The 56,153-nt window shown below is 41.0% G+C and overlaps 1 protein-coding gene across 1 annotated transcript; it reads left to right on the top strand.

Moving 5' to 3' along the window:
* Positions 1–7,650: 7,650 nt before the first annotated feature.
* On the top strand, positions 7,651–42,480 carry enpp6 (ectonucleotide pyrophosphatase/phosphodiesterase 6). Its single transcript, XM_026369432.1, has 8 exons — positions 7,651–7,916; positions 17,261–17,440; positions 21,195–21,306; positions 38,862–39,003; positions 39,103–39,282; positions 40,497–40,634; positions 41,159–41,282; positions 41,587–42,480. Exons 1-8 carry the CDS (start codon positions 7,661–7,663, stop codon positions 41,793–41,795), a joined length of 1,341 nt encoding a protein of 446 aa, XP_026225217.1. The 5' UTR covers positions 7,651–7,660; the 3' UTR covers positions 41,796–42,480.
* The last annotated feature ends 13,673 nt before the right edge of the window (positions 42,481–56,153 follow it).

Genomic DNA, 56,153 nt, shown 5'->3' with positions numbered 1-56,153 from the left:
TTATATAGCACTTTTCTACCTAGATGGTTCTCAAAGTGCTTTACACTGTGTCTCATTCACCCATTCACCCATTCACACACACACCAATGGCAGAGTCTGTCCTGACTCACCGGGGGCAACTTGGGGTTTAGTATCTTGCCCAAGGACACTTTGGCATGTGACATGGCAGCCAGAAATTGAACCACCGATCCTATGATTGGCAGACAACTGCTCTACCTATTGAGCCACAGCCACCTCATAACACAGTTTACTGTTTTATTTTTCATGTGCAAATAACAAATAACAACTTTAACCAAACACTCTCCCACAGAATGGTTAATGGTACATGGCACTAAGAAAATCTAAACTGGCATGAAATAATTAAAAATTTCTGCAGCCACTGATGCAATCACATGTCACTGTGCTCTACCCATTAAAATTCTCTCTGACATACTGCACAACTAGGGCAAAATGTTTTTTCAGACTCTGGGTGGGACCAACTTCTATAAGTGGGGGTGCGGGTGGCTTTGAAGAGAGGGCAGTCTTCTCTGAAACATGTCTTTACTGAAGCATTAGGAGATTGGTGATTTTAGATTTAAGATAAAATGCACAGAATTAAAGAAATTAAGGTTAATTGAAATAGATTTTAATTAAATAATGCCTGAGATGTGTTTAAAATTTAAGGTTGAGTGGTTAGTGGTGCATGGCGCATACAGTCTTCAAAAACTTCATTGTAAAATTCATTGTAGATTTTGTAGGTAGGTGAGAGTTTTGTAATTGGCATAGACTTTTAAACGCGTCTTTTAGGTTTTAGTTTGGACCATGAGTTTGCTGCTAAATGTTTCCCTTTTGAGGTGATAGACCACAGATTACCAAGTGTCGCCTGTGACAGTACAAACCCATCCCTTTCCAACACCTAGTTCTGATGGGTTGTCAAGAGGGGGCACCCTGACATTGTGACTGGACAGAATATGTCTGGTGTGAAATTATTAATGCCTTAATAATTAATTGGCCCCTCCCTGAAATGCCACCTTACTGTGGTGGAGGGGTTTGCGTGCCCGAATGACCCTAGGAGCTATGTTGCCGGGGGCTTAAGCCCCTGGTAGGGTCTCCCAAGGCAAACAGGTCCTAGGCGACGGGCCAGACTAAGAGCAGTTCATAAACCCCTTATGACGAGAAAAAAATCAAGGTCGGGTACGTCGCCCGGATTGGCGTCACCGGGGCCCCACCCTGGAGCCAGGCCTGGGGTTGGGGCACGTAGACGAGCGCCTGGTGGCTGGGATCTCTCCCATGGGACCCGGCCGGGCACAGCCCGAAGGAGCGACGTGGGACCGCCTTCCCGTAGGCCCACCACCCGCAGGAAGGCGCATAAGGGGTCGGTGCAGTGTGGATTGGGTGGCAGCCGTGTGGAGGTGCCTCGACAACCCAATCCCTGGACAAAGAATCTGGCAATTGGGACATGGAATTTCACCTCACTGGGTGGAAAGGAGCCTGAACTTGTGCTGGAGGTTGAGCGGTACCGGCTAGAGATAGTCGGGCTCACTTCCACACATAGTCTGGGCTCTGGAACACAACTCCTTGAGAGAGGTTGGACTCTCTTATAGTCTGGAGTTGCCCATGGTGAGAGGCGGCGGGCAGGGGTGGGCTTGCTTATAGCCCCCCAGCTCAGCTGCCATGTGTTGGAGTTTTCCCCGGTGGACGAGAGAGTTGTTTCCCTGCGCCTTCGGGTAGGGGAGAGGTCTCTCACCGTTGTTTGTGCCTACGGGCCAAATAGCGGTGTAGAGTACCCAGCTTTCATAGGGTCTCTGGAAGGGGTACTGGAAGGTGCTCCGACTGGGGACTCTGTCGTCCTACTGGGGGATTTCAACGCCCACGTGGACAATGACAGTGATACCTGGAGGGGCGTGATTGGGAGGAACGGCCTCCCTGATCTGAACCCGAGTGGTGTTTTGTTATTGGACTTCTGTGCTAGTCACAGTTTGTCCATAACGAACACCATGTTCAAGCATAAGGGTGTCCATCAGTGCACGTGGCACCAGGACACCCTAGGTCGGAGGTCTATGATCGACTTTGTGGTTGTGTCATCTGACCTCCGACCATATGTCTTGGACACTCGGGTGAAGAGAGGGGCTGAGCTGTCAACTGATCACCACCTGGTGGTAAGTTGGATCCGATGGCGGAGGAGGGAGCTGGATAGACCTGGCAGACCCAAACATATTGTGAGGGTCTGTTGGGAACGTCTGGTGGAACCCTCTGTCAGAGAGGTCTTCAACTCCCACCTCCGGGAGAGCTATAATCAGGTTCCGAGGGAGTCTGGAGACATTGAGTCCGAGTGGACTATGTTTTCCACCTCCATTGTCAATGCGGCTGTTCGGAGCTGTGGCCGTAGGGTCTCTGGTGCCTGTCGTGGCGGCAATCCCCGAACCGTATCAGGCCTGGTTGGCCTGTGGGACTCCTGATGCAGCTGATGGGTATCGGCAGGCCAAACGTGCCGCAGCCCGCGCGGTCGCAGAGGCAAAAACTCGGACCTGGGAAAAGTTCGGCGAGGCCATGGAGGAGGACTATCGGTCTGCCTCAAGGAAATTCTGGCAAACCGTCCGGCGCCTCAGAAGGGGAAAGCAGTTTCCTGCCAATACTGTTTACAGTGGAGGTGGGGAGTTGCTGACTTCGACTGGGGACGTTGTAGGACGGTGGAAGGAATACTTTGAGGATCTCCTCAACCCCGTCGTCACGCCTTCTGTTGAGGAAGCAGAGACTGGGGACTCGGAGGTTGATTCATCCATTTCCCTGGTCGAAGTCACCGAGGTAGTCAGTAAGCTCCTCGGTGGCAAGGCACCAGGGGTGGATGAAATTCGCCCCGAGTACCTTAAGTCTCTGGATGTTGTAGGGCTGTCTTGGTTGACACGCCTTTGCAGCATCGCGTGGAGATCGGGGACAGTACCTCTGGACTGGCAGACCGGGGTGGTGGTTCCTCTTTTTAAAAAGGGGGACCGGAAGGTGTGTTCCAACTATAGGGGGATCACACTCCTCAGCCTCCCTGGGAAAGTCTATTCCAGAGTGCTGGAGAGGAGAGTTAGGCCGCTAGTCGAACCTCGGATCCAGGAGGAACAATGCGGTTTTCGTCCTGGCCGTGGAACACTGGACCAGCTCCATACTCTCGCCAGGGTGCTCGAGGGTTCATGGGAGTTCGCCCATCCAGTCTACATGTGTTTTGTGGACTTGGAGAAGGCGTTCGACCGTGTCCCTCGTGGCATCCTGTGGGGGGTACTCCGGGAATACGGGATTCGGGACCCTTTGTTAAGGGCCATTCGGTCCTTGTATGACCGGAGTAGGAGCTTGGTTCGCATTGCCGGTAGTAAGTCAGACTTGTTCCCGGTGCATGTTGGACTCCGACAGGGCTGCCCTTTGTCACCGATCCTGTTCATTACCTTTATGGACAGGATTTCTAGGCGCAGCCAGGGGTCGGAGGGAATCCGGTTTGGGAATCACAGGATTTCATCTCTGCTTTTTGCAGATGATGTTGTCCTGTTGGCCTCATCAGACCGGGACCTCCAGCAGGCACTGGGGCGGTTTGCAGCCGAGTGTGAAGGGGCTGGGATGAGAATCAGCACCTCCAAGTCCGAGGCCATGGTTCTCAACCGGAAAAAGGTGGCTTGCACCCTCCAGGTTGGGGGGGAGATCCTCCCTCAAGTGGAGGAGTTTAAGTATCTTGGGGTCTTGTTCACCAGTGAGGGAAATAGGGAGCGTGAGATTGACAGACGGATTGGTGCATCGGCAGCAGTAATGCGGTCGGTGTACCGGTCCGTCGTGGTGAAAAAGGAGCTGAGCCGAAAGGCAAAGCTCTCGATTTACCGGTCAGTCTACGTTCCCACCCTCACCTATGGTCATGAGCTTTGGGTCATGACCGAAAGGACAAGGTCGCGGATACAAGCGGCCGAAATGAGTTTCCTCCGTAGAGTGGCTGGGCGCACCCTTAGTGACAGGGTGAGGAGCTCAGTCACCCGGGGGGAGCTCGGAGTAGAACCGCTGCTCCTCTGCATCGAGAGGGGCCAGTTGAGGTGGCTTGGGCATCTGTTTCGGATGCCCCCGGGACGCCTCGTAGGGGAGGTTTTCCGGTCCTGTCCCACCGGGAGGAGGCCCCGGGGAAGACCCAGGACACGTTGGAGGGACTATGTCTCTCGGCTGGCCTGGGAACGCCTCGGTGTCCCCCCGGAAGAGCTGGAGGAGGTGTCTAGGGAGAGGGAAGTCTGGGCATCTCTGCTTAAGCTGCTCCCCCCACGACCCGGCCCCGGATAAGCGGAAGAAAATGGATGGATGGATGGATAATTAATTGGACCGCCGCACCAGGGTTCTGGAATAGCGCCACTCTTCGCGCCCAATCTTTCACCCAGGGATTACCTACACCGGTCTGTCACCAAGCAGAGATTCTGATGGCTCATGCTCCACAAGGACTTTGTGATGTTCATTTCAGCCTGCTCGGTTTGCACCCAGGCCAAGCCCATGGTCACACATCTCTTTGTCATTGAAATTACACATTCTGGGCTGAAGACGGTGATCCTGACTGTTCTAGATCGTTTCTCCAAAATGTCTCACTTCATCCCGCTGCTTAATTTACCCTCAGCTAAGTTCACTGCTGAGGTCCTGTAACATCATTTTCTCTACCAAGGGACTATTCAGCCATACTGCTCTTATTTAGCCATAGTGCCCCTGTTGTCAACTTCAGGAGAGTACACACCGGCATGTTCCTCTCACCCTCAATGGTGCTGCTGTGGACAGGGTAACCTAATCACAATCCAGCCTTGAAGGTTTCACATAAACCTTAAAGACACCTCAACCAAAAAGTAAGGTGGGAAAATATATACCTATAGAAGAGACTACACTCCTATACTCAACAATTCAAATGTCCAACACAACTTTTGACTGCCTTTCTTTTTTTTGGTGTTGAGTCTATTTCCACCCTTCAAATCATATGCACACACAGGGGCAATAGGAAAAGGCCATTCCATCTGTCCATGGACCAGATCTCAAGGCCAAGAAAGAAGTTGTCTGTTGTCAACTTGAACAGCACTGAACTCACTCCCACAAAATTTCTTAAGTTAAGAAAAAATTATGCAGACTTGTAACTAAAATTTGAGAACTATTTTAAAAAGTATCTTTATATTTAGTATTTTATACGATACACCTTATCTTCAAGTATCTGGGACTGCTATAGGAATTTATATGGCACCCAGTTTTGCCAGCGTCTTTGTAGGTCAGAAGGACAGCACTTAAACGCACGGAGGAAATTCCAAGACAGACAGGCAGGTCCTTAACTCATCAGCAGGACTGGTATCTGCTTCTTTGTGCAAGGAGGAACAGGATGAGCACTGCCAGAGCCCTACAATATGACTTGTAGGAGGCCACTGGTGTCAATCTCTCTGACAAAACAATCAGAAACAGACTTCATGAGGGTGGCCTGAGGACACAATGTCATCTAGTGCGCCCTGTGCTCAGTGTCTGATACTGTCTGGAAGCTGAGTCATGGCAACTGGACTTCCGTCGTCTCATTAGGAGCATGTCCCGATGTTGTGGCCATGATGTGAGAGTCATACCAACTACTGAGTACCATTTTTAGTTGCCTCAGTTTAAGCAAAATTGACTAACCTTCTGCTTTTTATTTTACTTTGATTTTTGGGGTATCTTTTGAATCTTTGTATCTTTGAAAGCCCTCTGTAGGTTGATCATTTTTTCCATCGAACAATGTGCCATCCTTTCTTTTCTAAAACATTACCCAGTCTATATCAGTATATATATCCAGAGTTAGGACCAGAGTTAAAGTTAGGGTTGGAGAATGTGATTGATGTAAGGCCAATGAAAAAACCTGTATGAAAAAAATATACTGGGGAGACATTGCATTCCCCAGCAATTATGTCAATAACCCTGTTGCAAGACATTTTAGTTAGAGTTTAAACATCATATATCATCTTTATTTTTCTTAGGCATAGAAGTGATCAAACACAGATATAGCAAGAGGCAGTAATATTGTTTTTTTTTTCTTAAGAGGTAATCCCCTAAGGATGATAGGGTGGTAATGAATGAGGACTTCTCAATTATTGAGTATGTATAATGTATATTTTGTAATTTTTATTACATAATTGCATTTCTGGTTTCCATTATTTATTTACTGTTTAAAAGCTCTTTTTGTTTTGTTTTTGGTTTTTTGTCTTTGTATGTATGCTCTGTTTTTAGTATTTTGATAATATTTTGTTCCTCTACAGTGGTTTGTTATTTGCTTTTGAAGAAGCTGTATGGCATAGTGAATGACCATATATGGTGTGACTTATGTCTATATTATGACTTATTAGACACACTCCATGTTTCCTTGTCGACTTTAGACATCACTGATGATATTCCATGATGATACTCCAACCCCCCATGAAATTTGCTTATATTTATGCGGCTGTATATGAATGGTTGCATTGTACTTTTTTGTTTGATTGTTTGTTTAATATCCATTCTATTTGAATATACTTAATTTTGTACTTTTAACATATGTTAATTCTTGATAAAGGCCATTAGCTGAAACATGTCGGTCTTACAATAAATTTGTTCTACAATCTGCAACTGTTGCTACAGATTTGATCTTTTCAGTTAGCTTTTTGACCACTTTGGCAGTAGGTGAAGTTGTGCCAGACATTTCTGCTGTGTTCACGTTTAAACAAGGAAAGTTTATACATGTTATTTAACCTTAATTGATGCATTAAGTAGCTTCTTATTTCTTAAACAACCATGTAGAAAGATACATCCTGTGGTTGTGGAAAAGATGTTCATTTGTTTCAGAACGGTTAAATAAATGCATCAAGCAAAAAAAAAAAAAAAAAAAAAAAAAAAAATCTGAGGAGACTAGCAACATTATATACCTAAAGAATGAGGTCAGCTGACAGAATATTCTCAATGACAAGTTGATTTTATCAATGGATTTTTTTTTTCTCTGATGGAACGGCCATATTCCAAGATGATCATGCCAGGATTAACCGGACTCAAAATATGAAAGAGTTGTTCGGGGAGCATGACACATCCTTTCACCCTTTTTGTGTGCATATGTAATCACTTCTTGACAATGCAAAATTGCTCTAGTCCTAAAAAGGTATTTAAAGTTGTAAAATGGATTAGATGTTTGAAAATTATTTACATACAACTCTCTAGAGCAATAGCAATAACAAAGTAAATGCTGGGGGATGCACATCAGTGAAACTTTTAAAAGGGAGGTAAATTCATTAATTTTACAAATTAATGAATTTCTCATGTATGCTGTAAGCTGCAAACAAAATCTTAACAGTATGACAACGATAAGGTTCTAATAATATTTAAACCAAAGGTCTCTGTTAAAAAGGTCGGAGCTGATTTTAACCCTTTATAATGTACTGAAAAACAATCCATTCATATTAACAAATCAGCATTTATTAGTTGTTCATAGTTTTTAAAATTAATCCGAGTAGGTTAGTTTTCGAATTCAATATAGATACAGAGGAAACGCATCAGAAAACGTATCATCTATCAGTGAGCTCTCAGCGGTGTAATACTGCTGCCCTGTCTGAGCAGCATAGAGTTCGCTGATTAGTCATATGAAATGACGTAACTATTTCCAAGCCTTAGAAGCTTACACCAGGGCATTCATCAGCCAGCCGTTACTGCACAAGCCATGTCCCAAGGACACAGACTCGCGCGGTCCTTTCGTCTGTTTCTGCCGCTGCTTCTAATGTTCGGAGCTGGACAGCGGTGTCTTGCAGTCCGACCGTTGCTTGTCTTTCTCTTCGATGGGTTTCGCTATGATTACATGGATAACCTGCAGGAACTGCCGGGATTTCGAGAACTTGTGGGCAGTGGGGTGAAGGTGGACTACATGACCCCAGACTTTCCTAGTTTATCATACCCAAATTACTACACACTAATGACAGGTAATTAAAGCGTCTGTCTATCGTTCAACAACACAGTCGCTCCGGTGTTTTTAAAATACTTTATTATTTACTATTGACAATCACAATATGACCATGTACTGTTTCAGGGCAATATATGTAGAAATGCAAAAATGCAGGCAGTTTTCATTTTTATCAGTCTGTCACTGTCAATTCTGATTAAGCTCTTACTTATATAGATAACTAATGCGCATACCAGTGAAACATTATATAGATAAGTAATGCGTAATGCGTAACAAAATAATGTAACAAAATAAATCCTGAGTATAGACTCAGGAACCTCGAGGGATTCCGTACTAGAAACGGATGACTTGCAATTATTAACGGAAAAAACGATCTATTGCAAAGGTGTAAAGAGAACAAGTCTAGTACCTAGTCTAGCTCAGTGCCTGTTGCTCTCCGTGCAGATGATTTTATGGCCCTCAACTTTTTGCTAAGCTTTTACCATTCAAAGCAGTTGTTTCTTTGCTGTAGTCATGCACATCAAATCTGGAATACATTTACTAGGTAAGATGAAAACCCGTCTAGATGGTCCACCTTCCTTCCTACCCTTGTCAACTATTTATATGACTCTATGGTGCATGTAGACACACATCAGATATTTTAAAAGTGCACTCTGCACTTTTTTTTTTTATTCTGGTTTTGAAAAAATCAGTGGTCCCAAAAATCAGTGGTCCCAATCCCTGCTCAGGCTCCCTGCCAACAATGAACAATCGCAGTCTGGCTTTGGTGCTAAATTGTTTTGTCTTGTGTTTTAGCTGGAGCAGTTTCCACTTAATGGTTAAACCAGTACGTGTGGTACTTCACTTTGTTCACAAGCTGAGTCAGAAAAGGCTGGGTGATGTAGCAGGACAATGATCTTAGATGTTGTAAAATCCACTGTCTTCTCCACAGTCTTGAGCATGTTGAGCATGGCTGTTTTGACTGCAAATGGTTAACCTCCTGATGGTTTGCTGAAACGTTGCTGGCAATTATTAGTGTAAGGGGAGAAGAGATAGGGGAAAGACCCATCCCTGACGTGTACTAGTACTGTGCTGTACTATATGTTTTTACATATAGCAACTATAAAGATAATAGGAATGTGAAGTCATGTGTTGAAATATTCACATACCTTTTACATGTACATACATGTAGGAGAGAAATGAGAGGTATTGTAGAAGTCATGTAGTTCACACACAATTACCCTACTCACTACTCAGGTATGTATGTTGTGTCAGACACTTTAATTACAGTTTAAGCTATGATCTTTCAGCACTTCAGAATTTGTTTCTTATAAACCTTTAGTTTTACTAGGAAATTGCAAGAGTTGAGGCAGTGAAGGTATGCGAGAAATGGGTTTGTCCATTAAAAAACACATTTCCTCTAAACTGCAACATATCATGCACACAGTGTTTTGTGCTTTAGTTGAGGTCCAAAGTACTAACTAATTAGTAACTTTGATTATGTATTATGTGTTACTTTCGTAGGATTCAGCACCCTATGGCAATGAGTGCCAAAGTAGCCTGGAAGATCCTGTAATTAAGTAACTAAGCTGAAATTACAAAGTACACTAAGTATGTAATGGCAAGATAGCACAGAAAAATGACCATAACTACATAATAACTAAACAATTACTGTTATATATGACTGAGCAACTGCATATTGTTTTGATCAATCAAAAGCAAAACAGAAACATAAATGAACAAAAATACTGATCCTTTTTGGTTCAAACAATTTAACTTGACTATTGATGAGCGCATAAGAGAGAATATTGCCGTGTCTTGATTTGAACATACAGAAAGCATTTGCTTAATGCTTAACCTGTTATTTAAAAAGTTTCACTTACTTTATGTACCATAACTTTGTATTTAATGTATGAGTGTATTCAGTAAAGGCAAGAAAGACTTTTACTATATTTTGTCAAGTTAGAAATATTGTGGATGTTTATATTTGTATTTATATTTATGGACTTTGACTAAGCCTCCCTAAAAATGTGCTTTTACTTTCACAAAATGTACTTTTACTTTGTAGGTGGTTTCCTGTAGATGGAAACCTCTGAATGACTTAAAAGGAATAAAGACAAAGTTTTAAGGTTTTTACAAATTTATTATAAATTAAAAACTTAAACCTTCTATCTGCAAAAGTATTCACAACTGATTCAGTACTGTGTTACAGCACTTGAGGGAATTTCCCAAAAACTCATTATACCTTGATTTGGGCAGTTTATCCAATTGATTCTGACCCACTCAAGCTTTCACATTCAAAATTGCAATTTTAAAGTCTCATTACAGGTTGTATGAGGTTTAATTCTGTCCTTTGACTGGGCCTGTAGTACAGAAACTTGTATAGAGTTAGTGCAATAAGCATTCAAGAGGTAAGGTAAGAGATTACATAACACTTATAAACTCTGTAGGGGAAATTCACAACAGCAGAGGAAGACTGACAACAAAAAGGATTGAATAAATAAAGTACAAAATGTAGAATAGATTAATAATAAAAACAATATATAATTAGGGAGGCAAGATAAAGTAGATAACAAAGTTTGTGAGTCCCTGAAAAACAACAACAGCCCAGTATTCAATTATGCGTGAGAAATCAGGCATATCAGTCTGAGGTTATCCAGGTCACTCAAGTTTGCTGGAAGTGATGGAGACTGAGAAGTCCAATAACAACAGGGTCTTGTTTGCCTTTTCATCTTCACCATCTGAAAACCAGTTACACTGAATTAGAACTGACTGTCTTCAGCCATGGTGTTTTCTGGTTCTTGATTAATGCAGATGGTGTGAGGGTTTGTACCTGAACTCAGGCTCAATGAGGACACAATTAAACAACTGGTCAAACAAAGGTTTATTTTAAGGGTCTCAGGAGAGAGAGAGCAGTAATGAAGAAAGTAGGAAGTAGGTGGCTGATGGAAAGTGTAGTCTTGGAGGCAATCCAAGGAGTAACTGTTACAGGTCCTCCCTTCATCCCCATTCAGTTGGTTTTGTTTTTATTTTGTCACCTGGTCTCACCTCACTCCCCAGCCACTGTTTTCCCTTATTTGGACCTTTTCTCCATTCACTTTCTGGCTCCCTAATCAAGGATTTGATTCACCTGTTGGTTTACATTCCTTTATAAGCTTCCCTCAGTCCCTTGTTTGCTGCTGGTTTATTGTACTATACCTTCCACCACTCTAGTTTGTTTGTTCATTTGTCAAGGATTGTTTCATGGACTCCACACTGCAACTCTTCATTTGTTTGTTGAACTTGACACGTTAGTTCATTCTTTTTTTGGTCGGACTACTCCGGATTTCATACTACACTGGATTGCACTTCACGTTTGTTTGTTTGTCTGTTGGATTATGTTGGACTTCATTCATTGGACTTTGTTAGCCTCTCTTGTGGTGAGTTGGTTGCCTGTGTTTGCAGTGATATTTGTTTGCTACTTTCTGTTTAGTTTGTATTTGTGTCTGCTTAAATGCTTAGATTTTTGTTGCTACTTTGAATTGTTGATTTGTTAGTTTGTATTTTGTATGTATCAGAGCAGCTATTATTGTTGTTACTTTGTATGTTTCGTCAGTGAGTGTTTGTTTGAGTTATTTTGTCTACATTAGAGCTTGATTTCCGTTGATACTTAGTATACTTATTTTAGTTTGTATTTTGCCTGCAGCAGCGTTTTTAGTTGTTACTTTGTCTGATTAGTGTTTTTGTTTATATTGTACCTGGATTAGTGCAGTGTATTTTGTTTTGTCACGTTGTTCCTTCTTTGTTTGATACTTTGTTCACCACCATGTTTGAGGGCACTTTAAGTTGTCACTTTGTATTCACCACTAGTATATTTTGTTGTGTGTTTGTGTTTGTTTTCCCCTGTCTTGTTGTTTCCCAGAGTCCTCTGTCGGACTGGGTTGAAGTTAAATCCTTTTTGTTTGCCAACCTCTCGTATAGTTTGTTAGATTGTAACACTAACTGGCGACGTAGTGATACAGACCAGAGGTTTGGAAAGAGATGCTTTCAAGGGATTGGTCAGAGAGGAGACAGAAAAGAGGAGAGATGAATGCAGGCAGATGACAGAACAGGTGGACAAAACACAGAGAGAGAGAGATATCTACAGAGGCTGGAGGAAAGCAATCACAGGATATCCAGAAGCATATCATCAACAAAAGCAGGTCAGCTATATGCTGAGTAGCCTGGGGAGATGGAGGCGTACTGCCACAGGGTTGATGACCTTGGTAATAGGAAATGGACAGATGATCCGCGGAGAGAGTTTTTCGCATGCAACCTTGAGGGGAATGTCAGATGCTGAGAGTGACAGAACATGGCAGTAACAGAGGAATGATGCTTGTTGTACTGTCTGTTATACTGGAGGGTACAGATGGTATCTGAAATTAAGTTAACCCTTTGGGGCAGAGGAAGGCAGAGAGCTTTGTGCATATTCAACTGAGACCACATTCTGCACCTAGGATGTTGGTTCATGAGAGCACAGGAGTCAGAAGACATTCTCCAGCTCTTGATTCAGCCTCCCTGTCTGTCTGGGGGTGGACAGTTGGTCTGGGGGTGGACATCACAGGATATCCAGAAGTGTATCAACAACAAAGCAGGTTAAAATCCAGGAAGTCAGTCCGAGAGTTAGCAGACAATCCAAAATCCAGAATTCCATTTTCAAAGTGAAAGCAAACAAAAACAGGTCATAAACTGTTTTAAACAGATTTAAATCAGACACTGATGACAATCCAGAGGGCTTGGCGGGCATGCAGGTTGGAGAATCAGGACTGGTCAGTCACAGTAAGTCAGGTAGATAATCCAAGTGCTGGAAAGTGGCTTCATCAAAGACATGGCACAATCTGGCGGGGAATAAATGGCTGCAGACCGGCTTAAATATGGGAGAGTGAGCATAGGTGAAACTTCCTCCACTTGGAGGAAGAGTGGAGAGGTACAGACAGATAGCAACAAGAAAAAAAAAACATTTAAGGTGATGAATCTTCCATTTTATTAAAGTGACACAGTCTCAACAGGTTTTTTCAGAGGATGATCAGGCCTGTAATATAACAGTAATCATCACTCAATCACACTGAACACTCTGATTGAGTTCAAATCATGTCATAAATGCTGTTTCTCCTCTAGTCAAACAAGTGCAGTGGCTCATGTCACAATAAAACATCATCTAAATTTACGCCACCTTGGGGCTTTGGGGAACTCAACCTCGTCTCTGACAGTACCTCTCGAGGCTGCCTAAAGGAGCACAGACCCCTCACGCCACCTTGTGTCATGATTCCTGCTTGGTCCTGCCCCAGTTTGTTTTATCTCTCTCTCTTTCTGTTTCACCTGGTCAGACTACTGTGGCTCTGCTCCCCAGTCACTTCCTGTTTTGCCAATATATGGACTGACTCTCTTTCCACTCTCTGCTGCTTTGATTACCTGATCCACTCCACTTGTGTTTCACTCTTTTATTTCTTCTACCCTAATAAACTTCACCTGTATGCACCCTCTGCTTTATAAGCTCCTTTCAGCCCTCTGTTCCCTGCCAGATTGTGTCCTTTCAACCACCTTAGAACCTTAGAAACCACTCTCCAGTAATTGTTGCTGGCCTGCTATTTGACTCTGACTCTGGTTTTGGATTGTGGACTGTGGGTTTGGATCACTGTGTATCCTGGCCTTGCTGTTTCCCTGTGACCCTGATTTCTAATTTTGGACTCTATACTCTGGTTGCCTTCTTGGACTCTGGACTTTAGATATCAACCTGTTTTTGAACACCGCCTGTAATGGCTTTGTTCCCTGTTTGGTTTAGTGTATGTCTGCCCTGGACCTTTTATCCCCTGTCAACACTTTATTCATCCCCTGAGGGGGAAATTCAGATGTCACAGTAGCAGAGTAGAACTGGCAACTAATCTAAAATAAGTCAATAAATGTAGTATAAAAATACAAATAATAATATACAATTAGACAGGTGAGGACAGCAGATAGTTTGTTGGAAGAATCAACGGCCCTGAATTGAAGTGACCTTAATTTAAGAAATGAAATTAATGGGAGGTGGAAGGTATACAAAAGATGGTTTTAGAGAAATACTGTTACATGTTTCCGTCTCATGTTCATGTTCATGTTCATGTCAGAATATGTTTGAGGGTGTGACTAAAACAATGAGTGGGTTTTACCTACATTTTAAGTAAAAGTAGTTTAGAGTTTAATAATGAATTAATTGCAGTGTTGAGACAGTTATTATCAACATCTGAATGGATTTTAAAGTCATCCCCTATAGTTACTTTATCTGTGCTCTCTAGGAATAACTCACATAAAAAATTAAACTCTGGGTAAGGTATAGGAGAATGTTATGCAAAAACAAACAAAACTGGTTGTTGAGTTTTCCAGTTTGGATGTGAAAAGCTCAGAGTGGGACTCTCGGAAGAGTTTTAAATCTGACTCATTTAGATAGACATAAACAGCTACGTCCATAAAAAAATATAACTTTTGAATTTTTTAGCAATGAACACTACCACATTGAATTTGAAATGATGTGTTTGCATGCACCTGGAGTCTTCATGTTGGCTACTGTCACGTGACCAATTACCTGAGTTGCTTTCTCAGCAGTGTGTCTCAGAGTGGGAAAGAAATTTGTTAGAAACATTAACTGACTGGTGGTGAACCTTGGGTCTCTAGAGACTAGTGTTTAGAATTATCTTTCCTATGACCTGTCACCTTGCTTGCCTGGTTTCCCAGCTGCTCAGGACCAGTTGCAGGATAGCCAAAAGGGACTATGCTATGTTGCTCTGCACCATACACCATGCACATAATGTGTATTTAAAGGAGCACAGACCCCTCACGCCACCTTGTGTCATGATTCCTGCTTGGTCCTGCCCCAGTTTGTTTTGTCTCTCTCTCTTTCTGTTTCACCTGGTAATGCAAGTAGCTAAATGGTCTGTGCTTTTCTGTCTAACAAAGCGCTTTACATAGCATCTCATTCACCCATTCACACATACTTACATACTGATGGTATGCAGTCAGGTCTTGTAATTGCCAGTATGTGCTGCAGGTACCTCTTATGAAAGTGATTCTGGAGAACCAGAGAAAGCAGCTGTATGTGAACCAGGATTTACAGACTTTTTTATAGAGAAAAATAATCATAATGGCAACTCTAGTGAAGAAGTAGATGTGCATTTCTTTAGAAAAAAGCTGTCACCTGAGTCTGCAGAAGATTGCATAAGCTTGTTCTATCCAATTGTGGATTGTGCATGGGTGGCTAACCAGACCAACCCATTGAGAGCCTCAGTCCTGCTTAATGTCATCCTTGCACACACAATCAGCTTCTGATTGACTGAGCACACTTGACTCAGATAATCATCAGTGGGTAGGGCAGGGATAGAAAACAAGCAGAAGAGTGGCTCTTACGGACCAGGATTATGTTTTGAACACAAAAATTGCTCTGGGTATGGTAGCTTATGCAGAAGATTGAAGATGCATTATTTTCGCCACTTATTGTGGCCAGCACATTACTTTTATCTTGGAGTGTACTCCCATAGTCTTTGTCTCAATTAATTAACTATCAATAACCACTATCAATTGCTGGGGAGCCTAGAGTTGCAAAGCACCTGGTAGAGACCTGTAAGTACTCTCAATGAAGAAATGGAATGAATGGAATGGGATGATGTGAATCATCATGAACAAGCCAGCTGACTCACATCATGATGTTGGTGGATCAGCTGTCAGTTGGACTTTGTGGTCACTTTTGTTGGATTGGAGATTATATTTATGTCTTAATTATAATTTGGACAGCTACCCCTGTCTCCACAGCATGTTTTCTTTCTCATCTGCTCTTTTATTAAAACATACTTTTTTATTTTAACTGTCCTCTGTGTGTGATTCATTTAGACCTTAATACTCAGAAGTATTATCCAATTACGATTTTAATGATAAACACATTTACTTAATATTTGCATCATATATTGCGATATTTGCAAATATGATAAACATATTGTAGGATTTATTTATATGCATTTTCTCACTCTCCTGTGTCTATGACAATGTTATTCATACCAGTAAATTGTTAGAGAGAAACAGTTTGCTTCACAGAGAAATAAAGATCTTTGATCCAGATGATGGATCTGAAAACAAAATAAAAACTTGGATGTCTTACATTGGATCTGTTCTACAGTTATAACTGTACTTCAGTACATAACTGCACTGGTTTTGTGATGTGTTTTCAGGTAAGTGTGTTCATCTGCAGCCAATCACCAACAAGTTTCAATAAAGGGGTGTGATGGTCTGGTATAAGACTTCCATGAAGGATGGTCTTGTGTATTTCCTAAGCACCCAATATTTTTGAGTACTTTTAGAATTTCCAGTTTATTTGTTGTGATTTGTTTATCATCTGGTACAAAAAATGTAAGTAAAAAAATAGTGACACCATATCCACACACAGTAATAATCACAATTTACAGTAACAGAAATACTTTTTTTGTTTCTGTTCATGATACTCTAATTTTCTCTGGCAGAAACATCTGATTTATTACTGCCATATGGATGTACTATTATATATTAAATATTGTCAACTGGCCAGTCCTGACACTGGTTGCTTGTGTTGCACCATGTGTTTTTTCTGAAGGTTAACTTTATCAAACTATTTCCTACATGACTATACGCATTTCTGAAACTATTTCTTCCACAATGGAGCCAGCAGCAACATTACAGTATATGGATAATGGGTCATTGACAGATTCAGAAAACTGAATTATTGAATTATGCAAACCAATGCTCCTGGGATGTATTACCTATTAATTACAATAGGTTATTTGGCAACATTGAATTGGTTAAAAGAATATGTACCTTGCAATAAATAAGTATCATATTTGAGGTGTGTGTGTGTGTATGTTGCATGTCACACTGCACTTCCCTTACTAAGTCCCTGACTAAAAAAAAACAGCTCATCATAGCCAACTGGGTGTGAGCTTCGAAGCCTGCCTTTTGATGATGTGCTGACCCAAGTGTTTTCATGGAGCATACTCTCGCTTTGAAAGAATTACTGGCTACACACACACACTATTGCTCTTCTCTTTATAGAGTGACAGCATTCATTGACATTCAATCCATTCAAACAGCCCTTTGGAGGTTGAGGACAGGCTAAAATGTGGTTGTCAAAACTGCAAATAATTGTTTTGATCCCAAATTTGCCCACACAAGTATAACATCTTCCTCCTGAAAACATAACTCTTTAAAACACTTCACAAATAGAAATCACTTGTATTTAAAAAATAGGGGACATTTCCTAAAACTAAATGTGACAATGTGGTCAACTGATAACAACCTTCTAGTTGCTTTTTCTGTGGTGCAGAGAAATAGACTATGATTTGGATTGTTATTTGTGTTAAATTTTTTTGTCAGGTCGTCATTGTGATGTTCATCAGATGACTGGAAACTACATGTGGGATGCAGTGTCCAATAAGGAATTTCTGATTGGGACCAATCCTGACAGCCATTTGCCTCTTTGGTGGGATGGATCAGAACCATTATGGGTCACCTTGCAGAAACTGGGAAAAAATGTTTTCATGTACTTCTGGCCTGGTAAGCACATATACTGATAAATGATTGGGGTGGCATTTTGCAAACTTGAAAATCAACTTTTACATGCTCATAAACATCACCCATATTTTTACGCTTAAAGACTGGGTTGAGCATTGAGTCCTGAATGCTGCCAAAATGCGTGGGGTGATTTAATTATGATTTTTGTGATACTATATATATTTTTGACCACATCGACCCTTAAAGTTAGGAGAAATTTTAGAAGAGATGTAAGCAGAGAAAGACAGAGTAGTTAACCTGTAACCTTATCAAATTAACAAGGACTCAGCCCTGTGATAGACCAGCAGCTAGTCAGGGTTTACCCTGCCTTTTACCTATCTAAACCTGGGATTGGCCATGAACCCAACTGAGATCCATGTGACCCTTAGCAGGAAAAGCAGTTAAGGTGACGGATGACTTGCAACCTTCTTGCTGGCCAAACAAGAGAGGGACATTGAAATAAGCAGTAATGATTTAGATTTATCTTAATTATGATATAGTGGAGAAGTTCTTTCTGTCTTGAGACAGCAAAACATTTTTTTATAGTAGGTTCCTGATATAGACTATTGTAATTTCAACAGAATTTTGAGATTGATTTTTAATTTTGAGATTGATACAGAATTAACTGTAAGAATTAAGTAACTGGGTGTGTGCTACCAGCAGTGATGAAGTCAAATTACCAGTAGACTACTAGGTGTGAAAAGAGAAAAAAGGTATAACATGAATTCAACATACTAGACAACATACTAGTAGACAACATACTGTCATTTTGTTTGTCTTTCCTGAATCACCTCATCTCACACTTTATTTCTTTTGTTTAGGCCAGTGTTCTATTACTGGAAAAGTTTAGTAGGATGAGCATTACTATCTTCAGTTTCACTTACTTTTACTGGATGGTGTGGATGGTGAGTGGAAGGGGTGGCGCAGCACATGCTTTGGTGTGTCTGAGCATTTACCTTTTTTCAGTGTTCAACTGGCTGTAGCTTGTGGTGTAATTTAGTTAAGTGGCATGGCAACCAGCTCAGTTGGCCATTGTGCCCATCAAAAATGTTGGCTTCCATTTTCAGCCAAAAAGGATGCTACCACTTTTCAGATCTCTACACTGGCTTCCGTAGCTACCCGCATCAGGTTTAAAGCCCTGACCCTTGCCTACAAAGTGGTCAAGTCAACAGCACTGGCTTACCTGAATTCCCTTATTCTGGTCTACAATCCCTATCCCTCCCTGCAATTTGCAAGCAAACATGTTTCCCTCACCTCACCTCAAAAGATCCTAGACAAAACTTTTCACCTCTGTGGTTCCACAATGGTGGAACAACCTATCAACCTCTGCATGGTCAGCTGCCTCACTCTCATCTTTCAAAAACTTGAAAGATGAGAATCTTTCTCTGCACTTAAATATTTTTCTGCACTTAAAAAAATTGCTTATACAACGCCATACAACTGAAACCGCTCTTTCTAGAGCACTTTACTTTAAAGTTCGTCTTCTTGGGTTAGATATTCGTTGCTTTATAACTGACTTGTAAGTCGTTTTGGATAAAAACGTCTACCAAATAGCTAAATGTGAAAGTAAATGTGGCTGACACTGGCATGCAGTTAAGAATGTGCCGGCTGTCAGCAGCTTGGCAGAGGGGGCCAGTCTAGTTGTTTGAGAGGTGGTAGGTAATGGCAGTGTGAAGTATGCTTTCTGCATGAATACTTCCATTGTTAGCCTTCTGGAAAGCACAGCTAATGTCACTGATTTGTTTAGATTAAATTTGGTGTAATAAAGTCAAACCAGCTTTCCGACTAGTTAATCAATCTCAAACATCCTCTGATATTAGGAAATTCTGCCAGTTTATATAGAAAATCTCAACAAGAATAAATTTAATGACAATCCAGGTGTGTGAGAGTCTTTCTACACTGTTCTACCTCAAATCAGGGATGACTCTAATGTAAAACTAGTGGCTCAGTTGTTGCTTCCTGTACTGTACTCTGGACCTGTTGAAGTTTGTTTTTAGAACAAATTTTCAGACTGCTACACTCTCTCTCAATGAAAAACTATTATGGCCAGATACTAGATCCGTATAACTACAGCAGCTAAAGAAGATGTCATCTTGCTGACTTTAATCACATTCAAAATTGTATCAATGCCAGATAGAGCTAAAAACAAACATACAAAGGAAAAAAAATGGTTAAACAATAAGAGATGATTAAATACAGACAATCACCAATAAATGCATATAAAAGTTTGTCTTGCCCACCTGACATTATTAAGAACAGAAAACTATATTGTAGCGACCCAGAGGTAAAGCACATTGTTCTTTGGTGGTTGATGCTCCTGTTCCAGTTGCTGTTGTTATGTGCTGTGTGGTTCTCTTGGTTGGTTCTTTTATTGTGTAGTGTACATAGTTGAGTGACGTCAGGTGTACTTCCGGGGGGAGAGGGGACCCGGGAGAAATAGGCAGGAGATTCAGTGATTGTGTGACTGTAGACTGAACTGAGGCCTGCTGTCACTGTCTGATGTTAGAGAGAGAGAGAGAGATGCTTCTTGAAGTTTCTACTTTTAAAATAAAGTAAATAAGTGGCAGTACAATTGCCATTATCTTACTGTAAAATTAACTGTGCTTATTTCATAACTCTTACTCCTTACTATTAAACTACACTACACCTCAATTAATGAGAGAGTGCACTTGATGGACTGGAGCAGGAAAGCCTTTGATGTAGTGCTGATTGCTGGGGTGAGGGAAGGCAACACTTGCAGGTCCAAAGTGATGACTTCTGTCTCTGAAAACAGAAGCAAAAACAAAACGTGACACTGGTTTCTTTATAAGTCAAGTTTTGGTAGTTTTCTTTAGCAAGCAAGCTAATTTTAGCAAATAAGCTTAGCAAACCTACACAAACAGTTATGTTCATTCAAGTTAGGCAGTTAGAATAGGCAATGTCTGGAGATGTGCCCATTGCAAAGGTTTATCTAAGATAAAGTGAATTCAAGCTCACCCTACAATTTGCAGGATGACAATCAGATGTCCAGTGCCAGTCTGCAATGTCATAACTGCCACTAAAGAAAGAGAAAAGTTATTACCATTCCTCATTTGAAAAAGAATGAAATAAATTAAAGTGTTTTTGTCTTTATCGATTTGTTTTACCATTTAGCAATTTTAAAGAGCTTTACCTCTCATGGCACAATATAACTTGGAAAAGTTAGCTTGGAAATGTTGTGCACTTTGCTAATGGTAACAAGTTAAAACAAAAGCCACTTACCTATTAATCTGAAGGATGAAGATAGGTGAAAATTCAAACTGGATTGTTGACTCAAGCATGTGGGTTAAGTACAGTTGCTTATGTTCCCAAGATGCATTGCAAAAATATTGTAAAGTACTGTTTTCTCTCCTCAAAGTATAAATACTGTAAAATACTGTTATAAGGCATTTCACCAAAAAAATAAATAAATAAAAAAAATAACAGCAAAGTACTGCATTTGAGAATTACAGAAATATACTGTTGAAGTTTTTAAGTAGATTAACAGCAAAGCCTAAGATAATTATAATAATTAAAACTTGTTGTAAAGTTGGACCTATTACTCATTTCAACAGTAAGTATCAACAGTATTTATTCAGAACTATAGTTTTGATAAAGAACACAAACTTTAAAACAAATATAGGTAATTCTACTTTTCTTGCCACTTTACTTGAGTGATAATATGTTCAATACTTTACCATTCTGTGTCTGTAACTCTCTTTACACAATACACAAATTTTGTGTGTGTATTTGTGTTCAGGCTGTGAGGTGGAAATTCTGGGTGTCCATCCATCATTCTGTGAAGAATATGTCTACAATCCCTCAGAGAAAAACCTTACAGACTCGATAGGGAATGCTCTCAACGTCCTGAGGTAACAACACAAAGACATGCACCGTCATTTGATGCGATGCTAGTCTCCATTACATGGAGAAGACTTTTCATGTTGTGATTTGACTACCACTTTCAGCTCTCTTCTTGCACACTTAGTGGAACTGATGCGCAACACCCTAGTCTACACCCTTTTTATTAGCCAGTTTGCCAGCTTCAGCATTAGTAGCATCCACAAATAACTTGAAAGTAACCACGGAGAATTTTTTGCAAAGCCCCCCAATAGTAGTCCACCATTTCTAAAAAGTAGCTCAGCTCTTTTTTGGTGGTTGCTCTTTACAGGGCAAACCTGACCTTATCTAACTACTTTACAAAGGTAAATTTCTGTTGCCTCAGCAAACTTACACTTGGCAAGGCTAATTCTCAGATTAGCCCAAACCAAATGACCAAACAAACAGACACCATTTAATCCATCAAACGCCAGATGATGAGAGCATCATTATGTATGAGTAAATGTAAAAGCCCTGAAAAGGGAGGTATTGATGAGAGCAACACATGACAACTTCTCCTCAGCTCATGTGTGTATTGAGTGAAGGAGGAGAAGCGACGCGACCCGATGACCTCAGCCGCTCAATGCTCCCTCTGCTGGACTCTCTCTGTAACTACATTCTCCCTCAATCCAGTCTACTCCATTGTGCCACTGACACCAGCACAAGACACATCACAGTATACTGTGCTCTAGCTCTGACAACAACATTGTGAACACAAAACTACAAACAAAACCATGATCAAATATGCACCAGCTAAGAACCGGCACCGACTCCACTGAATCCGATACAAAGCATGCAGGCCACGTTACTCCATCTGTCACATACTTCCCATCAAAAATAGATGTTGTCCTCAACATCATTAACCGTAACAGTCATCAAATATGGTAGAACATGTTCAAACAGGTTTGTTACAGACTGGAACTCTTTTGTTACATTTTGTTCTTCCGTTTTCAGTCCCATGTGGCAGGTGAATTTACAGACTGGAACTCTTTTAGTACATTCAGGTATTTCCTCTATCAAACACACTTGTCCAATGCGTGTAGATATGTGAGAATTGTTCAGAGTACATATACACATTTCCTAAATCAAGCACAGTCATTGTGATAAAGTCTCTTATCGTGCAATGTCCATAACAGCAGAACTTGGCTTTACTTTACGCCTCTGAGTGTGTGTGATGAGTGTGAAGTTGTAATGTCTACATAATTAACAAAACTTGGCTTTTGCTGTAAGTCCACCAGTTTAAACTGTCCAAGGCAGGGCCATCCTAAGTTCTATAGAGATACAGTTGTTGATTATAACATGGTTGTCCTGACTGTACCCAAGCTGGATGCCTTGTATAAAGGGGACGTGGAGCCAGTGTATAACAGGATGGTGTTCCCATTTTGTCGTATCTGAGTGTCTTCGGTGGCCTACGAAGTCTCTGGGGCCGCTGATACCTCATGTCCATCTCCTCTTCCTGGCTGACATTTACCGTGGGGAGTGATTCTTGTCCCCCTTCAGTATCAGTTGAATTTGTTCCCTGAACATTCCTGTGCTCCAAGGAGTTGTCATCATCCACCTCTTCCTGGGACGGTTCCACTGCAGGTGTACTGAGGTCAGGTGGGATCCCATCATGTGCAGTTGCAGGCATCTCTCCCCCTGGTTCCAGATTCTGAACGATAGGTTGATGTGGCATCTCTATGCTGTAATAATCATCCTCATCCTCATCCTTGGAACTTTCGCTGGCTTTGTTGGTCTGGCTTGTCTTCCTTTTATGTGTTGTAGGCAGGCACACCTCAGTGTCCAAAGGTAGGTGATCACATGGTAAAAAGAGGTTTCTGTGTAAAATTCTGGACTTTCCCTTCCCATGTTCAGGACGCAGCTCATAAATGGGGGCATTCTCTCCTACTTGTCGGACTACAGTGTGAATGCTGTCCTCCCAGTGATTCCTTAGCTTTCCAGTTCCTCCTCGAGGAGTCATATTTCGCACCAACACACGGTCACCCGGGTACAACACTGAACTCCTCACCTTGCCATCATAAATCCTCTTGTTTCTTTGGGCAGATTTTTGTGAATTCTCTCGGGCAATAGCATATGCCTCCTGCATTCCTTGTTTCCACCGTTCAACATAGTTACGCTGACTATAGCTCCCTGCTTCAATGGGTAAGTTAAACATCATATCAACAGGTAGCCTTGGTGAGCGGCCATACAGTAAGTAAAATGGGGAGAAACCTATTACTTCTGTACGCGTGCAGTTATAGGCGAATGTGAGCTTATTCAAAGAGTCTTTCCAGTTCAGCTTGTCTCTCTCGGTGAGGGTCTTAAGCATCTGCATCAAAGTCCGATTGAAACGTTCTACTTGTCCATTTCCCTGTGGATGGTAAGGGGTTGTTCTTGATCCTGCCACGTTGCAGTTGTGAAAAGAGCTGATTTTCAAATTCACCTCCTTGATCATCATGAATGCGTGCTGGGAACCCGAATTTCAGAGCATAATCATTGAATATTTTGTCAGCAACTGTTTTCCCAGATTTTGATGTTGTAGGGTACGCCTGTGCAAAGCGAGTGAAATGATCTACAATCACTAGTATATATTCATAGCCACCTTTGCACCTATCGAGGTGGAGAAAGTCCACTGACACAAGTTCTAATGGCTGTGTGGTGACAATATTTGTAAGAGGAGCCCTAGTCTCACGGCTTGGTTTCTTCTGCTTTAGACAAGCACAGGTCAGTACATACTGTTCAATTTCTCGCTGCATGTACGGTCTCTTATCAGTGATACTGTCCTGTCAGTACCTTGGTGTCCCATCTGCTCATGTAGCTCCTTTAAGACAGTGATCCTGTGTTGGTCGGGTAACACCAGTTGTTTTCTGTGGGCTGTCTTTCTCCACAAGACTCCGTTCTCATCTATCTCCAGCTTTTCCCATTCACGGATGAGACAAAGACTCTGAGGACTGAAGTTTTTCTGTTCTTTACGCAATGGCCTTACTCCTGACAACTTACTCTGCAGCACTGGCCCAATATGTATGTCATTTTTCTGATCTTGTTGTAGCTGTGCTGGTCTTATTGAGACAATGGTAGTGTCTGTGAAATCAAGCACAGCATGGACAGAGATGGCCATTGACCATACGGCATTTGACTCTTGCTGTGCCTCTACAGCCTGTGCCGTCGCTCCCACTGCATCATAAGACATCTCCTCTGTGCACTCATTCATGAACTTCTCTACCTCTACTGGCATTCTAGACAGACTATCGGCATCAATGTTCTCTTTCCCAGGACGGTATTTAATAGTAAAGTTGAAATCAGCCAATTCAGCCACCCATCTGCTTCCTGTAGCATTCAACTTAGCAGTGGACAGAACATAAGTCAAGGGGTTGTTGTCGCTGTAAACTGTGAAAAAGGGGGCATAGTACAAATAGTCACGGAATCGTTCTGTAATTGCCCATTTGAGAGCGAGGAATTCTAATTTACCTGAATGAAATTGATAGTTTTTTTCTGATGCTGACAGTGTTCGAGACCCATATGCAATTACACACAGTCTCCCATTCTGTTTCTGATACAAAACTGCACCAAGCCCCTTGTTGGATGCGTCTGTGTGGAGAATGAATGGTTGGGAGAAATCTGGGAATGCCAAGACAGGGGGTTGAACCAGACAGTTTATCAGTTGTTCCAGGGTTTGTTGGTGTGAGTCTGTCCATTCAATTGGTGTGTGAGATGGCACAACTTTCGCATTTCCCTTAGTGTGCAACTTCCTCCCCTTGGGCTGTGAGATTGTTCCTTGGTCAGGTCCTTTTGTTAACTCATAGAGAGGGCTGGCGATGCGAGAAAAGTCCTTAATGTACTGGCGATAGTAGCTGAACAGTCCAAGAACCTGCCTCAAGTCACTAATTGTTTTGGGGTTTTTGTCTTTCAAAACCCTTATGGCAGCTGTGTCAGCGGGATCCATTTTATTTCCTTCTGCTGATGCTATTCTTCCCAGGTAACGGATTTCTCTTTTGAATAACTCACATTTGCTAGGTTTTAACTTAATTCCAGACTGTCTCAACCTTTGCAAGACTTTTCTTACATCATTGACGTGACTTTCAAATGTTTTGCTAAACACTAATGTATCATCCAGATATGGGACACAAATTTTGTCTCTGAGGCCTTCTAAACACTCCTCCATGCAGCGTTGGAAGGCTGCTGGAGCATTCATAAGCCCGAATGGAATTCTGGCCCATTCGTACAGTCCCCATGGTGTCACAAAAGCTGTTAGATGTTTGCCGTCTTTCGCCATGAATCCTTGGTGGTATGCCTTCCCTTGGTCTAACAGTGAAAACATGGTGTTTCCTCCGAGGCCATCCATGATATCCTGGACTCTGGGAATGGGTTGTCTGTCAGGGTGAGTTTTACGGTTGAGCTCTCTGTAATCTATGCATAGACGCAAAGAGCCACATTTCTTTCTTACACAAACAACAGGTGATGCATAGGAAGAGTGGGATTTCTCTATCCATCCCTGCGTGATCAGGTCTCTCAGATAATCTTTCATTTCCTCATATAATGGCTTAGGGACTGACATGTAAGTCCGGACTACTGGCTCTGGATCTTTTAAGGAAATTTCCAACTGGAGGTTCTCAATACAACCTATATCATTGCCTGACCGAGAAAAAGAGCTAGACTCCTCCCTCAACATCTCACGTACTATTTTTCTCTGTTTCTCATATAAGTGACTTAGATCAATCGGGGGGTCCCAAGGCTCTGTACCATTTTCCTGATGTTCAGTGTGTTGGGTCTGAATGCTATTAATATCAGCAGGTGAGTGTGTTTCCCCAGCTAAGCTATGATTGTACTGTACCAATAACTACCTTTCCTGTCAACATAATGTCATGGTCAGTGGGGTTTTGTACACTCAAAATAATGTTTCGCTGTGCCCCTTTCCTCACCTGCACCAACGTGTCACAGAACTCAAGTCCCTCTGGCCACTGGGGGTTGCTATCAGGCTCAAATATCATGGTGGTGTCTTCTTTAAAGGGCCTGGTACGAATCCTACATTCTACTTGGACAGCGCTGTGGCTGGCTATGTTCATCTGGTGGCAGGCTGTTCTTACCAAATACTCACTTGTTCTTTCAACGTCTACTGCATTAATGAATGCCTTAGCTTTCCCCCTTTTAAGGTTGGGAAAAGCTGTTGTCACAGTTTTTATCAGTTTCTCTTCATCTACATTGTTCGTCTGCTTCTTTTGACTGTTAATAACAACACGTTCAATGACATTAAAACCAATAATAGGATGTGGCTGTTGACTGCCTCTCATTACCAACATAGGAACATGAAACTCTTTAGTGTCACCAGCTAGTCTAAAAGTCACTTCTATCCACCCCACATAGGGCATCTCTGTACCATTAGCTGCCTCCACCTGCAGGGGGTCATCTGAGTCGACTATCTCTGCTATGTCTCTCAACTTAATGTCTGGGAAGTTATTAGCTTTCCACACCTGATCCACTGCAGACACCTGGGAGCCAGTATCCCACAGTACTTGAGTTTTCTTCCCTTGTAAGTAGCAGTGGACAACACATTTTTTCCCTACAAGTTCAGTCACTGTACAATGTTCTTTTGTCACAATGTTTCTCCTTTTGTTGGTCATCGTCTTACCGGATTTGTTTCGTTCTCTTCTTAGGTCGTATTAACAATTTACAGTTCTTCTTATGTTCGGGCCAATGACTAACCTGACATTCCTTGGAACAATAGCATGTTGCTTTGCACACTGAACACTGTTGAAACACCTTACGTTCTTCAGTTCCTCCACAGCTGGTACACTTTTGGGACAGTCTGACTATGCCGATCACTCCCTGTCCCTCGGGGGCAACCGTGTCTCGTTTAAAGGAATTTCTCTTTCAGCATTAGGAAGTCCTCTGTATCCCCTACAACCTGCACGAAAATGTTCACTACTTCCACATCTAAAGCAATGCTGGCAGTATTTTTTCTCCTCGCTGCTGGCATGCAAAACATTTTGGTCTTCCACGTGGCATTGGGTATCTCTGTGGTGCAAATCTCTGCTGAAACTGGGCAGTCCCTGTCACCCTTGGTCCACCCACAGCTTGGTATCCTGGAGGAGCTCCACCTGACTGGTGGAAAGCTGGGGGTCCTTGATCCCAGGCCATGAACTGGGGCCGAAAGTAGTGCTGATGGTGGGCTGCCTGATTGTCAATCTCCTTGCCAATAGGGGGATGAGGCTTAGGACCAGTCTCTGGTTGCTGAATGGACTCTCTAATTTGTGACACTTCTGCCTTAAGATCCTTTAACAGTACTATATCTGCTTTGATTTCTTTTAGGTCAGACAACACATCTGGGGTCAGCATAGTTATGGTTTGTTTGCTTGTGAGTTTCTTGTCTCCAGTTAAGTCAGTGGACTGAATTGCATGGACAGCAGGGTGCCGCTGTGGTGCAGCCTGCCTCTTTTTATCCTGCCTCTCTTTCTCATTCGCACATGCCATATTAAGCCTCTCTAACAGCAACTCATCAGAGGTAGCTGGTTGCAGCAAGTAGGGCTGGAGATCAGTTTTTATGTTGTCATTTTGCAAGCCTGTGAGTATAGTGTGCATGAATATGCTCTGCACTAATGCAGGGTCATACTTTAGCCTAGATTCTGCTTCCTGTGATGCAAACAATATTTTTTGCCTTAAATCCATGGCTCTGATTAGGAAGTTCTGTGGGGTCTCTTTGTTACCTTGGGCCTCTGTAGTTAACTGTTTGTATAGCTCAGTTGCACTTCGTTCTTGATAATGTGAGCGGAGGATCCTTCTAAGAGTAGGCAGAGACAGATCACTTTTACCTTCTATAATAGCTCTGATGACAGCATCCACTATTTCTGACTCAGGGTACCCTTTGCTCAACCCATTCTCAATTTGGCAGGCCAGGCTAGAGAATGTAAGTCTGTCCTTTTGTCCAGGCTCACCAATTTGGCCAGAGATTTTATAGTCTTTTCACCATGATGGACTGTTAGCAGAAGCTGGGGTTGTGCAAACTGGGACGGTTTGATTGCTGGTCATGTGCTGTCTGTTAGCGAGTTTGTGCATTTCCATTTCTTCCTGTTGCACCATAAATTTCAGCTGCTCTAATTCACTCTTCAATTTCTCCTGCTCATCCCTATCTTTTGTGTTCTTGCAAGGTTTTTATCATGTCCATTAGGCTCAACAGCTCTGACATGCCCTCATCTTCAAGTTCACTCAGTTCTTCTCGTTCAACGTGTCTGATAATATATAAGACAAGGGCATTACAAGATTTACCAGCTATCCTTGCTCTACTTGTTCCTGATATTTCAAGAAAGTCACTTATCTGCATCAGCTGGTCTGCGGTTAATTGGAAAAGAGCTCCCTTAATCTCAAACTGCAGGTTCTCAATTTCTGGATCCATCTTGGCAGGAGAGCCACAACCAAATTCATGGAAAGAAGGGTTTTCTCAGTTACGGTGGACTTTTGCTGCTCCCTGGTGAACACTATTCACCTCAGGTGCTTCCTACCACCTGTGTTAATTTTATGGGATGATCGATGTGGGAGTTCCTTCTATTGCAGGGTACCTGCCTCACTTCTCTCATCCCAGCGGTGCATCCAAATGTAAAAGCCCTGAAAAGGGAGGTATTGATGAGAGCAACACACGACAACTTCTCCTCAGCTCATGTGTGTATTGAGTGAAGGAGGAGAAGCGACGCGACCCGATGACCTCAGCCGCTCAATGCTCCCTCTGCTGGACTCTCTCTGTAACTACATTCTCCCTCAATCCAGTCTACTCCATTGTGCCACTGACACCAGCACAAGACACATCACTGTATACTGTGCTCTAGCTCTGCCAACAACATTGTGAACACAAAACTACAAACACCACAAACCATGATCAAATATGCACCAGCTAAGAACCGGCACCGACTCCACTGAATCCGATACAAAGCATGCAGGCCACGTTACTCCATCCGTCACATAAAGACTATCTCTTTAGCGTTAGGTGTTCAGGGATCCTGTCAGAACCCTTTTAGCTAAAAGCTAAAAAATTAACGCGTAACTCAATAGCAAGAAATGGTTACGGACTGCCAAACAGACGAGGGAGAACGAGTACAAAACAAAAGTTGATTTATTAACAATATGGCAGGGGGGACAGGGAACTACCATAAACTAACAAAGTATCAAAGTATCAACATTAAGAGACCCGAAAACACGGTGGATAAGTACAAACAAGACCATAAACATACATACAAAGTGACAACTGAAAACTCTGCAGAAGTGCAGGCAAAATACAAAGTAACAAACTAAACACACAAAGAACCGGCTAACCAAACAGAGCACCACTTAGCACAAAACTATAAACTCACTGAATAAGAAGTAGCTACGAAGTGAACAAACAAAAATAACTGCCGAAGGCAGGCAAACGTGAACAGAATATACAGACGAGACAATACAAAGTTACAACGAAAAACTAAGCACTAATGAGGACAAAACTAACAAAGTAGACGTACAAAGACGTAAGTTATAAAGCAAAGGGATGCACAGGTGAAACGAGTCAGTAATTAGTCCCGAGAGTGGAGGAAGAGGAAGTCCATATATGGGTCTGGCAGGAGATTGAGAAACAAAACACAAACAAAACTCACAGACAGGATAACAGAAATTATTTCCAGCCATTGATCATGGCAGAGGACCAACATAGTAAACAAGAAAAAAAATGTCCAAATGGATGCTTTACAACTGGAATTGGACATAAAGGGCTGTCATAATTTAATGCTTTGGTTTCTCTTTCAGTTGGGACACGTGGTAGTAGGTAAGACTAAATGAGTAAGTTGGCAGAACAGTACATGAAGTTGGTGTGCATCACTTGTGGACCCCAGTCGAGTTGGGTTAGCTGAGGGAGATACTTTCAGACCCATTAATTAATTGTAGTTTCCTTCTACTTTCTGTGATACAGGACATACGGAGTCAAGTGAAGGCCTCCTGTTCAGAGGTGACCTCCCACCATCTAGGTGTGTTTAGACCCACCTGAGCAGTTGAGCCAACTAGCTTAGAAGAAGAAGGATGGGTCAAAGACTTCACTTAGGAGCTCTGTCAGCACAGAGCTTAGAGAAGGATCATGCGTACTGTGTACGACACCTGTGTGCAGCTTTGGCTGGTGTCAGCACATAATGTGGAAGCTCCCAGTTGTTTTTGGCTAGCTCTTTGCACTGCTTAGCTTTGCTCTGATGCAGTTTATTTCCATTTTTGGTATACTGAAGATAATTGAAACAGATCAAGGGACCAATTTTTCAATAAAAATGTAACTAAAACAACATTCACTGTCACCATGCTCAAAGCCATGGTGCACTTGAAAGGTTTAATTACACCTTGAAATTCCTTCTGCATGCATATTGCACAGAGTTGGATCGTGATTGTGGGAAGATGGACTGCCTTGGCTGATATTAACCGCCAGAAAAGTGAGGTGAGAGACCACTAGATGTTGTTTGTTTGCAGAATGCAGTGGACAGGAGGGCAGCACCTTAACAGGACCTTCCATCTTAATTGGAAGGAAGAGAACAATAACAGGTCCTTCCACTTTAACTGGTCCAAAGAGCACCTTATGATGTATAAAGTTCTTATATCGAGCTGTTGAAATGTTGAGCAGGAAATAGTTGAGATTAATTATGGGGCATCTAGAAAGTATTAACAAACACAAAGCCATAAAATAATGGATAATTCAATTCAGTTTTATTTGTATAGTGCCAAATCACAACAGAAGTCATCTCAAGGCACTTTACAGTTTAAGCGCGAGGTGAGAGTGGAGAGGAAAAACTACCTTTAGAGCAGGGGTGTCAAACTCAATTGCACAGGGGGCCAAAATCGTAAACATACTTTAGGCCGCGGGCCGAACGGGATACACATTTATTGAACACACTAAAACTTTTAAAACGTAACTTTTTTTTAACATAAACCTTAAATAACTTATAATATTTTGCTCTCTATAAAAATATATCCTGTCTAAATTATACAAGTTAGAAATAAAGTAAACATTAAAAGAACAAACATTCAAATTTCTTTACTCTTATGTCATTTTATATAAAAAAATAAACTTTAAATTTTTTAAATTTTAAATATCCCAAAAGATTTTGCTCTCCATAAAAATATATCCTGTCAAATTATACAAATTCAAAATATGAACATGCTGCACAACAAAACCTGGAAATATAAATAAAATGTGTGCTTTTCAGCAATAACAAATCAAATCATTCAGTCTTTGCTCTTATGTCATTTTATCAGAGCTGCATCTTTTGTTGTCAAGTTCTTTTATATTTGTTGTGAGGTTCTGTGTTGTGGAGATTCTCTGGATGGACTGCAGGTCCTCACCAGTGAGACGACTCCTGTGTGCTGTTTTGTTAGTCTTCATCACTGAGAAGAGCTTCTCACTAAGATTTGTGCTACCAAACATAAACAAGGTTCGAGCCCCATGTGGACGGAGCTGGGACATTTCTGTGGGAATGGAGTGAATAAACTGTGCGGGTCCTGCAGTGTCCTACTTTACCTTCAGTCATTAAACTGCAGCTCAATCAGCTCCATCTGAATCTGCACAGGTGCAGTTTCCACATAGACGGCAAATGGGTTGCGAAGCAACTCAAAATTATTTTCTTGTTCGTCAAAGTCACCAAAGCTCCGTGAGAACTCAGTTTATCAGCAAAGTGCGTATTTGCGAGCACCGTTGTGCCGATATGGTTCAACATTACTTGGCATCCTGAGGGCTGGCTTCGCAATAACTTGCAGCATCATAAGCTAAACTTGATTAACGCGGAATGTGTTCGGCAAGGCAGCTGAAGCGCTGCATTATGGGATCTGTAGTTTATTGTGTTACCAGCGCTTCATATCGCCGGGACATTAATAACAATAATATAGAAATGATCTCGCGGGCCGGATATAGTTACACGCCGGGCCGGATGTGGCCGTGAGTTTGACACGTATGCTTTAGAGGAAGAAACCTGCAGCAGCACCAGGCTGGGGGTGGGCGGCCATTTGTCATTTCACCCACCCCTACCCCCGGTTAGGGTGGGAGACAGAGAGGAGGAAGCACAACTACGGGACAGAGATATAACAAAGTTAATGACATGCAATGGTAGCTTTGAATGGATAGACTAGAGCATAGGATAGGAAAGGAGAGGAGAGGAGAGGAGAGAAAAGAAAAGGAGGTTCTACTCTGTGCATCTCCTCCCAGATCATTCTCAGACAAAAACACACAGAAATGTACCCACAGACCCAGTTAGGTATGGCTTCTTCTTCTTTCCACTTAGGGACAAACTATGTTAAATGACAATAAACAGTGTCCAAGCCCATGCTGAAAGAGCAAAACAAGCAAGAATTAATTTTTTGTGCATTTGATGTTGAGTCTTTGCAAAACAATCTCATCTGTAATTAGACTTGACATGATTCTGGTGCAGTCTACCTCAGGACAAAAGCGAGAGAGCTCTGACATTAAAAAGTCAACATTTGAATGTTTATTTTGATTTGATTTTTCTTTTTCTTTTGTGACAGGAGTTGTAAAATAGTTGCGGCCTGTGTGGTATCAAGTCTCAGCAGCTTTGTCTTTTTGTGTTCTTTTCTTTGCGTTTTTTAATGTTTTCTTCCACCTTATTTGTGTTTTTTATATAAATCCAAATGGAGTCCTGCGACAAAGGGCACACACTTCACTATTTTTGCACTTTGTTTTATGATCTTTTTTCAACTTTTTGAGCCTGCCTGGGGGGAAGCCTTTAGGTTGAAGTTCCACTGTTTACACTCGAGACCAGCTGTTAGCTCTGAGCCGAGCCGAGTTTCTCCACGCTGAAAAGCCAGAGATTCCTGCAGAGATACGGAAAAAACGAAGATGCTTCAGAGCTGGAGTTAAACGCCAGGAGAGAAGACGAAGGTACAAGTCCTACCATCTGTATATATGGGAAACGTCCGCTCTCTCTCTAACAAGCCGGACGAGTTAACGGCGCTAACGCGTCTGCAGCGCGTGTACCAGGAGAGCAGCCTGGTGTGCTTCACCGAGACGTGGCTCAACCAAGACACACCAAACTCCATGGTCTCCATCAACGGATTTACGCTGGTGCGGGCGGACCGGAGCGTGGCGCAGAGCGTAAAGAAGAAAGACGGCGGCGGCGTCTTTTGGCGACGCCAAAGGTGTAACCCAGACCACATCACTGTTAACACTGGAACTACGACAGACGTGTCAAATGACAATATACCTAATGACCACCTGGCCCCCTGTGGACAGCTGCTTTTATTATGTAAAGACGGTCGTTACCGGCACATGTCGGTGTCACTAGAGACAAAGACAACTTGTCGTCCCGCTTTGGAGAACTGCTTCGACGGCGTGTTACGGTGTCCGGTCCCGCTCCGTGTCACACTGTGTGGATCCGTTCGTTAGTTCTATGTATTTGTTATGTGACGAACGGATAAAACACCAAAGACGACTTGTCATCCTGCTTTGGAGAAGGAAGAAGAAGATGTGTGTGGATGTCTCCATAAGATATCTTGGTGAGGCAGAGCTTCAGCCGGCCTCCCTTCCTCTTGTGGTGAGTCAGCAACAGCCCTCCCCCCAATCTGCCCCCACCCCGACGTGTGCCTGTAACGACCGTCTTTACATAATAAAAGCAGCTGTCCACAGGGGGCCAGATTGTCATTTGACCACACTGCCGGGCTTCTAGGTATGACCAGAAAAGTCAGTAGTCCTAGTGTTAAAGAACAACACTGTAGCAGGGACATTGAAGTGGTGGCAATCAGCTTTCGGCCGTACTACCTTTCACGGGAGTTCTCCCATGTACTGGTAGTCATCGTTTACATCCCTCCATCAGCCGACGCCGCTGTTGCTTGTGAGCGCGTGCACAGCACCCTGTCCTAGCTGCACACAACACCCGCAGGCCCTGATTCTGATCTCTGGGGACTTTAACCGTGCCTCCGTCACCCTGTCCACCTTCACCCAGTATATAAACTGCCACACAAGGGACAATAAAACTGAGAATCAGAAACAATTTATTTCCAGGTGCTATAAAGGGCATTTTACAGCACTAGGAATTTGTCGGGATGTTAGGTGCAGACATAAGCGAATAGAAGGAAAACAAAAAAAAGAAAAAAAAAAAAAGAGGGACATACAGAGTCAGAAGGCACAATAATAATTATGAGAAAAATATTGTTGTGGCTGTGAAAATTAGTATGAGCATAAATATTAATGCAGATATGTATATGAACATAAATATGAATATTCGTAGTCAGCTGGGAGGGGTGGGTTGTGCAGAATTTATCTAGGGGGAATTGGGGAACTGTTCAGAAGGCTGACAGCAGCAGGGAAGAAACTGTTCTTGTGGCATGAGGTCCTGGTCCGGATGGACCGGAATCTCTTGCCAGAGGGGAGAGGCTGAAATAGTGCATGGCCGGGGTGAGAGGGATCAGCTACAATCCTGGATGCAGGTCTCTGGGTCCTGGAGACGTACAGGTCCCGGAGTGATGGGAGGCAGCCAGTCACCTTCTCTGCAGAGCTTATGATTCTATGCAGCCTGGCCTTGTCCTTGGCAGTGGCTGCAGCAAACCAGACTGTGATGGAGGAGGTGAGCATGGATTCGATGATGGCAGTAAAAGCCGCAAGAAATATAGCCTTTGCTGAGCCTTCTTGGTGAAAGAGCTGATGTTCTGCTCCCACTTGAGCTCCTGGGTGATGGTGGTGCCCAGGAAACGAAAGGACTCAACAGAGGTGACCGGGGTGTTACAGAGGATGACAGAGGTGAGGGGGGCTGGTTCTCTTCTGAAATCCACTGTCATCTCCACTGTCATGAGAGCGTTGAGCTCCAGGTTTTTCAAGCTGCACCATGACACCAGACGGTCAATCTCGCTCCTGTAGGCTGACTCATCTCCATCAGGGATGAGGCCAATGAGGGTGGTGTCGTCTACGAACTTTACGAGTGTCCAGATGTGCAGTTGTTTGTGTATAGGGAGAATAACAGAGGAGAGAGGACGCAGCCTTGGGGGGATCCAGTGCTGATGGTCCGGGAGTCTGAGCCATGCTTCCCCAGCCTCACAAACTGCCGTCTGTATGTCAGGAAGTCTGTAATCCACCTACACAGTGAGTCTGGCATGTTCAGCTAAGAGAGCTTGTCTTGGAGCAGAGATGGAACAATAGTGTTGAAAGCAGAGCTGAGGTCCTGGCATAGGATCCTGGGGAGTCCAGGTGCTGGAGGAGGAAGTGGAGAGTCATGTTTACAGCATTGTCTACAGATCTATTGGCCCTGTAGGTGAACTGCAAGGGGTCCAGCACCTGTCTTGTCCCACCTCAAAGACATTACAGCCCTTTGAGGTCTGTCAAAACGGCAATAGAACTCGTTCAGACTGTTGGCTAGACGCAGGTCGTTTTCAGAGTGGTGGGCTCTGGGCTTGTAGTTGGTGATGGCCTTAAGCCCTTTCCAGACAGAAGCAGAGTCGTTGGCTGAGAGTTGTTATTGCATTCTCTCACCGTACACTGAGTTTGTTTTTTTCCCCTCCGTGCTAAATCTGTACTTGGCCTCTCTGTAGCTGTCTCTGTCCCCACTCCTGAATGCAGCCTCTTTAGAGTTAGACCTCGTTAGACCTCAGCTGTCTGAGTTTGGATGTGAACCAGGTTATGTCATTGTTGTAAGTCACCCTGGTGCGTGATGGGATGATGCTATCCTCACAGAAGTTGACGTATGACGTCACAGCATCCGTGTGTTTGTCCAGACTATTAGTGGCAGAGCTGAAAAAGTCCCAGTCGGTACAGTCCAAACACTGCCGTAGTTCCTCCACAGCCTCACTGGTCCACTTCTCTGTTGTCCTCACAGCAGGTTTGCAGAGTTTTAATTTCTGCCTGTATGCCGAAATCAAGTGGACCATGATGTGGTCTGACTGCCCCAGTGCAGCGCGAGGGACGGCACGATAAGCACCACTGATTTGCCGGAAAGGTCCTTGTGCCTGTCCGCTCTGTGAAGTTGAAATCCACTCAGCTGGAGCGCAGAGTCCGGTATGAGGTCACACAGCCAAGTTTCCATAAAGCACAGAACACAGGACGTGGAAAAGTCCCTATTTCTGTTCAGCAGCAGTGTCATTTCGTCAATTTGAGCGCACGTTGGAGAGGAATATTCCGGGAAGCACAGTGCGTAATCCGCGCCGGCGGAGACGCAACAGCACAAGCTGTGGCAGGAAACAAGATTAGGTGACAAAAGCATAAAAAGAAGAGTGCACCAAAACACTGTGGCAGCCATCCATGGCGCCATAACGTGATTACCATTCTGGAATAATACTTCTGCCCCCCTCCCCCCTTTAGGACACTCTGACCACAACCTGATTCACCTCTCCCCTGCTTACACTCCAGTGGTGAAACAGCAGACACCACAGGTTAAAACGGTGAAGATCTGGACTGAGGCAACAGAGAAACTAAAGGACTGTTTTAACACCACAGACTGCGACGTTCTCTACAGTCCACATGGGGAGGACATTCAGTCTCACACACTGCATCACGGACTACATACATTTTTGTGTGGAAAACACCGTGCCAACAAAGACAGTGCTGTGTTTCTTGAACAATAAGCCCTGGGTCACTCCTGAGCTGAAGGCCCTACTAAATGAGAAGAAGAGGGCCTTTCTCTCAGGGGACAAGGAGGAACTGCGCAGAGTACAGAGGGATTTTAAATACAAAATCTGTCTTTGCAAAAAGGTGCAAAGACAGCTACAGGAAGAAGTTGGAGCATCACCTGGAACAGAACAACGTCCGTGATGTGTGGAGAGGTCTAAAACACATCTCAGGCCACGGTGAGGTTGGAAATGGTCGCCAGGTCACAGGTGACCAATCCTGGGCAAATGAACTAAACCTGTTCATTCAGATATGATTCTGCCCAGCCCCCACTCTCCATCCACACGGCTCCAGTCCAGGTGTCTCCTCCCAGCTGCAGCTGTTCACACGTCAGCACCAAGTCGTCCACTCTGCCCTTCCTCCGACCGCAACAAAGGGACCTCCCCAACAACCCACAGCTCCAGACCAGCCACCGCCCACCCCCCTCTGCCTCACTCTGAACCAGGTTAGGAGAGAGTTAAGGAGGACAAAGGCCAGGAGAGCAACAGGCCCTGACAACATCTGCTCCAGGCTCCTCAGGGAGTGTGCAGACCAGCTCTGTGAGGTGGCCCTGTCCATATTTAACATGAGCCTCAGCCTGGAGATAGTACCAGTTCCCTGGAGGACTTCCTGCCTGGTTCCAGTTCCAAAAGTACCTCATCCTAAGGAGCTGAACCACTTCAGACCAGTCGCCTTAACCTCCCACCTGATGAAGGCTATGGAGAGGATCGAGCAAGAGTACAGGGGGGTAATCTCTGACTTGTGGGCTGGTGTGAAAATAACCACCTGATCCTAAACACCAGCAAGACAAAGGAGCAGGTTCTTGACTTCAGGAGATCCCCTCCACCACACTTACCGGTGAACATCCAGGGCTCAGACATTGAGGCTGTGGACACATTTAAATACCTGGGTGTTCACAATAAACTGGACTGGTCTAACAACACGGACACTCTGTACAAGAAGGGCCAGAGTCGCCTTCACCTGCTGAGGAGACTGAGGTCTTTTGGTGTGTGCAGACAGCTGCTAAGGACTTTTTATGACACTGTGGTGGCCTCAGTAGTCCTTTATGGAGTTGTGTGCTGGGCAGGGGGCAGTACAGGCAGAGACAGAAAGAGACTTAACAAACTGGTTAAGAAGGCCGACTCTTTCCTGGGCTGCACACTGGAGTCAATCGAGGAGGATGTTGGCTAAACTAATATCCATCATGGATAACCCCTCCCACCCCCCCACCAAACTGTAGAGGCTCTGACCAGCTCCTTCAGCACAAGACTGTTACACCCACAGTGCAAGAAGGAGCGCTACCGCAGGTCATTCCTCCCCACAGCCATCAGACTATACAACACAGTACTACAGTGACACACTATACCTACATGGTGTATTTCATTCGTTGTTGCTGTTGTTGTTTCTTTCATTTGTTTTTATACTGGTGTTAACTGGTTATATTATCGTTGTTTGGTGTGTAATTGATGAATAAATTAATTGTCTTGTAATTTATTTGATTTTTTCTTGTGTAGTTAATATTAATGCTGGCCACGCTATACTGCTTTTCTATACTGTCCTATTTAATGTCACCTTGCTGCTGTAGACAAAAGAATTTCCCCATTGTGGGATGAATAAAGTCTATCTTATCTTCAATGGGTAGATCATTGGCCTTAGTTACAGAAGATTCGGGGTTCAAACCCCGTCACAGACACCAGCAAGACACCCCACGCTAGCTCCCCGGGCGCTGTATGTAGCTGCCCACTGCTCCCCCCAGGGGGATGGGTTAAATGCAGATGACCAATTTCATTGTAACATGTAAATGTGACATATGACAAATAAAGGCTGTTTCTTTCTTCTTCTTAGTTTCTTAAAAAGCAATAGGCTTACAGTAAAAGATGCTGAAAACACAGTGTATAGGCATCTCACAAATCTTTAGTTCCCTTAAAACTAGAGCAGATGCCAATCACATGTTTTTATGTGCTAGTGACACATGAAAACTTAATGTGTGTGTGTGTTTAGGTCAGGCCAGGCAGACATGGCAGCTGTATATTATGAAAAAATAGACGTGGAGGGCCATCACTTCGGCCCAGACTCTCATCAGGTCAGAACAGCTGTGCAACAACTTGACATCGCCATGCAGACGCTCAACAGTAAAATCAAAGTTAGTCATGTTACTGATTATTACTGGTCATTACAATGTCAATTATACTGCTATACTTGGCATCTCACATAGTTTCTTTTCTGGTGCTAATCTTTCCAGGAGAAGAGCATGGTCAACCAGCTGAACATTATGCTATTTTCAGATCATGGTATGACAAAGATCCAGTGGATGGAGAAGGTCATAGAACTGGATAAGTATATCAACATGTCCGACATTGTCAAGATGATGGACAGAGGCTCAGTGGTCAGTCTGTGGCCCAAAGACAAGAGTTACCAAGAGGTAAGACCAGACAGTTTTCTTCTTTGCCATTATGAGTTAAAGTCAGAGTGATTTATTGAGAAATTAATAAAATTATTAGCTATATTAAGGGTATCTGCAAAACTATCCAAATCAAGGAATTGTTAAAATAGATACCACTAAGTCAAAACAGGAAATCTTGGTGGATTTTATGTTGTTGTGGATGGGGAGAAATCTAATGCTGGCAATGATACTAGAGGTCTTCATTGGTCCACTCTATTCTGAGAACCAAATACTTGATCCAAGACATGAGTTGGGTCCAAATTCTGCTCAATGTGATCAGGTCAAGTGGGATCTCTGCGCTCCCGGGTCTCAGGTGTCAGGCTTTATTTTTTAAATTAAACTCAAAGAAGTGACTAGGCACTCAGAATCAGCATTTAAATACTTTTTTATAAAAAGCTAGACAGAAACAGGTAATGATGAGGTGATTCGCTGCATTACAGCGTTTGAATGCAGGTATTCAGCATAGGTGCCTAGGACACTGGGTGTCAAGACAGAAAACACAGGTAAGCTAGTATTGCACAAGCATCAACCCAGGTTTTTGATTTTCATAAATATTCCATTTCACGATAATTTCATTTTCTCTTTCATGAAAACAAGAAAACACCAAAAAGTCCAACTGAAATACTTTGTTTTCTCCTTGACGTAGATATTTTGTGTGCCTTTTAATTCAATTTAAGTTTATTTGTACATCTCCAAATTACAACAGAAGTCTTCTCAAGGCACTTTACATTGTAAGGTTTAAGACCTTACAAAGTATAATTGTAAAGAGAGGAGCTAAATGTATAAGTAGAGGTCCCCCAGCAGACTAACTAATAGCAGCATAACTAAGAGATGGTCCAGAGTCATCTGATCCATCTCTATCTACAAGCTTTATAAAAAGGTAAGTGTTAAGACTAGTCTTGAATGTAGAAAGGTAAACACCCAGATCCAGGAGGATCCAGAGCATGGTGCTGCAGGCATTGAAATACCTGAGCGTCCTCAAAAAATGGCTGTTTCAGAGTTGGTTCTAGTCCAGGGTTATTAGAGAATTGTGGGCTGCACATAGGAAACTGTACAACAGCAAGCTGACCCAAGCTAAGCCCCATTATAGGCGCTACAACATTAAAGATAAGGTGTTATCAAAAACAAATTGTACAAACACTGTGTGTGTGTGTGTGTGTGTGTGTGTGTGTGTGTTTGTGTGTATTTGCAAGGTGTATGCCACATTGTCTCAGGTCCCTCACATGCATGTCTATGCAAGACAGCAGATCCCTGGACGTTTTCATTACAAAGGAGGGAAATTTGTTTCCCCCTTGACACTGGTGGCTGAGCCAGGCTGGTTCATTATTCAGGTAACAGATCATATTCAACTTGTATCACTGGCATCACTAGAACAAAAATTACTTGTCACTTTTAGAGAAAATGCATTTTAGATGAATACAACTAAATACAGATGTGTCTAAATGAGCTGTAAGCTGTAAAATACAAACCCATTACAAAAAAGAAAAGTTTATTAGTATAAGTTAATTTATTCTAAAATGCAATAAAAATAAAATCTGCAATTTATTAATTGGCACACGGAATCATGATTTTTACTGAATAATAAATCCATAATGCAGTATATGCACACATTAAAAACTATTACTTTTAAACTTTTGTTACATATATCCCAACTCATTAACCGCTGGTGTTATCATTCCAAGAAAATATGTAAACATGGATGAAAACGATGCTGATGTTTAATACTGTAAGAATTTGCTTTGTAGATGTTTTTATAATGATTTTACTGTATTATTAGTGACTCCAAACATACATTTTTTGGCTTGTTAATTAGAAGATTCTACTGTCCGTCTGTGTGTTTGTGTTTTCACACCAGAGCAAGGCAAAACTCCCATACTGGAAAAATGATTCTGGCGAACCCTCAGCTTGGCAAAATGGCTGGCATGGTTACGACAACGAGTTCATTGACATGAGAGGCTTATTTTTGGCAACTGGACCTGGTACTAAACATCAACTAAATATCATATTTAACTTAATAGTCATACAGCTTTGCATTACATTTTTTACACAAGCAGCTAGGAACACCTTTTTTTATGGTGCTCTTCAGTTATCCACTGTGTGCATAAAGCCAGCTATATGAAGACAGTTAACTGCAGGAGAAATTAAATTGTTGCTCTGACATTAAAATATTTAATATATTTATATTATATATTTAATATTTATATATTTTTTTTGTGTTAAACCTAAACCTAAATGACAATTTCAGATGTAGAGCTGATAATGTTTTTATATCCTTTCTTTCAGACTTCAAGCGTAATGTTCGGGCGGCACCAATTCAATCAGTGGACATCTATAACTTGATGTGTTGGACTTTGGGAGTTGAACCTTTGCCCAATAATGGGTCCTGGACTAGGGTAGAGTACCTCCTGAACAGCTCTGGTCCATCCCAGCCCACAACCCCCAGGACTCATTGTTTGGGCTTGTTAGGATTTTTGCTGGCAATATGGCATTGAAACATTTAAAAGTTTACAGTTTAAGAATAGTAATGCTAATCTATAAATGGAATACTAAACCATGAAGGAAATTTTATTTGTTGGATTTATTGATTACCAATAAATTAAAACAACAAATTTATTTTGTTTTTAGTTTTGTGTTCTGTAATTAAATAATAATAAACAATAAAATGCCCCCAGTACCATAGTAAAAAATGAAAATTAAAAAAAATGTCAACAAGACTTATTACTGATGTAAAATAATGTCCAAATTACATAGTTCTTTCCATGAAACTTAGAAATTACCTATTTTTGTCATTAGGAACTTTCAGTATAACTATATGCTCCTGCTTATCCAAATCAGAGACAATTCATTCAGAAATCACACAAGAGAATTTTTACACAGATAGACAGCCTACAGGATGCTATTCTTTTTTTAACTCATGCAGTTTAAACCTTTATTAATGTGATTTTAAAATGGGCAAATCACAAATATGTCTAGGAGAATGTTCATCATTTCCGCTATGAAATTCTTGAATTATTATCAAGTCTGTATGATTGAATGTTTTATTTGAGCTGTTCATGCTCAATTGAGCAACAAGACCCTGTATTAGACATGATTTGTAACTAATGTACAAATAAATTAGCTTCAATTACGGTGACTAATTTTGATACAGTATGTATCATGTAGCATAGGGGTGGCTGTGGTTATAGGGGTGGCTGTGGCTCAATAGGCAGAGCAGTTGTCTACCAATCATAGGATTGGTGGTTTGATTCCCGGCTGCCATGTCACATGCCAAAGTGTCCTTGGGCAAGATACTGAGCCCTAAGTTGCCCCCAGTGAGTCAGGTCCACTGCATAGCAACTCTGTGTGTGAGTGTGTGTATGAATGACTGAATGGGTGAATGAGACGCAGTGTAGAGTGCTTTGAGTACCAGCTAGGTAGAAAAGCGCTATATGAGTGCAGACCATTTACCATTTATGTACTAGGTAAACACACCCAAACAAATCACCACCATTACTACTAACTTACTACTTACTACTCCACTAACTTCATTTTTTATTGTGTTAATTGTGGAATCCTTCCTTGTTCAGGTGTAAATCGGTCTCTCCCCCTGTAAGTATATAGGTCATTTCTTGAGCTTCTGGGCATCCTTAGCTTAGCTTAGCTCATCATAAATCCAAACTGAAATGAGTGCAATATTCTCAGTCTGTGAAGCCATGAATACCTTTAGTGAGTGTCTTATATAGAAATTGTTCGATATATCCGTTTTTTTTTCCTACACCAACTTTGCATTCAATTCATCCAGTATAGTTTCAAGTTTTTCTCTAAACCTCCATTGACAATTAAACAGTTTATCGCTAGTTTCACTCTCTGGTTTACTCTGTGGCCCCCGATGGCCTTGTCCTTTCTTACTGTCTGGCCTCTGACTCCTCTTCGTATTTTGGTCTTGGTTCTCTTGCGCTGACCTGTGATGGCATTCTGCTCTCTCGCCTCCTCTTTTTTTACTGTCTGGCCTCTGATGACCTCCTTCTATTACGCTTTCTGGCCTACTACTGCTGTGTTTTCTGTTGCTTGTTTGATTTATATCTCATGAATCTCTTTTCCAGATCAAATCTTCCACGGCATGGTAAAATTGATATTCCTTAGTTTGCATTCCATTCCATTCTTGTTGCTTTCTCAAGCCAATGAGCTCATAGAATTAATTCTTTAAATATGACATACTTTATTGATCCCCTTGGATCAATAAATGTGTAAATGTTACCTTGTTTCTGAAATTCTGCCTTTCAGACATGCTCCTGTGCAACCCTCCTCCACCCCATCACTACCTGAGTCCTCTGTATGTTGCTGAATTGTTAAACTATATCCTACACTACATGCTACATGACTCCACACTTGGTTGGTTGGTTGGTTGGTTTATTGGTTAGTTGGTTAGTTGGTTTGTTGATTGTTCGCACATGGACTCTCACATGTGACCATGACTGTTTTTTGTTTTTCTGACTTTGTTCCCTCCGCTTGTGAGTTGTTTACCTGCATTTTGCAGGGATTTTTGTTTGTTACTTTGCATTTTTAATTTGTGGGTTTTCATAATTACAGATTATGGTGACAAATACAGAAAAATAAAGATAACAAAAAACCTTCTCTGTACATCTCAACATCAACCTCAGCAATATTGTTCCACAAACCAGAGAGAACAAAAAACTTTAATTTCATGGGTTTAGGAGGAATACACATTCATCAAAATCCCAAAACATTGTTTTCTGTTCTGTTTTTACACCTATTACTCAGGGGTCACTAACAAGGCGGACCGCGGTCTGGATCTGGACCCAGAAGCTGTCCCAAACGGACCCGGAGCTACAGACCAAACCCAACTTTTTGATTCTAAATCTAGCGGGACACCTTAATTTTAATCGGCTCAGCTATTTCGATCTTTACGGCAGTTTTTTAGTGGACGCGAACGTGAAAGTCTTGGCTAATTGAATGCGAATGACTTCACTTAGCCAATCGATTGTGTGGATCACAGGCGGTAAAAGTTGCGACCCAACAGTAGGTGAGAGAAAGTTTGGGGATGGAAAGGAAGTAATGTAAAGTAATAAATAAAGACAGAGAGACAGAGAGGAGAGAAACAGACGACAGAGAGGAGAGAGGGAGAGACACAGACGACAGAGAGGAGAGATTCAGTGTGGCTGCTATGTTCAGAAACTGTCATGTCAAACGGCATTATGAGACAAAACACAAAGGTTTTGAACACACATACCTACTTAAACTTAAGTGCGATCACAGAATGTTGCTCGTCTCAGAGCCCAGTATGACCAGTCCACCAGGATCTTGAGCCACATGCTCAGTTTGATGTTACATAACAATAAAAAAAGTATTTATTGTTAATTGAACCAATGTTCTTTGTTTCTCAGGTGTTTCCATGTTCTGGAAGAGTCATCAACAGGAACCTGCATCTTGTGGAAACCAGGACTGAGCTTCGTTGAAACAACTCTTCTTCCTCCCACTAAACTGGGAACTTAGGGTAGTAATAAGTACACTGTAGAAAAGTCTGAGGTTTACTTATTGTGTCAGTGTTCAGACATTTGTTTTAAATTGTTTGATTTTCTAAAACATTGAAGAATGAATGAAGATTCTAAAACCAGTCAGATGAAAATGTGACTTTTCTAGTTGTATACATGGCTGGGAGTCCTGTCATGGTGACTGTGGATCTTTGATCTGGAAATGTTTAAATAATACATCAGGGTGTCTGCAGTAGGACTTTCAGAAAGGAACCTTGTTGATTTGAACTATTTTCACACAGCACATTTTGTTTGTGACAAGTCCTTCTACAGAAGATGTATTTCTCTTCTCCATCATCCATGTTCACCACCAGCTCCTGCTTCTCTACTCACCAGAAACGACCCCACACCTAGAGGAGACTTCATAATCTCCACATAATCCTCAACTACACCTGACACCATTTCAGCAACGTGAGTCTGTTATTGTATTTTACAGGTTATTTATGGAGTTTATTGATTTATTCCTGCAGTTATCTGGTCTTACAAAGATAAATATGATCAAGAACATATTTTTAAATCAGATTAAACTTACCATAGTTGTGTTTTTTCCTCTCTGTCTCTGTATCTCTGGACCTTTCTGCAGGGATCCTCAGCTTCAGAACTGTATTGTACCTGTGTGCAGCTGTGGACCAACCCACCTGCTCAGTGTTTGTCTGCTGCTTGTTGTTGCTTTTCTTTTCTCTCTCCTCTTTCCACTCACCCCAACTGGTCGAGGCAGATGGCCACTCACCTTGAGCCTGGTTCTGTGGGAGTTTTTCCTCTCCACTGTCGCCTAGTGCTGCTCAAGGGGGATTTGTTGGGTTTTCTAGCTCTCTATATCTTACCCTTATGATATAAAGTGTCTGAATACAACTGAATATGGAATAAACACTGTAAACTGTTCATTAGTATTTTAAGTTATAACAATAAATGTTTGTTCAAACTTAAAAATATAAAGTATTCTTTTTTTTTGCACAACAACACATGATGACAGTGACAGTGTGATGTAACCTAGAAATTAACTCATTTGAGAAGTTTACAAATGACCTGCTGCCTGAAATGAATTGATATGGAACTAATGCGATTGATAAAGTAAAATATCAATCTTTAATTCAATCAACAGTAGAAATGGAAACATGTACATTACAGTTACAGTGTAACCTCATGTTATGATTCAAGATTCAAAAAACAATTGTTCTTAACAGAGACAGAAAGAAAAGATCCACACCAACACAAATGCACAGCTTTTGCGACTATAATAAGGATGTTGAATGGTTGGAAAAGCCTTAGTTGCTGCACAGATTCAGAAGCAGTTAGAAAGGAGTTTCCTGCTTATATTTAGTCTAGAGGCAACATATTTGATAACTAATTACCTTTTGTTTATAAACATTGCTTGTACACTACACTACACTACACACATGTCTATGCTATTGTGCTTCTCTCGCTCAGAGAAAGCGTTTGCGACTATAATAAGGATTTTGAATGGTTGGAAAAGCCTTAGTTGCTGCACAGATTGAGAAGCAGTTAGAAAGGAGTTTCCTGCTTATATTTAGTCTAAAGGCAACATATTTGATGGCAAATAACCTTTTGTTTATAAACATTGCTTGTACACTACACTACACACATGTCTATTCTGAAGTGCTTCTCTTGACGAGAGAAAGCGTTTGCGACCATAATAAGGATTTTGTATTGGAGAAAAGCAATAGTTGCTGCAGAGATACAAAAGGAGTTAGAAAGGAGTTTCCTGCTTATATTTAGTCTAAATGCAACATATTTGATGGCAAATAACCTTTTGTTTATAAACATTGCTTGTACACTACACTACACACATGTCTATTCTGAAGTGCTTCTCTTGACGAGAGAAAGCGTTTGCGACCATAAAAATAGCTTTAGTTGCTGCAGAGATACAAAAGCAGTTAGAAAGGAGTTTCCTGCTTATATTTAGTCTAAATGCAACATATTTGATGGCAAATAACCTTTTGTTTATAAACATTGCTTGTACACTACACTACACACATGTCTATTCTGAAGTGCTTCTCTTGACGAGAGAAAGCGTTTGCGAGCATAATAAGGATTTTGTATTGGAGAAAAGCAATAGTTGCTGCAGAGATACAAAAGGAGTTAGAAAGGAGTTTCCTGCTTATATTTAGTCTAAATGCAACATATTTGATGGCAAATAACCTTTTGTTTATAAACATTGCTTGTACACTACACTACACACATGTCTATTCTGAAGTGCTTCTCTTGACGAGAGAAAGCGTTTGCGAGCATAATAAGGATTTTGTATTGGAGAAAAGCAATAGTTGCTGCAGAGATACAAAAGGAGTTAGAAAGGAGTTTCCTGCTTATATTTAGTCTAAATGCAACATATTTGATGGCAAATAACCTTTTGTTTATAAACATTGCTTGTACACTACACTACACACATGTCTATTCTGAAGTGCTTCTCTTGACGAGAGAAAGCGTTTGCGACCATAATAAGGATTTTGTATTGGAGAAAAGCAATAGTTGCTGCAGAGATACAAAGGAGTTAGAAAGGAGTTTCCTGCTTATATTTAGTCTAAATGCAACATATTTGATGGCAAATAACCTTTTGTTTATAAACATTGCTTGTACACTACACTACACACATGTCTATTCTGAAGTGCTTCTCTTGACGAGAGAAAGCGTTTGCGAGCATAATAAGGATTTTGTATTGGAGAAAAGCAATAGTTGCTGCAGAGATACAAAAGGAGTTAGAAAGGAGTTTCCTGCTTATATTTAGTCTAAATGCAACATATTTGATGGCAAATAACCTTTTGTTTATAAACATTGCTTGTACACTACACTACACACATGTCTATTCTGAAGTGCTTCTCTTGACGAGAGAAAGCGTTTGCGACCATAATAAGGATTTTGTATTGGAGAAAAGCAATAGTTGCTGCAGAGATACAAAAGGAGTTAGAAAGGAGTTTCCTGCTTATATTTAGTCTAAATGCAACATATTTGATGGCAAATAACCTTTTGTTTATAAACATTGCTTGTACACTACACTACACACATGTCTATTCTGAAGTGCTTCTCTTGACGAGAGAAAGCGTTTGCGACCATAAAATAGCTTTAGTTGCTGCAGAGATACAAAAGGAGTTAGAAAGGAGTTTCCTGCTTATATTTAGTCTAAATGCAACATATTTGATGGCAAATAACCTTTTGTTTATAAACATTGCTTGTACACTACACTACACACATGTCTATTCTGAAGTGCTTCTCTTGACGAGAGAAAGCGTTTGCGAGCATAATAAGGATTTTGTATTGGAGAAAAGCAATAGTTGCTGCAGAGATACAAAAGGAGTTAGAAAGGAGTTTCCTGCTTATATTTAGTCTAAATGCAACATATTTGATGGCAAATAACCTTTTGTTTATAAACATTGCTTGTACACTACACTACACACATGTCTATTCTGAAGTGCTTCTCTTGACGAGAGAAAGCGTTTGCGACCATAATAAGATTTGTATTGGAGAAGCAATAGTTGCTGCAGAGATACAAAAGGAGTTAGAAAGGAGTTTCCTGCTTATATTTAGTCTAAATGCAACATATTTGATGGCAAATAACCTTTTGTTTATAAACATTGCTTGTACACTACACTACACACATGTCTATGCTGAAGTGCTTCTCTTGACGAGAGAAAGCGTTTGCGACCATAATAAGGATTTTGTATTGGAGAAAAGCAATAGTTGCTGCAGAGATACAAAAGGAGTTAGAAAGGAGTTTCCTGCTTATATTTAGTCTAAATGCAACATATTTGATGGCAAATAACCTTTTGTTTATAAACATTGCTTGTACACTACACTACACACATGTCTATGCTGAAGTGCTTCTCTTGACGAGAGAAAGCGTTTGCGAGCCATAATAAGGATTTTGTATTGGAGAAAAGCAATAGTTGCTGCAGAGATACAAAAGGAGTTAGAAAGGAGTTTCCTGCTTATATTTAGTCTAAATGCAACATATTTGATGGCAAATAACCTTTTGTTTATAAACATTGCTTGTACACTACACTACACACATGTCTATGCTGAAGTGCTTCTCTTGACGAGAGAAAGCGTTTGCGACCATAATAATAGCTTTAGTTGCTGCAGAGATACAAAAGGAGTTAGAAAGGAGTTTCCTGCTTATATTTAGTCTAAATGCAACATATTTGATGGCAAATAACCTTTTGTTTATAAACATTGCTTGTACACTACACTACACACATGTCTATTCTGAAGTGCTTCTCTTGACGAGAGAAAGCGTTTGCGACCATAAAAATAGCTTTAGTTGCTGCAGAGATACAAAAGGAGTTAGAAAGGAGTTTCCTGCTTATATTTAGTCTAAATGCAACATATTTGATGGCAAATAACCTTTTGTTTATAAACATTGCTTGTACACTACACTACACACATGTCTATTCTGAAGTGCTTCTCTTGACGAGAGAAAGCGTTTGCGAGCATAATAAGGATTTTGTATTGGAGAAAAGCAATAGTTGCTGCAGAGATACAAAAGGAGTTAGAAAGGAGTTTCCTGCTTATATTTAGTCTAAATGCAACATATTTGATGGCAAATAACCTTTTGTTTATAAACATTGCTTGTACACTACACTACACACATGTCTATGCTGAAGTGCTTCTCTTGACGAGAGAAAGCGTTTGCGACCATAATAAGGATTTTGTATTGGAGAAAAGTAATAGTTGCTGCAGAGATACAAAAGGAGTTAGAAAGGAGTTTCCTGCTTATATTTAGTCTAAATGCAACATATTTGATGGCAAATAACCTTTTGTTTATAAACATTGCTCGTACACTACACTACACACATGTCTATGCTGAAGTGCTTCTCTTGACGAGAGAAAGCGTTTGCGACCATAAAAATAGCTTTAGTTGCTGCAGAGATACAAAAGGAGTTAGAAAGGAGTTTCCTGCTTATATTTAGTCTAAATGCAACATATTTGATGGCAAATAACCTTTTGTTTATAAACATTGCTTGTACACTACACTACACACATGTCTATGCTGATGTGCTTCTCTTGACGAGAGAAAGCGTTTGCGACCTTAATAAGGATTTGTATTGGAGAAAAGCATAGTTGCTGCAGAGATACAAAAGGAGTTAGAAAGGAGTTTCCTGCTTATATTTAGTCTAAATGCAACATATTTGATGGCAAATAACCTTTTGTTTATAAACATTGCTTGTACACTACACTACACACATGTCTATGCTGAAGTGCTTCTCTTGACGAGAGAAAGCGTTTGCGACCATAATAAGGATTTTGTATTGGAGAAAAGCAATAGTTGCTGCAGAGATACAAAAGGAGTTAGAAAGGAGTTTCCTGCTTATATTTAGTCTAAATGCAACATATTTGATGGCAAATAACCTTTTGTTTATAAACATTGCTTGTACACTACACTACACACATGTCTATGCTGAAGTGCTTCTCTTGACGAGAGAAAGCGTTTGCGACCATAAAAATAGCTTTAGTTGCTGCAGAGATACAAAAGGAGTTAGAAAGGAGTTTCCTGCTTATATTTAGTCTAAATGCAACATATTTGATGGCAAATAACCTTTTGTTTATAAACATTGCTTGTACACTACACTACACACATGTCTATGCTGAAGTGCTTCTCTTGACGAGAGAAAGCGTTTGCGAGCATAATAAGGATTTTGTATTGGAGAAAAGCAATAGTTGCTGCAGAGATACAAAAGGAGTTAGAAAGGAGTTTCCTGCTTATATTTAGTCTAAATGCAACATATTTGATGGCAAATAACCTTTTGTTTATAAACATTGCTTGTACACTACACTACACACATGTCTATGCTGAAGTGCTTCTCTTGACGAGAGAAAGCGTTTGCGACCATAAAAATAGCTTTAGTTGCTGCAGAGATACAAAAGGAGTTAGAAAGGAGTTTCCTGCTTATATTTAGTCTAAATGCAACATATTTGATGGCAAATAACCTTTTGTTTATAAACATTGCTTGTACACTACACTACACACATGTCTATGCTGAAGTGCTTCTCTTGACGAGAGAAAGCGTTTGCGACCATAATAAGGATTTTGTATTGGAGAAAAGCAATAGTTGCTGCAGAGATACAAAAGGAGTTAGAAAGGAGTTTCCTGCTTATATTTAGTCTAAATGCAACATATTTGATGGCAAATAACCTTTTGTTTATAAACATTGCTTGTACACTACACTACACACATGTCTATGCTGAAGTGCTTCTCTTGACGAGAGAAAGCGTTTGCGAGCATAATAAGGATTTTGTATTGGAGAAAAGCAATAGTTGCTGCAGAGATACAAAAGGAGTTAGAAAGGAGTTTCCTGCTTATATTTAGTCTAAATGCAACATATTTGATGGCAAATAACCTTTTGTTTATAAACATTGCTTGTACACTACACTACACACATGTCTATGCTGAAGTGCTTCTCTTGACGAGAGAAAGCGTTTGCGACCATAAAAATAGCTTTAGTTGCTGCAGAGATACAAAAGGAGTTAGAAAGGAGTTTCCTGCTTATATTTAGTCTAAATGCAACATATTTGATGGCAAATAACCTTTTGTTTATAAACATTGCTTGTACACTACACTACACACATGTCTATGCTGAAGTGCTTCTCTTGACGAGAGAAAGCGTTTGCGACCATAATAAGGATTTTGTATTGGAGAAAAGCAATAGTTGCTGCAGAGATACAAAAGGAGTTAGAAAGGAGTTTCCTGCTTATATTTAGTCTAAATGCAACATATTTGATGGCAAATAACCTTTTGTTTATAAACATTGCTTGTACACTACACTACACACATGTCTATGCTGAAGTGCTTCTCTTGACGAGAGAAAGCGTTTGCGACCATAATAAGGATTTTGTATTGGAGAAAAGCAATAGTTGCTGCAGAGATACAAAAGGAGTTAGAAAGGAGTTTCCTGCTTATATTTAGTCTAAATGCAACATATTTGATGGCAAATAACCTTTTGTTTATAAACATTGCTTGTACACTACACTACACACATGTCTATGCTGAAGTGCTTCTCTTGACGAGAGAAAGCGTTTGCGACCATAATAAGGATTTTGTATTGGAGAAAAGCATTAGTTGCTGCAGAGATACAAAAGGAGTTAGAAAGGAGTTTCCTGCTTATATTTAGTCTAAAGGCAACATATTTGATAACTTTTGACCATTTGTTTATAAACAATGCTTGTACACTACACTACACACATGTCTATTCTGAAGTGCTTCTCTTGACGAGAGAAAGCGTTTGCGACCATAATAAGGATTTTGTATTGGAGAAAAGCAATAGTTGCTGCAGAGATACAAAAGGAGTTAGAAAGGAGTTTCCTGCTTATATTTAGTCTAAATGCAACATATTTGATGGCAAATAACCTTTTGTTTATAAACATTGCTTGTACACTACACTACACACATGTCTATTCTGAAGTGCTTCTCTTGACGAGAGAAAGCGTTTGCGACCATAATAAGGATTTGTATTGGAGAAAAGCAATAGTTGCTGCAGAGATACAAAAGGAGTTAGAAAGGAGTTTCCTGCTTATATTTAGTCTAAATGCAACATATTTGATGGCAAATAACCTTTTGTTTATAAACATTGCTTGTACACTACACTACACACATGTCTATTCTGAAGTGCTTCTCTTGACGAGAGAAAGCGTTTGCGACCATAATAAGGATTTTGTATTGGAGAAAAGCAATAGTTGCTGCAGAGATACAAAAGGAGTTAGAAAGGAGTTTCCTGCTTATATTTAGTCTAAATGCAACATATTTGATGGCAAATAACCTTTTGTTTATAAACATTGCTTGTACACTACACTACACACATGTCTATTCTGAAGTGCTTCTCTTGACGAGAGAAAGCGTTTGCGACCATAATAAGGATTTTGTATTGGAGAAAAGCAATAGTTGCTGCAGAGATACAAAAGGAGTTAGAAAGGAGTTTCCTGCTTATATTTAGTCTAAATGCAACATATTTGATGGCAAATAACCTTTTGTTTATAAACATTGCTTGTACACTACACTACACACATGTCTATTCTGAAGTGCTTCTCTTGACGAGAGAAAGCGTTTGCGACCATAATAAGGATTTTGTATTGGAGAAAAGCAATAGTTGCTGCAGAGATACAAAAGGAGTTAGAAAGGAGTTTCCTGCTTATATTTAGTCTAAATGCAACATATTTGATGGCAAATAACCTTTTGTTTATAAACATTGCTTGTACACTACACTACACACATGTCTATTCTGAAGTGCTTCTCTTGACGAGAGAAAGCGTTTGCGACCATAAAAATAGCTTTAGTTGCTGCAGAGATACAAAAGGAGTTAGAAAGGAGTTTCCTGCTTATATTTAGTCTAAATGCAACATATTTGATGGCAAATAACCTTTTGTTTATAAACATTGCTTGTACACTACACTACACACATGTCTATTCTGAAGTGCTTCTCTTGACGAGAGAAAGCGTTTGCGAGCATAATAAGGATTTTGTATTGGAGAAAAGCAATAGTTGCTGCAGAGATACAAAAGGAGTTAGAAAGGAGTTTCCTGCTTATATTTAGTCTAAATGCAACATATTTGATGGCAAATAACCTTTTGTTTATAAACATTGCTTGTACACTACACTACACACATGTCTATTCTGAAGTGCTTCTCTTGACGAGAGAAAGCGTTTGCGACCATAAAAATAGCTTTAGTTGCTGCAGAGATACAAAAGGAGTTAGAAAGGAGTTTCCTGCTTATATTTAGTCTAAATGCAACATATTTGATGGCAAATAACCTTTTGTTTATAAACATTGCTTGTACACTACACTACACACATGTCTATTCTGAAGTGCTTCTCTTGACGAGAGAAAGCGTTTGCGACCATAATAAGGATTTTGTATTGGAGAAAAGCAATAGTTGCTGCAGAGATACAAAAGGAGTTAGAAAGGAGTTTCCTGCTTATATTTAGTCTAAATGCAACATATTTGATGGCAAATAACCTTTTGTTTATAAACATTGCTTGTACACTACACTACACACATGTCTATTCTGAAGTGCTTCTCTTGACGAGAGAAAGCGTTTGCGACCATAATAAGGATTTTGTATTGGAGAAAAGCAATAGTTGCTGCAGAGATACAAAAGGAGTTAGAAAGGAGTTTCCTGCTTATATTTAGTCTAAATGCAACATATTTGATGGCAAATAACCTTTTGTTTATAAACATTGCTTGTACACTACACTACACACATGTCTATTCTGAAGTGCTTCTCTTGACGAGAGAAAGCGTTTGCGACCATAATAAGGATTTTGTATTGGAGAAAAGCAATAGTTGCTGCAGAGATACAAAAGGAGTTAGAAAGGAGTTTCCTGCTTATATTTAGTCTAAATGCAACATATTTGATGGCAAATAACCTTTTGTTTATAAACATTGCTTGTACACTACACTACACACATGTCTATTCTGAAGTGCTTCTCTTGACGAGAGAAAGCGTTTGCGACCATAAAATAGCTTTAGTTGCTGCAGAGATACAAAAGGAGTTAGAAAGGAGTTTCCTGCTTATATTTAGTCTAAATGCAACATATTTGATGGCAAATAACCTTTTGTTTATAAACATTGCTTGTACACTACACTACACACATGTCTATGCTGAAGTGCTTCTCTTGACGAGAGAAAGCGTTTGCGAGCATAATAAGGATTTTGTATTGGAGAAAAGCAATAGTTGCTGCAGAGATACAAAAGGAGTTAGAAAGGAGTTTCCTGCTTATATTTAGTCTAAATGCAACATATTTGATGGCAAATAACCTTTTGTTTATAAACATTGCTTGTACACTACACTACACACATGTCTATTCTGAAGTGCTTCTCTTGACGAGAGAAAGCGTTTGCGACCATAATAAGGATTTTGTATTGGAGAAAAGCAATAGTTGCTGCAGAGATACAAAAGGAGTTAGAAAGGAGTTTCCTGCTTATATTTAGTCTAAATGCAACATATTTGATGGCAAATAACCTTTTGTTTATAAACATTGCTTGTACACTACACTACACACATGTCTATTCTGAAGTGCTTCTCTTGACGAGAGAAAGCGTTTGCGAGCCATAATAAGGATTTTGTATTGGAGAAAAGCAATAGTTGCTGCAGAGATACAAAAGGAGTTAGAAAGGAGTTTCCTGCTTATATTTAGTCTAAATGCAACATATTTGATGGCAAATAACCTTTTGTTTATAAACATTGCTTGTACACTACACTACACACATGTCTATTCTGAAGTGCTTCTCTTGACGAGAGAAAGCGTTTGCGACCATAATAAGGATTTTGTATTGGAGAAAAGCAATAGTTGCTGCAGAGATACAAAAGGAGTTAGAAAGGAGTTTCCTGCTTATATTTAGTCTAAATGCAACATATTTGATGGCAAATAACCTTTTGTTTATAAACATTGCTCGTACACTACACTACACACATGTCTATTCTGAAGTGCTTCTCTTGACGAGAGAAAGCGTTTGCGAGCATAATAAGGATTTTGTATTGGAGAAAAGCAATAGTTGCTGCAGAGATACAAAAGGAGTTAGAAAGGAGTTTCCTGCTTATATTTAGTCTAAATGCAACATATTTGATGGCAAATAACCTTTTGTTTATAAACATTGCTTGTACACTACACTACACACATGTCTATTCTGAAGTGCTTCTCTTGACGAGAGAAAGCGTTTGCGACCATAAAAATAGCTTTAGTTGCTGCAGAGATACAAAAGGAGTTAGAAAGGAGTTTCCTGCTTATATTTAGTCTAAATGCAACATATTTGATGGCAAATAACCTTTTGTTTATAAACATTGCTTGTACACTACACTACACACATGTCTATTCTGAAGTGCTTCTCTTGACGAGAGAAAGCGTTTGCGACCATAATAAGGATTTGTATTGGAGAAAAGCAATAGTTGCTGCAGAGATACAAAAGGAGTTAGAAAGGAGTTTCCTGCTTATATTTAGTCTAAATGCAACATATTTGATGGCAAATAACCTTTTGTTTATAAACATTGCTTGTACACTACACTACACACATGTCTATTCTGAAGTGCTTCTCTTGACGAGAGAAAGCGTTTGCGACCATAATAAGGATTTTGTATTGGAGAAAGCAATAGTTGCTGCAGAGATACAAAGGAGTTAGAAAGGAGTTTCCTGCTTATATTTAGTCTAAATGCAACATATTTGATGGCAAATAACCTTTTGTTTATAAACATTGCTTGTACACTACACTACACACATGTCTATGCTGAAGTGCTTCTCTTGACGAGAGAAAGCGTTTGCGACATAAAAATAGCTTTAGTTGCTGCAGAGATACAAAAGGAGTTAGACCGCCAGGAGTT

The sequence above is a fragment of the Anabas testudineus genome, chromosome 10, assembly GCF_900324465.2.
Source record: "Anabas testudineus chromosome 10, fAnaTes1.2, whole genome shotgun sequence".
NCBI lineage: Eukaryota > Metazoa > Chordata > Actinopteri > Anabantiformes > Anabantidae > Anabas > Anabas testudineus.
Note: the sequence above shows the minus strand (reverse complement) of the source record. Positions and strands in the feature narration are given on the sequence as shown.

Bases quoted from the DNA above. Each gene is read 5' to 3' on its own strand.
- enpp6 (XM_026369432.1), top strand. From the start codon at position 7,661: ATGTCCCAAGGACACAGACTCGCGCGGTCCTTTCGTCTGTTTCTGCCG. The intron at 7,917-17,260 runs GTAATTAAAGCG...TTTTTTTGTCAG, and splicing joins TTACTACACACTAATGACAG to GTCGTCATTGTGATGTTCAT. The intron at 40,635-41,158 runs GTAACAGATCAT...TTTTCACACCAG, and splicing joins CAGGCTGGTTCATTATTCAG to AGCAAGGCAAAACTCCCATA.